This window comes from Culicoides brevitarsis, chromosome 2 (genome assembly GCF_036172545.1).
Source record: "Culicoides brevitarsis isolate CSIRO-B50_1 chromosome 2, AGI_CSIRO_Cbre_v1, whole genome shotgun sequence".
In the NCBI taxonomy this organism is placed as follows: domain Eukaryota; kingdom Metazoa; phylum Arthropoda; class Insecta; order Diptera; family Ceratopogonidae; genus Culicoides; species Culicoides brevitarsis.
Window position 1 is genome coordinate 1,099,837 of NC_087086.1, and position 55,453 is coordinate 1,155,289.

A 55,453-nucleotide genomic window follows, 5' to 3' on the forward strand; every position below is an offset into this window, starting at 1 on the left:
TTTTTTTTCTCGACGTATTGATTTTTTGAGAAAAACATCTAATTTTTCATAAAAATATAAAGTTTTTGATAAGAAAATTTTAAATTTTAAAAATAAAATAAAATTTTAAATTTCAAATTAAATAATTTTTTTAAATTTTAAACTTAATTTAAAAATTAAATTTTCAAAGTCTTACAAAAATTAAAAAAAAAAATTTAAAAAAGTTTAGAAAATTTTACAAATAATTTTAAAAAGTTAAAAAATTTTAAAAACAGAATTCAAAAAATTTTTGAAAAATTAAAAAAAAAATTTTTTAGTAAATTTTATAAAAATATATTTTTCTTTCTCAAAGAGATTTTGTGTACTTTGTCAAATTTTTATAATTTTTTTTTTTAAATTTATTTTTTTTTTTCAGAAAGACATCTAACTCTTTTTGAAATCACTCAAATTCGTAAACAAAAACGCACTTTAAACTAATTTCCCTATCGCTCGTTCACTGTCTTGCTCTAAAACGACTCAAAACTCATAAAAAATGTTCTTTTAATGACAATAATAAATAAATTCTCAAAAAAAAAAAAAATGTTCAAAAAAACCGAGGAAAAAACAAACAAAACACTTTTTAATTTATGTAATCGTTCGCCACTCTATTTTATATTTTGTTTTTACATGATGTTGTCGTCAACACTCAGTAGTCCGACAACTACTATACGGGCATTTGACAAGAAAATAAAATTAACTGACGACATGTGCATAATAAATTAGAGACGCTATATTTTTTTCATGCTCTATGATGCATTCATTTTTTGATATTTTTTAAATTACTCCGTTGAGTTGCTGTCGTGCCTTCGTATTAATAGTTAAAAATAAATTAACTGCCATCGAGAAATTAACAGAGAAAGAGAAATAGGAAGCAATTACGATTTTTTATTTTATTTTATTATTTTATTGAAACAAAGTTGTTAATGACTGAACTTTTTGAACTTTTTTTCAGTAGACGGGCTGTGTTGGGAATTTAATGAAAACCATTCATTACCGAACGTTGATAATAATCAAGTAAAAATATTTTGATGGCAGGCACAACAACACACATAAATAATTTATAATACATATTTTGGATGTTTTTGTGTCACTCCTCGTCGTAACTTTAATAATTGATGCTCATTAATCGTCGTCGTAGCAATAATCACAACGAATATCGACGTCAAAGTAGATATTTGGGCTTGCGGATGGAAGTTCGAGGGAAAATTCCTTCCCATTACTGTCAAAGGCGTATTCTAAAAATAATTTAAAATTAAATTTGTTAAAATTGTCTTTAAAAATTTAGTTTACGTTCGATTCCCGTCTCATAAACCGACTTCAAAGGCCATTCTCCTCCGCAAATTTGTGTTGAATTTCCATCGCAAGGATGTTTGCATCTCGAATCTATCAATTTTTCGAACATATTTGGTTTTGTATTGGGAAATGCATTTCCACAGGAACAATATTCGCGATAAGTAGCTGCAAAAACGAACAAATTTTCACGACAAATATTCACACAATTATCCACGGAGTTGTTTTTCAGCATGTTGATGAGTCCTCGAAACATTGGATTATTTTGTCGTCCTTTGAAGCATCCAACAAATTTGCCCGGCACTCGTCTTTTCCGTTTTATGAGCTGAGTTGTGTTATGATTGTCATTGTAAGTAAAAGAAGTCTTTTCAAGCCTTTGCAGCAACGTGATCTCAAGTTCATTTAATTTTTGTGTCAAATTTTGAAGATTTTGCCCGACATTCGTCTCTAATTGGGCAACTTTCCATTGAAGCGAGGCAATTGCATTATTACAACTGGATTTCACGGGATTTTGCTTGATCAGGAGAACAAAAATGAAGAAAATAATACTTCGCGACATTTTCGATGCGAATTTCATGAAGTTTCGGTTCAAACTGCGTGCGATTCAAACTAGAATGAAGCCGAATCTTATCTCAATTAAATTGTTTTTGTTTGTTATTTTGACGTTGCGGGATCTCCATTGATGAGAAGAGCATCAAAGACACAAAAATGATGTGAGAGAGGTCAAGGACGTTGGCGTCATCTGTTTAATTCGCCGTTTTGATAATCAAAACTGACCGAAACTCATTTTAGTTATTCGCTGAACGTCTCTTAACGATGTCTCTCTTGTTAATTTTTAGTATTTTAATTTTAAACGTCTCTTTAGTCATCAGTAATCATTGCTACTATGCAATTACTGACATCGAAAACAAAGTTGTGAAAGCAGATTCGACTCTCGAGACTCGAGCAGCACGTTTGGGCGAACGAATAAGCCATATTGAAGAAGTTTTGGAGAAACTTGAGCTTCATTCGCCATCTGGAAAGCAAATTACGACGGGAAATCTCTTTGTGATCGAAAGAATGCAAACTATCAAAGGGCGTTACAAAGGATGTTTCAAAGATTTGGAAGAAAATCGCATGTTTAGAGGCTTTGTGAAGAAATATCGTTACAATTCCGTCGATAAATGTGTTGATACGTGTCTTGACAGCGGATTCATGTACGCGGGAATGTCATTGTAAGAGCTTTATCTTCTTTGAAAGCTGAAAATTCAAGTGAAAAATGTATTTTTAGACATTATTGCTATTGCGGGAATGCATTTCCCCATCCAGATCTCTTTCCCAAATCCGATGAGAAGTATTGCGATGCCAATTGTTTCGGTAATTCGACCCAATTTTGCGGAGATTGGAACAATATTTTCAATTCCGTGTACGAAACGGGCGTTGAATGTAAGTCATCATGTTCAAAAAGTGACATAAAAAGCCCTTTTTCATGCGAATTTCTCCTTTTTCAGTGTACACTTTCGACACATCTGGCAACGAAGTGACATTTCGTCTCCCGGCGTCGAGTCCAAAGATACAATTCAAAGTGCGCGACGAGTGTAGTCACTGCTACGACGACGATTGAGCTCACAAATAAATTCAATTTTTCATGTCACTCAAATGTAGAACACAAAATGTAACTAAATACCTTTACAAATGTAACAAATCCCCCCTTGGAGAGCAATTTTTAATGCTATCTCAAGTAACGTTCTTCGTTTGTTTGTTTGTGTTTGCTTTCTCATATCACATGTAACAAGAGAGCATTCCATGTCGTAAAAAAAATAGCAAAACGTAATAAAATGCTCCGTCTTCGTCGTCGTTGACGTTCTTCCATATTTGATGCGCTTTCACATTACATCGGTATCGCATGACATTTTCAGAGCACAGCCGAATGACAAACACCAAAACCAATTTGCGCTTCCTTTTATCACTCACTCAAGTCATACGGGCGGTTATCGTGACATTTTTTCATGTAACGTAATTGAAATTTATGTTAAAAATAAAAATTTTTTTATTCGACAGCAAAAAAAAAAGGAAATACGGAAAAAACCTGATGCGTGCACTCACTTATTTACACTTTTGATATGCAATTCATCGAGTCTCATGGGGACAACTTGAATTTCAATTTCCTATCTCACTCTCCTGTGTGTGTGTGTTTGATATGCGAGCGAGTGTGGTTTTAACATGTCACAGCGCAGAGTGCTTGACAGTGTTACAGCAAAAAATTTGTTGACAATTATAGTGATTTTGACAGGTAAAATAAAGAACGAAAAAAGTTAATGTACAAAGTTTAATGGAAAAATTGACTGAATGACACAAAATGACGTTTTACAGGAGAATTTTTGCAGGATTTTTCATTAAAATGAGATTTTTAGAAAGGTATGGGTATTTTGTTTTTAAACATTTTCATCAAAGAACAAAATTTTGTATAAAAAGTTGAAATATCGTGTTGCATAAATATTTTTAACGAACATTTTTTGCTTTGTTTTTAAAAACTTTAAATGAAGAAAAACTAAAAAAGCTTAAATTTTATCAAAAATTCATTTTTTTTTTCTTTAAACGTCTATTCGATGGTTCTTAATTTTGAAAAATTAAAAAATAAAAAAACGTAAAAAATACGTAATTTTCATTTTAAATGCATATTTGTTAGTTCTGAAGCTTGAAATTGAACAAAAGTTAAAGAAAATGTCTTTGGAAGTCTTTTGGATGGTTCTCAAGCTTGAAAATGGAAAAATATGAAAATACGGTTGAAAGAGCAAAATCTTTTTTGAGACTTGCTCCTTTTTTTGCAATGCTTCATATTTCCCCTGAAGCAACATTGTAGATCAAAGCGATCAATAACGATCATTGCCGCATTCCGAAAAGTAAATGGCCTTCTCGTTCACATTAAAAATTCTCATTATCTTAACATCTTCATCGTTTCGTTCGCAAATGCACTTGCAATCTTATTTTTTTTAATTTCCTGATGAAATATTCAATAAACGATCACAAATTACAGCTGAAAATTTTCAATCGACTTCTTCTTCTTCTTTAACTCTCTTTTAATCACATAATTTAATCCAATCAAATCGCCGATATAATGATCCAAACAACGATATTATACATAATTTAGTACAAAATCTGTTGACAAGATCATTATTTGCATATTAAAGTGTCTCGTTTATAATTAGTTACATTACACGCTTACAGCAAAAAGTAATTCCAAGTCTCTCTTACTCGGTAAATTCTCAATTTATTTGTATGAATTTGTATAATGGTTGGTGTGACTGCGTTGTAGTAAAGTTGTAAGCATGCAATTATATTAATGGCTAGTCATACAAATAAATTACAGTGAGTTCGACGTGTATCTAAACATATGACGGTTACGGTTATTACGGGTCTTAGACACATATTTGCTCGCAGTGCAACTGCGAACGACACTCTGCTGTTGGAAATGGAGACACAGAACTATTATTATTAATATTATTATGCAAATATTAATAATGTTATTTATGTCATTAAAAATTAATCATGGGCTGTGTATGTCGACGACGGCGAAGGCAATGAATGCGCATAAATATAAATAATTTTTTTAACGTTACTCAGTCTTGAAATTGAAATAGATTGATTTAACACTTCAGGTTTTTTTCTTTTCGCTGTTAGCTGTTCGAGTTGTGCACAGCTATTTACTTTGTTGTGAAAAGGTAGAGAGGAGATGTAAATTAGTTACTTGGCGGAATAATTATAACGTTAAGATAATGAAGTAGAAGGTAGTAATAATAATTTTTTATTATTCAAATGGTTGCGCGCTGTTGTTGTTTGGCCTCAATTGTGATCTGACATGCAAACCGAAGACAGATGGAAGTGCAAAAAGGAGTTTTCCGTAGATTTTTATCAGTTTTAACGATTGATTTGTTGTTTTTCTGACATAATTGAAATTTTTTATCTAAAATACCTTCAAGTCGAGTTTAAAGATCGTTACAAAAAATCTAAAATTATCTCAAGATCAAAACAAAAGATCTAAAATCATACTAAATTTTAGATCTTTAGTTTTCGATCTTACGATCATTTTAGATCTTTTGTTTTGATCATCAAAAAAGATCTAAAACAATCTCAATCCCAACAAAAATTATCTTAATGAATCAAAATTGATCAAATCAACTCAAAAATGAATGTTCAAAATTTGAAAATCGCTCTTTTGCTAATTCAATAATTTTTTTTAGGTTAAGTTTTAATAAACAAAATCTCTTTTAATCTACTTAACTCTTTCTTCAAAGCAAAAAGAAAATATTAAATTGAAATTAAAACCCCTCATCAGCACCCGTTTAATCTTCATTACGAACGACAGACTGTCATGCGATCGCTTTTAGCCTCCATTTCTGTATTTATTCACCGTTTTATTTGCAATTACTAATGCAATTAACATGCAAATGCAATCCCCCATAACTTGACACTTATCGCAAATAAACTTCATAATTGATAATTAATTGCTTGACAGTTATTGATAACTTTATCTCTTGACCTCATCCTCTTTTTCCCTCCGGTAATCTTTTCTGCGTGAGATTCTTGCTAATCCTTCCTCGTTACGCAGAGAAAAATAATCGGTTCTTTAATTATTACCTGTGTGTTTGCAACGAAAACGCATCAAAATTAATTTTCAATGAATAATGACAGATTATATCGACAAGCAGCACATAATAAACTCGTTGTCATTTCTCATTACTTTATTTTATATTTATTTTTTTATTTTATTTATGAATTTATTGCCCGTATACATGCTGGACTTAATTTGATTCGAACGAAGTCGAGTCATGATAATAAAGTCAAGTATTTAATATGCAAATTATACACATTGACTGCCATTTAATATTGCTAGTTATTGCTCAAAGGCATTTTTTTCGTTTCGTACGAGTTATATTCTGTGTTTAATTAATGGTCTCTTTATCACTACTTGTCGATCTTTTTATAAATTCATTTTTTTTTTAATTTTAATATTTACAATTTATTATTATTATTATTAACAACTCTTATTATAAACACAAAACTCCTTTTGACAGCTTATTTTAACAACAGCGTCATGATATGAAACAATTAAGATTGTAATTGCATGATAGTTGAAGGTTGTGAATGTTGAAATGAAAATAAATAATTTTATATATTTTTTTTCTTCTTGCTCATAAATTACTGTCATGAATCTGCGTATTGTGTATCAATTGACTTCTCGTGTGGACTCAATATATATTTATTTAAGTGTCATGCCAATTTGATAAGTAATAATTAATAAAGGCAGCTGTCACTCTTTTCAACTTGTAACATTTGTAATGTAATTGACATTTGTGTCATGTGTATACGAAGCTATGCGGAGTTGAAATGCCTGATTTCTAAACATGGCAATGTGTGATTGAGAGTTGAATTAAATTTTTCTCGATTTTTTTTTTGTCTTTGCTGCGTTTCAAATGTTTTGATTGATTTAAGTGACAATTTTATTGAGCAAGAGAGAGAGAGAAATTTTTGAATTAGCTTCGTTTTTGATATTTTTTAGGGTTCAAAATATTTTAATTTTTGAAAAAATATTTTTTTTTATAACAAATTTTTGAACTTGAAATCTATTTCAATTAATTCAAACCAAGCATTTTCAAAATTTAATTTTTTTTTTAATAAACTTTAACATTTCTGATATTTTTTTTAAAAAATTTCATTTTTGAATAAGAAACTCACCTCGTAAAATATTTTCTGAAAACCGTATTCAACGATATCCAATTAAAATCCTTGCATGTCACATGTCAAACTACTTATTCACGTGTTTCTCGCCAATATCAACCCAAAGTTCGCCTGATCTTTGCCACACAGTTGAGCAGGCCACACAAAATTACGCCTCTCTTTCAACAGCATTGTCGTTTTATTTGCTGTGGTCGACACTCGAGCATGTTGACACACTGAACTTTGTTACCTTTTAACCGAATGCGTTACTTGACCGTAAGTTTCGTGTTCTTGTTCGTTACAAAATTCACTCGAAAGGTTGCAAAGTTGTCACATGCACGCAAATTTACTGTGTGTTTTTCGAGGAACGAAACACAAACACGACTCTCGGATGGAAAATGCAGGTGCTTTGATTAATTAATTTGAACAAGTCAGGTGATGATTTAATATCGTGTCGGGTCATGCGAGTGTTGCGAATCGTTAATTTGCTGTTGATGCCATGACGTTGTGTGAGGTTGACGTAAAAGACGACGATTCTTCTCCATTTTCACTCACTTGCAATTTTTTCCTGCACATAATTATGTCAGACATCGCATGCATCGCACATAAAATATCATCATCCTACCTCTCTGATGATGCTAAATGTGCAAAAAATAAAAAAAAGAGAAAACGTCTCATAAAAACACTGTGTAAATTATTATAAAGTGCACGTTCAACAGCACTATAATTTACATTTTACTTCAAATAATTACCTGTTTACAGCGATAAATAACGCGCATTAGTGCTCTTCAACTTTGTAAAATATAATATTATTATTAATCTTTATTATTATCATCGTGCAACATCGCATCGTTTTACGAAATTTGCTTCTTAGGTTGAACTTTTTTTGTTTCGTGCAGACAAAGGAACAAAAGGGAGGAAGAACGAGACACCTTACCGTCGAAATTGGCTCATAACTTGATGCTAACGACGCCAAGAGCATAATCATCTTCCTTTTCGGCCTCAAATTATTTCACTGTTGAACAACAACAAAGTGAGGCAATTCATTTGAATGAAACGTTTCAACCCTTCTTCATCGTGTCGTCTTTTGCACGCACAAAAACATGAAAAAAAACATTTAAAAAATTAAAAAAGTTTACTTTTTTCAATTTACTTTTATGTCATTTGCAAGTTCTTTTGTAATGTTCATAGAATAAACTTAAAATATAAAATTTTATTAAAAATTTGAAGTACAAAAGCGCATTTCAAAACTTTATGAATTGCATTTTTTTTCTTGTTTAAATAAATTTTTTTCAACAAAGAATTTTTAAAAAAAAAATTAGTCAAAAAATAATATAAAAACTGAAATTTAATCTTTATTTAAATAAAAAAAAATAAATTTAATTAAAAAATTTAATCAAAAATTCATTTTAATTAAAATTGAAAATTAAAAATTTATTATACAATTTCAACAATAAAAAATATGAAAAGCATTCAGTTTTTGACGAAAAATATTTTTTTTTTAAATTTTACTTACGATTTTTTCTTTTTTCAAAATTGAAAAGTTAAAGTCGGAAGCCTTTAGAACTTATAAATTTATGAAAAAATTTTAAATTTGATTAAAACAATTTTTTTATTAATTTTTTAATTAAATTTTAACTAAAATTACTTCCTTAATTAATTTTTTTAAACATCAAAAAAATTAATTAATTTTAGTTTTTATATTTCTTTTTTAAAAAAATTTTTTATTTAATTTTTTTGTCGAAAAAAATCTTTAAATTCTTAATGAAAATTAAAATTTTAATTACGATTTTCTTACGATGATTAAAATTTAATATTTGAAGCATTTGAAATTAATTATTTTATAAAAATATTTATTTTATTAAACAGACTGACATTAAAAACCCTCAAAAACGAAAATCTTTCAAAAATTTAGTAAAAAATTTATTTAAAAAAATGGCAACAAGCTTTCTTCTTACTTAAAAATTTTTTGCATGAATCTGAAATATAATTTAAAATTATTTCATTTAGCGAACTTCTCGACGTTTCTTCCTCATCTCGCTCTTTGAAGTAAATACCTGAACAGAAAACTGCACGTCGAATGTCAGAAGCAGCTGCTCGTGTCACTTTTAGCAAATTGTTCTTACCTTTTTTAGTGGGAGGACTTTTCTTTGATTTGCATTTTGCGTTTGAGCGAAAAAAAGGTGTTAAATTTGAATTATTTTAATTTAATTTTATTTTTGAGTTTTCATAACCTACAATTACAATTTTATTTTTTTTTTATATCGCACATTCACAAAAAAATCGTTTAAAAATATTTTTTTTTTTCTATATTAAATTTTTACATTTTTGTTACCTCTTACCAATTATTTAATTTTAAACTAAATTTATTTATCGTTTTAAGTCTTATACGAGAAGAAAAAAGTTTCTTATTGGAGAAAGGAAAAGCGGAGTACATTTAAGATTTTTGACAGTCATTTCTATTCTTAATATTGCGTAACAAGGCAGAGAAACCACATTTTTCGGGTAAAAAGACGACGATTGATATGTATTTCGGGGGATTTCGCCAAAAGAGTTTTACAATGGAGGATGCGTCGATCCCAATCGAGGTCCATACAGCGAATAAGGGGAGAAGTATTGCGCTAATGACGGAGGATATCCGGGAGGAAGTCCCGCTAAACTCGAGGGTAATGACGATGGAAGTAAACTTGGTTTGCCATACGGATGATAACGCGCCGTCGACAAAGGACTCAATTGTTGCGACGGATATGCTCTTTGGAATAACGGATGTGTCGGAGGAATTCCCGAAGCAACTGCTGCAGCAATGGCGGGATTTATCATACTTTCACTCATACTGCCTGTCGTATGTTGCGTGCGCAAATGTTGAAAAAGCTCTTCTGACGTTGCGAAACGTTTTCCGCAATAATTTGAGTCGCCTGCTATCCAATTGCACACGTAGGGCATTTGAGAAGCTGCTGCGAGAGCCGCTAATTGAGCATGAGCATAAGCACTCGTTGGAAGGGAGGGATATGGATTTTTCGCACTTGGATGATCGCATTGTGTACATCCAGCGGGACATGTTCCATTTGCACTCGAAGCTCCTTTACTGCCCATCATGTGAGGACTCAATGCGCATCCCGTGCAATAAGGATCGCGACAAACGGGCATCATTGATTCCGCTCCGCCGGGCATCTTCATTCGAGCGTAATTCAAATATGGACTTAAAGCAGCTGCTTTTAACATGGATTGATGTTGTAACGCACTTGCCGTCATTAAATCCATGGGATATGGGAATCCGGGAGGCGTCGTAAAACTACTGAGATACGGATTTGCTGACATTGCAGAAGAAGAAGAAGATGAAGTCGTTGGCACAGAAACTTTACTACTACTACTACTATTGCTACTTTCTTTGGATAAATCGGTTGCCTTTTCGCTCGATGTTCGTTCCGATGGCGATTCTTTTCCTTTTGAGGCACGATTTGGACTCAAATTCAAACCCTTTTCTCCGCCATTCGGGGTCTTTCGACTCAAATTTGCCGGAGAATCACGCGAAACACTTGCGGCACTTTGGTTCGATTCGCATCTTCCGTTGCTGTTTTGCAAAATGTGAGGACCCGCCGGTTGGAGCGTTGCATTTTTCGCATTCGATGGCGAACGAGTTTTGTGTGTGCGATCTTCGGGCGAATTATTCTTTTCCCGAAAATTCGGTTCGTACGGTTTAAAACTAGATTTTGGTGTATCACTTGCCGATGAGCTGCTGTTTGAAAGTGTCGAATTACTTCCGGGCGAAAGTTTGTCGCGACTTTCTTTGCTGTTGCTCGACATTTTCTGACTTTTTTCGATGTTTGCGAGTAACTTGGGATTCGGTTGATCTGATCCAATTGCACTGCATGTCTGTGCTAACAACGCCAACGGACTGTTTTTCGAGTCAAACTGCAATGAAAAAAATGATTGGGCGTTAATAAAATCGGAAATAATTAATCAAGTGCAGAGTGTGAATTAATCCGAGATTAGAGTTAACGTGATCAGGAATGTTGCTAAATGTATCAAATAATGAATATGTTGGTAACAAGATAAATTGTCATCCTATTAGACGCTGTTATTTTGTGAGAAAATTGTACAAATTTATTTGTTCAGATTATATAAAATTTTATACCCAAAATGTGTTGTCAAATCAAAAAAAAAAAATTAAATTTCATTTTTTTGTAAAAAAATTCATTATTTTAATTTAATTAGGTATTTAATTTTAATTTAATTTTTTTTTAATAATTTAATATTTTTTTTGATTGACATCTGTCAGTTCAAAAAAATATTCGTTAAATTTCCTTTTACAAAAAAATATTTTTAAAAAATTAAATTTTAATTAAAAACAAAATTAAAAAAAAACAAACTATAAACAATTTTATTTTTTAAAAATTTTTTTAAATTAAAAAAACATATTTTTTTGAATCTGTCAGTTTAAAAATGTAACCGTTGATATTTATTTTGACAATTTTAATAAAGATATGATCGAAAAGTCGTATTTCATCAAAAATTTGGAGAATTTTCTCACAAAATAAGCATCGCCTGCCATTCCAACAACACTTAATACGATATTTTTCAAAACATTTTCATTCATACAATCAAAATACAATTCATATGCAATAAATAAAATGTAAAATAACACAATTGCCGACTGACTTGAGTTTTTTAATAATAAATATTCCTCTGCTCCGTTCCGTGTGTGTGTGCTACGACGTGTGTTTCTCTCGTTGTTTCGTGTTTCATATCGGTCAATTTATCATTTTGTTGCATATTTATAAAATGTACTAGCTGCTACTCGACTCTCTATTTCTTTTTCCAATGCACACACAGCACAAAATAATAAATTGAACGCTTGTTGGACATGAAACCATAAATTAACATTGCGATAGCAAAAAGGCGCACACACACACCGACGACTTCAGCTAATAAAAAAAAACTCTTTTTACGTGAATTTAAACGTGTCTCGTGAACGTACGGGCCCGTAAAATGCAATAATTAAACTATAAATCATTCATATTAAAGTAATAAATAAAATCAATTACAATTTATGTGTATTCAAAATATTAAAACGCTGCGTTGTGTCGGTCTGTTGGCGATTTTATAAGGCGAACGTATCGACCAACGCATGAAAATCTTGATTGAAATCGATACAAAATATTGTTTTAAAATATTTTAACATTAATTGAGTTGATGTTGAAACCTCGTTTATTATTGCCTTATACTACACGAGGGGCGTACATTGAAATTGAATTCGCCGTTGTTAAACGAGAATGCTGTGTCAGCCCCTGAAAAGAGGCATTTATAATTTTCTTTGACATGTTCATAACTTTGGTCATTAACACATCAGTAGACAGTCGTTCGGCGCAAAAAAAGAAGAAAAATAATAATAAATGACTTCTACGTTCTTCTTCCTCTTTTTTATGCGCTTTTTTCTCGCTGTACTGGAATTGAAATGAAGAAGAGACAGAAAAGAGCAGAAATTACATGCACGACATGCAATGCACGTTCATAAATTTAATTATAAATTTAGTGGAAATAATTAAATATTTTCCTCTCATTTTAGCGCGTCTCGTACTCTTTTTTTTAATCACTTTAAAATTGTCTTCTGAATTTTGATTTTTTTTTTCGAGTTTTTAAATATTTTTCTTTCCCACGAAAAATCGCGCCGCGATAAAAATTACATTTTAATCACACAAGTCTGTCACATGAATTATTCAATGAATGTCAGGTAATAATCGGATTTTTTTTCATCGCGTCTAAATTCATAAAATTAAATGTTTATTCACAATTAAAATAATTACTTTTTCATGCATTTCTGAGCGGAGTTGATCAATTCACTTGTCTAAACATTCATGCGTCGTGTAGTTGTCGACAGTAGTATTGCTTGCTTACAAGACAGCAAATGCGATAAAAATCTATTTTAGTTTTTTTTTTCGTGAACACACAAAACAAACACGTTAAACAGCAATGGAATGTAATTTATTATGCTTTTGAATATGATTAACGGAGTTTTAACGAGTGTTTTGTAATGGGAAGTTGATAAAATTTGTATTTTTAGATGTTTAATGAATGAAACTTGTTTAAATTAGGCGTCAAAAAGCTGTTTCTAATTAATTTTTAAAGAAAAAAAAAAAGATTTTTACTTTAAATTATATAATTTTTTACATTTAAAATAAAAAAAAATTATAAAAAATAATTTTTGAGCTTCTTGATGAGGTAAAATTCTTAAAAATTAATTTATTTTTATTAAAAATTTTTTTTTGTATTTTAACAATTTATTTTAATTTATTAATTTTAACAAAAAACCTTTAGAAATTTTTATTTTTACTCCTTTTACATTTAGAATTATAAAAATTAATTTTTAAGCTTTTTTTAAATTTCTTAAAAATTTTTTCAAAATTAAAATTTTTTTTATTTATTAAAATTTAAAAATTTTCATTATAAAAATTTTTTATTAAAAAAATATTTTTTGAGTCTCAAAATACTTTTAAACATATTAAAATTTTATTTTATTGTGAAATTTATTTTTTTTTGGGTAATTTTTTTTTTAACATCAAAATTAAAATCTATGAAAAATTGAACAAAAATGCGCTTTTGTAACATTTTGTTGATGAACTTTTGTTTGTAAAAACTGCCCGTGCATCAAAATAAAATACATAATAACAAAAATTACTTGACGTTGCCTGTCCATAACCGAAGTGCATGTCAATTTATCACTTTTCATTCGAACAACAACATGTTACATTTCGAAGGGGAGCCTAGAGGGCTTTTGCACGACATCGCATTTGATTTACATTTGAATTGTTTTTAATTTCCTTTCGTTCCTCAATCATTCCATGGCACGGCGACGTCGACGACGAGGGGCAAATAGCCCAAGGGTGACGAATGTTTTAATTGACAGCCATTTTTGTGTGTGTTGAACGATGATGAAATATTTTTCAGGTTGAAAGGTTGTTTGTTGTCCGAAAAACACATCAACATCATTAATATTAATTAACCCGCAACACACATCATCATCATTTCTTTTTTTTTTTTTTGTTTTTTTGACAAATGCGGAGCAATTTTTGGTCACTTCGTTCATTAATCATTTGCACCAACGCAGACAATGAACGATAAGAGTAATAATTCACGGTTTATGACTCCATTCTTTTCAGATGCCTTGTTTGTTAAATGCGGAGCATAATTACACGTGAAAGGTGCAAAAGGTGTGCAAATAATATTATCAATGTCAGTCATCGTACAGCGAGTAACCAACGAACCGCAACATTGTTCATCATCATCATCATCATCTTCGTCGCTGTCGTGTAATTAAAAAATATGTGAAAAAGGAGAATGTTGTTAAGAAAGTGACATTTGATCGTTGATGCTGATAAGACGACATGTTATAAAAGAGAAAAGACGTTAATTAGTCGCAAGAAAGGTGTGTGTATCGCAAGGGAAACGATCAAAAAGCAAAACAAACAAAGGCATGTCTGAAGGTTTTTAACTTGTTTAATTGAATCAGTTCAATTATTATGTTTCCTTCGCGTAATTAAGTTGTTAGAAGTACGTTATGTAGACATAGTAATCAACTCGTCATAAAAAAATCATTCAAACAACAAAGTTAACTTGACACAATGAGTCGAAAATTGTCTAAAATTTCAATTTTTATTGAAAATTTGTTGAAACAATAATTTTTTTATAAAAATTTAAAGAAAATTTATTTAAACTTTATTTCAAAAAGTCATAAAAATTTATTTTTTGACCAAATTTTTTATAAATTTATTAATTTTTCTCATAAAATAAAATTTAAAAATCAAATAAATTTCAATAAAAATTTATAAAAAAATTATAAAAATAATGTTAATAATAAAAATTAAAATATAAATAAAAAAAATAAATAATTATTATTTTATAAAATAATTTTTGAATAATATTAATATTAAATAATTAATTAATTAATTTTTTTTTATTTTTTTAAAATTTTTATTTATTTTTTTTAATTTAATAAATTTTATTTTAATGCTTTTTTGAGTAAAATTTTAAAAAATATTTAATAAATTTTAATCAAAAGTGACAATTATTATATAATTTCAATAAAAATATAGAAATTTTTATCCAACGAGAACTCAAAAAAAATTCTTCTCGTTGTAAAAGCCCTTGACCATTCATTTAAAAGTAGATCAAGACGTTCATTTCCTCAAGTTTGACAAGATAATTAACCAACATCGTTCACATACTGCTGATCGAACGCAATTTTGTTGCATTTTTTGCGTGTCTCACACATAAAAAAACATTTATTATTTTTTTTTTCATAAAAAAATAATCGGTGAAAGGAAAATTACAGTCGATAATTGAGATATTTATCAGCAAGCAGACAGGAGGAACGTCAAAAACAAATTCAAGTTTAAATAAAAAGGATCGTTGTGTTATCATCATCGCGTTCATATGAAAATTATTATTATTATTAACAAAGTATCATAAATTATATTGCCAACAAACACACAAATAACTGCCAATAAATCATCGATAATATTATTATTATTACAACAACGCAGTGCTTGTTGTCTGTACCCGTACACACATTTTAATAATAAATAATAATAATAATTCAACGAACAAAAAAAAAACACAGAGAATAAAATAGGCAACACATTAATTTGCATTATTGTTTCCCAATGTTAGTTTTGTTTATTTATGTTCGGGTTATGTTAAATTTATTACATTAATTTAAGCTTTTTTATTTTTCGTTGCAGCACACCGCGTGGCGAGACTACCTAAAAAATTGTACGATAAAATAATTTATAATGCAAAAATATTTAATTTAGCGAACGAACATCGCCCACAATCTGCGCTGGATATGGACATGCCAAGCAAGCTGAGTGTTTGTGGAACTAATTACTGTAAAATTTTGTAGCTCATTAGGTGATTAATTAAGTGAGGTGACGGAATATGTAGGTTTATAATAATATTAACATTAACATCGAAAGGAGCTTTAAAATGCTAATTAATGGTCAACGGCGCAGCGACATGACGTGTTTTTATGTGCATGCAAAGGAAGGAATGCAATTAGAAAATTAATGAGAAGTTGTTTTAAAGAAATCGTGCGATCTGAGAAAAGTTTTTATGTTACTTTTGAATAAAAAAAATATTAAAAATTTTTTTTTTAATTTAAAAAAAAAGTAAATTTTTTATCAAAAAATATGAACTCTTAAAAAAAAGTTTTCTATTTCAAAAAAAATTTTAAAAAATCGTTTAAAAAAAATAAACGAAAAATTTAAATTTTTGACAAAAACTAAAATTTTTGTGTCTTGAAATTTTTTGAAGTTGATTTTTTGTCAAAATTTTTATTTTTTTTTTTTAACAAATAAAATTTATTAAAATTTTAAATAATTTTTTTTATTAAAAATCAAAAATTTAATAAAATTTAAAAATTTCGCCAAAGCATAATAAAAAAAATATGATGAATAAAATAACAAAAAGTCTTAAATTAAAATGTTTTGAAAAAAAAATTACCTTAAATTTATCAAAAATTGAAAAATTTAAGCATGAAATTTCTTCTCACGTATCAAAAACGCTTCCGAAGATGTAAATGTCGATACAAAAATGTTCAATTACTGCTTCAAACAATCACTTCCATATCAAATCGAGTACAAAAACGCCGATTGTTACTTTTTTTGTTGTTACTTCATTTCATTATCCATCCATTTAACACACTTAAAGAGCCAAGTACAAGTAACTGAACCAACAAACAGATGAATGAACCATTCATTAACCATCACAGCACAAGTTAAGATGAAAAAAACACATTAAAGTGATCTTAAGTTTCATTGAACATTTTTTTTTTCTCATATTATTTCAATTATCAGGTCGGATGCCTTTAACAAGATCGTCGGTTTTTTCATCTCATCCGTTTTGATTCAAGTAAACACATGTCAAGTCTAATTTTTTCTCTTTTATATTTTGCTTGTCTGCTCTTCAGCTATGCGCAGCATTCGTGAAGTAATTTATTATCTCTCTGCGTTAATTTTGTACAATTTTTGCTTAGAAGAAGAAAACAAGTTGCGAAGAAAAAGTAGCTTCGGGTGTCTCTGCTCGGTTGGCACGACATGCGAGTGAAGTGACAAGAAGATGATATATTAAGCTGCACGGTTTCTTTGTATTTTATTTATTGTTGTCACAGCGCATTGTTCTTGTGGCAAGACAAAAAATCGTTAGAAATGACGCGAAAGAGCGTTAAATTAGACAGACATCTCCGACAGGTGAATTCTTGTTGTTGTCTGTTTAATGTTTCAAGCAGATCGATAAAACAATGAAGTTCATTCATTCATAAAAATAATTTTTTTTTCAAGTTCAAGTGCGCTGTTTGTCTGTCGGCTTATTCATCATCATCTCGCTTAATGATTATCTTTAAAGACCAACAAAAAAAACTTAAATGATAAAGTGTGTAAAATTTATGCTTTTAACATGTCCATCAAAAGTTTTTTTTTGTTTGTTTGTTCCTTCTACACTTTAATTTTTTTTTAGCTCGAGATAAAAGTTCAAAGCAGCTACCGACGACACTCGAGAAAAATAATCACGAGGATTAACAATGTTTCATCTCCGCAGCGTCATCATCAAAAAACAAGCGCCAAGTGCGGATTAATATTCAAAAAATAAAAACTTTTTTGATATATTCCAGTGCCATAAGTCAATAACGACGGAATGTTGAATCAGCTAGTCCATTAATCTGCCAATGCCGATAAAATATTGATGTGTTTATTACATCATTAATGTTCATTCTATTGATATTCTATTGCTGCCAATTTATCTGAAAAATTTATTTTTATTGACTGACTCAATAATAATAATAAATGAGATCTAATTTGTACCATCGTGCTCCAAACACTCGCGCAGCTCGACTCTCGGCTCGATTCGACTATAAAAGAGTGATTTATGTGATCCTGTTTAATGTTCACATTTATTTATTTTATTCCGACTACTCTATGCTCTCGATTAAACTCGCTCCGTGTACGCCTTATCGACGTATGGATGTAGGTTAAAATTGGTCATAATTTTCTTTCATATTTATTTTTTTTTTCGTGAATAATTAATGGATTTTTTATTAACTGCCGTTCCAAAAAAGATTTCATATTATTATTATAATTTTTTTCTGCTAAATAAAATTTATTTACGAGTCGGAGCGCTGTATGATGGTGAAAAATGATTTATTTAAATTCTACGGCAATAAATTTATGAATATTAAATGAGATTCACGCAATAACCTAGTTCATAAATCAACATGATGTATCATTTTTTTTTTTTGGTAAATGTCGTCGTAATGTTTTTTGTGTGTTTCTGATTTCATGTTCCAGAAGGCAATTAAATTGGAAAAATGAATTTGTTTCACGGTAAAGGAGCATTGACCTTGATAATTGATTGTTAAGTGCGCAATGGAATGAGAGTTCAATGTCAAGGAAAATTCCTTTAGAAGAAGTTTTGTGAGAAATTTGAAGCTTTTTATTACAATTGGTTGCTTTAAAGTTTGAGAAAAAATACTCAAAAACATTAAAATTGTTAAAAAATATATTTTTAAAAGATTCTAAAATGACATTATTTAAGTAATTTTTTCAAAGAGATTAAAAATGCTTCAAAGAAAAAATTTAAAAAATTATTCTGTATCATTATGAAAATTTATTCAGTTCAGAAAAAAACTATAGTTATGACATAATTCTAAATTTTCATTGAACGTTAAATTTATAATTAAAAATATTCTGAAAAGCGCCCTCTGGATAATGAAAATAAAATAAAAACTTCAAATTTTTATGTATGTGTCTTAAAAATTATGAAATTGTTGAAAACTTTCTTAATTTCTCGAAAAAATGAAATAAAAAAAATCTAAAACAGATTTTGAAAAATATTCCGATAAAATTTAAAAAAAACGAAAAAGTGTCAGAAAATTTTTCAAAAACTTCAAATATTGATTTAAAAATCTTAAAATTATTGAAATATTCAAAAATTTTCTTAAATTCTCAAAAAACATTTTTTTTAAATCAATTTTTAGAAAAATTTTTAAATCATTTTTATTTTATCTGAAATTTTAAAGCGCCCTCTATTGTATATTTTATTTCAAACATGAAAAATGTTAAAATTATGCAAATTTTTGAAAAATGGGCACCCTTTTATTCTTATTGATGCAAAGAAAAAAATGTTGATAGAAACATTAGACACGAACGACGACAGCAAGAAAAAAAATTTCCTTGAAGGGGTCTCATTTCACATCAATTTTGATAGACAGCTACAATCATTTACCATCAATTTATATTTATACACAAGAGCTTTTGTTTATAGCTGTCATCCATTCTTTTTTTCTTTTTATTTTTTCAATATATTTATTATTATTACTCAACATTAAATCATCGTGCCCCTCTGCCATACACACACATTAGCATTCATTATTATTATAATTTTTGCCTTGTACAGACAACAAGACAACAGTTTCGAGCCAAATAACAAACACGACACACAAATAGACAGACATCAACATGATTTATTTCAATCAATAAGTGTTACAAACTTATTTCATTTGTTTTTTTTTTTCGTTCGTTCGTCTACTATTTTGTTGTTGTTGCTGCCGATTTGATGTCATATTTAATTGAAATTGATGTACATTTTAACTGTTCAGCACGATATTTTATTAATAATATCCATCACAAACACGAATTTTTTCCTACTGCTTGAGTGAATTTCTGTGATAAAACTGTCATTTATATTAATTTATGTTCGAGTCGTATTTTTTTTACGACGATGACGACTAAAATTATCATCAAGATTGAGAGATTGACTCGAAAAAAATCATCATCATGAATAAAAATATGACTCGAAATATTTTGAATTGTCCCAATTTGAGTAAATCTCGAAAGAAATAATAAAACTGTGGGAAGCGCAAAACAAATTTGAAATTAGTCTGGGTGGCAAATCATCAGCACGCAAGTTAATAAACTTGACAACAATGCTAAAAATTCCCGCATCGAGTAAATAAACGAGCAAGCGGCAATTTTCAAGTGTCATAAATAATCTTTAAAGCGACAGACGAATAAGAATATCAAAAACATTAAAATGACCTTAAGTAGATTAAAGTAATTTTCAGTAATTTAAAGTCGGTGACAACAATTTTTTTTCGTTCGATGCGACAAAATTTTATGATTTTTAATCGGAACGTCAGATTAAATTGATTTAGGTGACCATTAATTACGGTTGAGCCGAATTTATGACAGGAATATGGCAAAACTTGCGCTACTGTACTTCCAACTTTGTTGCTGTAATCTAAATGAAGCGATGTGAGATTATAGATTTTATTGAGGACATAATTTGGGTAGCTATTAACTGTCGAAAGGTCACAAAATCTCTTTTATTGTCGCTGATGTCACTCATTTTGTCGTATAATAATTTATGATTGTGTGTCGATCAAAAGTTTTATTGCCTGTCACGTTTGCCCATGACTAATTTTTCCCTCGGCAATGCGAATAAATGCGATATAATTTATGATATGCTATGGAAAAATGTCACGGCACTGAATTTTGATGGCATGGCAGTACAAAAGGCTCATTAATATCAAATAATTTATAATAATAATTTTGTATTTTATATTCTCTTTGTTCCGTTCATTCATCGCTTGTTCGCGATTGTGTAGTACGACATGTCACTCGGATAGATAAATAATTTTAAGCTCGTACTTGTGCTTTATTTTATATTTTATGACAATAGAATGGAGCACATTACACATTTTATTATGATTAAAAACAATAAATTATTGCTAAAATTTATTATTTTTTGTTGTTGTTGGTGTGAAGCACAGTAGCTGTGTACTTTGTAAGTGAGTGCTGTTGGTAATAATAAATTAAATGTTAATTTTAATGCTGGAGTACTTAAGTTTTTGTCTGTCACACAGGTTTATTGTGTGTTGTTTTATGGGCTGGAGCGGAATATTAATGAATAATCATAAAAAATTACGTGTCACGAATCGCATTAACAAAAAATTTTCACCTTCAGACACATTTTTTGTACACTGATTTGCATTGTTTGGATCATTGACAAAAAGAAATTTGGAGAAAAGCTTTTTAAATGGCTTAAAATTGTTCTTAAACGATCATTTTGAGAAAAAAAATTTAAAATTTTACAATTTTTTTACAAATACTTTTTCAAAATCAATTTTCGTTTTTTATCATATTAAAAAAATCAAAAATCTAAAAATTATTTTATAAAATATTTCTTTTAAGAAAATTTTTCAAAAAATAAAAAATTAAATTTAAAAAAATTAAATTTTTTTAATATTTAAATTTAATATAAAAAATTTAAAATTTTTTAATTAAATAAATTTTAAAAAAATAATTTATACATATACCTAATTTTAAAAAAAATTATTAAATAATTTAATTAAAAATTTAATTTAATACATAGTTAAAAAATAATTTAAAAATATTTTTGATACTTTAAAAAAAAAGTGTTTTTTAAAGAGCCCAAAAAAACTTAAGAATTGAAATTTTAAATGTTTTTGAAACAAAAAATCTTTTCAAAAAGTCTTTGTAACTCAAATTTTTGAAAAATTTTATCATTTTACAAATCTTTTAGTTACAAAAATAATTAAAAATCATATTTTCGAAAATTTTGAAAAAAAATAATTCTCAGAAATTATCTAAAAATTCATGAAAAATCTTTAAAAAATCAATTTCAGATCATTTTCTCACAAAATCTTCTCTCTAATGATCAGTTTCTCATGAAAACGATTGAAAAACAACTTTCACACCTCCAACTTTTCATCTCCCTTGTACTGTCGCTTGTTAATTTTCGCGTCATTTATCATGCAGGCAATTACTAACAAGGAGAGAGAAAAAGAGAAATATTACTGAATCAATTAATAACATAAATCAAGCCACTTAATTACCTATTTGACTATCTAAGGAAACAATTTATTATAACACAACTTTGATTTATTACCGCATTAAGTCTCCGTTAGTTTGTCTCGTACCTACACAACGTCGTCTGCTGGTTTTGTTTTGTGGCAAAATGCAGATTTATTAATCATAACTTCTACTATTAAAATGCCTAACCCACTTTTCTGAACAACTTTATTCTGAATGAAAAAATTTTTTGAGGCTCGTGAGACAAAAAGCACTTTTGACGAGAGGCAACTCTCTCGAAATTCAAGTTTCGAGTGTCAATTCAATAAAATAATAATAATAAAGTAATATAAAATAAACAATTATAATGACAGGCACTTCATTTGAATTATATTTACGTGAGTTGTGTGCTTTGTTGCGGGGACACACACGTTTTTCGTCGCTCTATGCTACTTTTCGATGCGGTATTGTTCAAACAAATGAATATAATTACTATTTTATTTTATATTTCAGCCACAAAAACAACAACAGCAGCGTAAAATATGAAAAAGAGCACGACACGAGAGAGAGAAAGAGACACAACCGAGTGACATGACATAAATATCTAATTAGTTGACAACGTGTCTGTTTTGTTGTGCATTTAAAATGTCTGTCTGCGCGCTACTGTTTAATTTTTTGTCGTCGTCGTCGTTTACTTGACATGATGAAAAAAATTAAAAACCAAAGGGTTGAGTAATAACGAAACTGAAACTCGCAAAAATCGAGCGGAAAATCAGTCGAGAGTGCAGTCCTTCATTCATTCATTCATGTCATCTGAATGCTTTTGCATTTAAATGAATGTACGCCGCGAGAGTGAAGTGATATTATTATAAAATAATTGAATTGGCAATAAAATGAGAATTAAATTTAAAACAAAACAATTTTTAAAGGTCAATAAAAATATTCATGATTTAATTGTTATTGCTTTTTTTATTGTAGCAATTCAATAGGTCGCTTCTATATGGGTGAAAATGATCAAAAATGATTTTTTTGAATGAGATATTGTGAATAAATTTTACAACTTTTTGATATTTTTCGATTTTAAGTTGAAAATTTTTAATGTAAATTTTTTTACGATATTTTTTAATTTTTTTTTATAAAATTTAAAACAAAAAATTGAGAAAAATTTAAAAAATAATTGTTAGAAAAAATATTTTTGAAATTAAATTTTTAATTTCTTTGAAAAAATATTTTCAAAATTTTTTTTTATTTTTTTTTAAATTTTTTTTATGATTTTTCATAAAAATTTCAAATTCCGTTAAGAAAATTTTTAAAAAATTAATCGATTTTATATTGTTAAAAAATTTTTTTCAGAACTAAATTCTTAATTTTTTGGAAAAAACATGTTCAAATTTTTTTTTTTAGAAATTTAAAACTTTTTTTTTAAATTTTCGTGTGAAAAATTTTAATAAAAATTTGAATGCAGCATTAATTTTTTGAAAAAAAAAAAAATTTTTTTGAAGTAATTTTTTTTTTAAATATTCTAACGTTTCAAAAAATGACACATAATTGGCATGACAAAAGTTCCCTGCCTATCAAAAAAGTACGAAACATGAAAAACACACGCCAAGCCGCACACATTCATTGTCACTTCAGAACTCGAATTAAAACATTAATAAACCACAATTGCGACCATGAATTGTGGCCAATCAATTAAGTATATTAAATAATTAATGAATACACAACACTTTAAAGCCAATGTAGCGCGCTTGTTTGTCTCCGTGACGCCTCTGTGTGACATGATGCCTCTTAATTGTCTTCATTAAAATTTATTTTATTTTGATAGATTGGCGTCGAAATGTGATTTTATTTCATTTTAAACTTTGATCTCGCGTTCTCTTTGTTCTTTTCGAGAAGCGAGAACCGAGACGAGGAATTTTCCTACAAATATCTTGTCAACGTTCGACATGTGCGCTAATATTTGTCATTCATTCGTCGAATTGAAAACTTGATCAAACAATAAAAAAAAGTGTTAATTGAATTTCATTCTGAAAAAAAAAATATACGACTTGAGGGAACAACGGAATCAAATTTAAATGTTGCCAATTTAATATTCAAAGTGCATTTTTGAAGCAATAAATTTTTATGTTTATTTGTTTGCATGGAAATTTGCGTTTGTACAGGAAGGTAGCAAGGCGTTAATTCAATCAAACAATATTTATTTATTTATTTGATTGGCAAGGGTGTGATAACACGCTAATAATTCCCGGAGCTCATATACTCACACATACGAGCGAAATCGAATCGAGGGGGTCTCTTCTAAAAAAAAAATTGTTACATAAATTTTTTGTGTTAAATTTCTCTTATAGTCGCATGCATAGTCTCATAAAATTTTATGACTCCATTTATCATGAAAAAATTGCAAATATAATAACAGTAAATCTTTTTTTTTTATTTAAAATAAAAATGTAAGAAAAACGAGAACAGAGACCCTCTAATGCATTGCGGTGTATCTTTTGCTTATGATGGCTCGTTTATGCCATTTGTTACTTCGTTGCTTTTTTTTACGATTATTATTTATGGATGTTACTCTCTACTTCGTTCATGCAGCGAATTCATTGGGGAGTCAAGTTATGATTTCAATAAAAATTTAATAATCCAAACAAATAAACATAAAAATTCGCTCGTTTTTATGGTTTAATCAATACACACAAATTTTCTCCCTTTTTTTTCGGAAACCTTCAACTAAAGAGTTTCCTCACGAAGGAAAATTTATGTCGCGTCAAAAAAAAACAGCAACAACAACGAAAAGTAAAAACAAAACAGTAGACAGGTAATTTATAATGATGGTAATAAATTATCATCACAAAAGTTGTGTGTGCCAAATATGGTTGACGACGTGCTGCTTTGCTTGCTTAATGCACGACACACAAACAAAAAACACCGATTGAAGTTTATTTATTATTTACAAGTATTTTGTGTTTAATTTTTTATTTGTCTTTTAATCGCTTAATAAGATATAAAATATAAATGTCTGCACGATTGTGACATATTTGAAAGTCTTAATCCGAGTGATGGATTACCGTTGCTTGTTTAGGGGAATGACAAAACGGAATTGCGTCAACAGGTTAATTCTGACATGTGACAGATAGGCTCGTGAAATAGTTCAGAAAAGATTTTGAAACTCAAAAAATGCATTTTTGATCATTTTTTGACTTTAACAAAATAAAAAAAAATAATAAAAATAAAAAATAAATAAAATAATAAAAATAAATGTTAAAAAAATAATTTAAAAAATTAAGAAATTTTAAAATATATTTTTTTAATCGAAAAATTAACAATTATTGACTCAATAATCATATTGAGTCAAAAAACTTAAAAAAAAATATTTGAAAAATATTTTTAAGTTATTAAAATGAAAATTTTTTAAAAAATTCCTGATGTCACGAACTCTTATGAAAATTAATTATTAAAAAAATGTTAAAATTCGGGGAAAAACTTACCGTATTGGGCAACGGGGATAAATATTCCGGTCTGATGTACTGATTGCTTGACGTTAACATGTTTCCAACATTGATTTCAATCGCCCGACACCACTTTTTAATTACAATTTTTTATAATTGAACAATTAATTTTATACTTTTTTCGCTTTGATCACTCGAGGGGCAATTATTGTCGTGACGGGTAATTATTGCTTCCAATTTCAATCCAATTATTAATTAATATTTAACACCTTTCTTTCTCTCTTTCTTTTTTTTTTTGTATTTAATATTTTTGCACTCGTGTGTTAATTTTTTTTTTTAATTTTTCAATTTATTTTGTGAGAGAAAATTTTCTTTTTTCACATGTACTCGATTTTTACTTTAATTTATTATTTAATGAAAATTTATTCATTTTAATCCCATTATTTTTTATGTGCTTATTAAATTTTAATCCTCGTGCTGTTGGTTTCTACGGATGTCATAACCAATTTGTAATCCAGACATTCGCCTTTGATCTCGTTTTCGAAGCGAGCGATGTAATCCAATGAACGTGAGTGTATGGAGATGGCTAATCGTAGCAATTAACAAACACTTAATAGTTGTTGTCAATACGTGTCTGTACGAAGGAAGATTTTTCGTGAAAACTTCGATAGTGTTTTCCTGTCAAAAAACTATGAGAAGCGACGTTACCGCACACTATGAATGTCTATAATCAACTGAGCCGCAAACATTTTCGTATCCATCGTGTATCCATCGGCGTTTGTTTGTGTTCCGTATACGCGTTTCATGTGCATGCGCCAAGTCTCAGCTGATTTTTCTTTTTCTCTCGCCAAGTTCGCTCTCCGCGTCGTATACCGTACACCGATTGTTGTCTGCCATTCTTAATTTCTTGTCGTCTTTCGCGCGCGTAGTTCAGTAGCAGCGACAGCGAGTGCGAAAGAGTCAACTGATGTTTGTGCGTTGGCTATAGTTGTCGCTCGTACCATTTATCCATTTTCCCAACCACAAACAAAATTAATGTTTTGTGTAATCTGATACAGAGAACATGAAAGCGCACACACAAACTCACTCACTCACTTACCAAGTAGGTAATAATAACATAACACAACAATAATAATAATAAGGCGCAAACATCACTTAATATTTGACACTGTTGGCCTTTTGTTCGTTGATATTTCTCTTGAAGTTACTTGACGACACGTAAGATGATGTCGAAGAAATTTTTTGTCTTGAACGTTCAGTGACAAATTTTCATTTTTTGACTTTTGGGTTTTTTTGCTTGGTTTGAATTAATTGAAAAAATTCTTGAAACTTGAAAATTTCCTTTTTTTGATGAATTTTGTTCCAAATTATTTATTTTTTTAATGCTTGGTTTGAATTAATTGAAAAAATTCTTGAAACTTGAAAACTTTTTTTTTTGAATATTTTTCCATGCTCGGGACCTGAAAATGAGATAATAATTAAGAAATATCTTGAAATAATAATTAAAAAATTTTAAGACAAAAAAACAGACCAAAACATGAATATTTTACACATTAAAACAATCTCCTGTGGTTTTCTTGTTATTTCCTTTCCTTCGTCTTCTTCCTTCGACTCGCCCATACCCAACATAGAGAAATAAATAAATCAATGTTAATGAATTGTATTTTGCAATAAAAAATGATAAATGTGAACTTAAGTAGGCAATATCTTAACTAAATACTCATTTCATGTACATTTGGTCTGTCGTTAAAGAGACAGAGGGACCATAAACTTCTGTTTTATGGATCTTAAGACAGATATTTTTACTTCCTGCGGGTGCGATGGGAATTGTCTCCCAACAAATTTGGCATGGCGCCATATTAATTATTATCCTTCGGAGGAATCGCAAGGGAGATGGTAGTCAAATTACATCCCAAAATTGTCAAAAATGTAACAAAATTGTGTCAAATATCAATTTTTCGTTGACACATCCGGTCAAAGTTCTCAAAAATATCTCTTGGAACTTGACATGAGATTCAATTCTAAAAAAGTTACATAAATCTATTAAAAATTGTGTTGTTATATGATCTCATTCACTTTTTTTCGTTCACAGTGAGTTTTGGATAGGAAAAAGGATACAAATTATTGCTCCCTGTGGGAAAGAGAGAAGATTTTTTTATGGACTTAATTTATATTTTTTGTTATGGCGCCGTTTTTTCCCGAGATTTATTGGTTAAGTGCTCCATCTCGCCCTTTCTGTGAACTGTGAGTCCCATTTAAGACTGATGATGCCCGTAAATCATCATCCGCTGTCGGTTTCTCATCCTCTTCAATTCGAAAAACTGCCAAATTGTCGACACAAAAAAATATTTGTTGTCCAAAATGAAATCAAACACATTAATTTTCTCTCCGCACTCGCCATCGATTCGACGAAAAAAAGACGAAACAGTTTGTGATTTATTGAACCACATAAGTATGAAACAAATTTTTATGAATGACCGTGCAAAATGACTTTTTCCTGATATCATCCATCTTCTTTTTCCTTTTCTCCCGTCGTCGTCGTCGTCGTCGTGCTGCTGCTCTCAACATATCACATGGAAAATAAATGTTGTGTCGATTTTCCTGACAACTCCTCCATGAATGCGATTTATAAAACTGAACGACGAACACAGAAAAAAGTGATGTAAGAAGTGAGTGAATGGGTGTGGATGGAGCGAAGAATAGTAATAAATGTTTTCTCATTTTGGAAAAGACGTGAATAGACTGACACAGAATGGAAAGCATTAGAACAGCATTTAAGGGGGCTTGGCAGTCGATTCTTCTTCCGTACGACGAAAATTTGTTCGCACTAATTCTTTTTTTTATTTTTTGGATAAGCTTGAAGCAACGAATGAGAAAAAAAATAGATGAGGAGAAAATAAAAAGGAAAACCTGAGAAATGGATGCCAATATCTTTTAAAACTGTAACAATCTGAAAAATATATTGACTTCAACATTGATGGAAGAAACTTCTGAAGATACTCCATTGAAGAAAGTCATAAAATTATTTTAAAAATTTTCTGAAAATATTTGAAAAATTTTACCGCTTTTGAACAAAATTAAAAATTATTTTTTAATTATTTTATTTACAAAATTTTAAAATACATTTCCAATTTTAAATCATTAAAAAAAATAAAATAAAAAAAAAATTTAGAAAATTTAAAAAATTATCATATGAAATTTTTATTTAAAAAAATTTTATTTAAAAAAAAAATTGTTTAAAAATTCACAAATAAATTTCATAAATTTAAGATTCATTGTCTTCAAAAATTTGACAAAAAATGTTTCAAAAAAAAAACAATTTAAAAAAATTAATTAATTTAATTTTAAAAAAATCCGTTATTATTATAAAAATAATTAATTAATTTAAATTAAATTTATTGAATCAAACTTAATTATTTTTTTAAAAATTAAATTAAAATAAATTTTTTTAAAATGTTTTTTGAAATTTAAATAATAATTTTTTTTTTAAATTATTTTAATGAATTATTTATTTTAAAAATTTAATTAATTAATTGAATTATTTATTAATTTTATAAATTTAAAAAACAAATTGAATTTTTAACTCGAATATATTTAAATGCTTCAAAATTAATTTTAACTCACCTGTAAAGTAAAAGCCTCGAACGAACCATTGACTTTTCCTCCGCATTTCCTTTCCTCAAGGCATGTTTTAAGCACATGTGTTGCGGGATATCTGGCAAAGAAAATAAATTACATCTACTTTTTTATGTTTTTTCTCCGCACACACACACAAAACACAACAACAAACACTCTCCTACTACTAAATTTTCTACTATCACGGGTCTCTGTTATTGTTGTTAAAACAGGCAAAAATCAGCAAAGTGTATCTGTCGAAAAAAACGAGGGTTAGACAGGACGTAATAAATCATTCATTATACTTGTACACACTCACATACCCCCATTTCGCTCCGTTTGTCTGTCTACATTTTGGGGAAAGCAAGAAGAAAGTCCTCATTTAAGAAGAAGGAAAACCAACACACTCATGAATTACTTAAACACATTTCACTTCGTTTGTTCGGTAACGCAGCTATGTGCGAAGAAAAGGAAAAAAAAAAGATAAATCTGAGTATAATGTTAATATTGTTTGACTAGGTGTTGCCCTTTCCCATACCTTTTCATTCATTCGTTTAATATAGTCATGTTTGGTGTCTCGAGAGCACGAGTGAAAGACATCCGTATCGTACAGCAAACATTTCCAACAAAAAGAAAAAAAAAAGATAAATAATGACCTCTTGTTAAATGTTTGTTATGTGGAAATTCAATTACAATCTGTTTGATATATGAGTTGATGATGAGGCGATTTGCTTGTCGACCGTGTGTGTTGTGTGTGATTTTCGGGGAAATAAATGGATTTAGGACAGGCTGAACAAAATTAATTGTGAGTGATAAGGAAATGATTTGGGTTACGATTTGAATTTGTTTTCGGAGTGATTTGTTCTTATCCGTTTCTTTATTTGTTTTTTTTTGCTTTCAAAGACTTTTCTTTAAGTTGAAAAAAATTCTTAAAAAAAAAATAAAATTATTTTAATATTTTTTTTCAATATAAATTTGTTTTAAAACTTTAAAACTTTATTTAATATATTTTTTTTAATTTTATTTTTTTTTAAATAATTTTTTAAATATATTTTTATTTTATACTTTATAGGGCAAAATGGCAACATAAATTTTATAAAAATAATTTTTAAAAATTTAGCTAAAATTATTCCTTTTAATCCAAACCAAGCAAAAAAAAAAAATATTTTTGAAAGAAAAAATTAAAAAAAAAATTTACATCCGCAACAAAATTCGCCATGCAATCTCCTATCGCAGAAAACGTCATTTTAATACACAATAAAAAATAATAAAAATGCTTGTGGCAGAAAAATAAATTGAGAAATAATGACAGGCAATTAATTTTGAAGAGGCCTATTGTCAATAACATTCGTTTTGGCATTTAATTTGATTTTTCCCCATCTGTGGTTTTTTTTGTCGTCGCAACTCTATTGGGAGACGGCAAAAAAAAAACTCTCGTGAAAAATCAGTGATAACGTCAAGTCCGACAAACAAACAAACAACGGAAAGCACTGCCAACAAAATGTCATCTCAATTCTCAACTATTCTCGGTTTGTAAGAAATTTTAAGTCATTTTCAATTATGTCGTTTCTCTCGCTTTCTTCCTGTCTTGCTCGAGTCTTGCTGCTATAAAACGAGAGAAAAAATGAAAAAAGAAGAACATTTGAATCCTTTTTATGATGATGACATCTTTTCTTATTATTTATTTCTTCAAAAAGTTTCACGACGAGTCAAGAGTTACTTTTTCTCTTACTTACGACGAAGAGAAAATTGCACGAAAAGAACGACGACAACGGAAAAAGAAGATGAGACAGTTTAATTGTAAAGTTAAATGAAAATTGTAAGACATTTCGCTGTGAGTGCAGGAGAAAACGACGACTGTCAAGAAGGTAAGGAGTTCGTTACATTTCCAGTTCAACTTTTTTTTAATGTTTTTTTCTGTTTTTTGTAGACTTGAAAAGACGGAAGGAACAACGCCAAGGATCGTAAATTCCTTCTTTTGTATTTCTCACAGGAAATCGCAACTAAGATGCCTTCAGAAAGGGAGATGCTGCATTTTTGCCTGCGACAGTTCGTTGTTATATTTTAATTATTATCATTAAGGAAGTGACAGCGCGCAGCAGAATTTAGTGCGGAAATGAACAAAGAGATTTTTTGACATCTCTCGTGACTTTCGTTCGTTCACGAGGGGTACACGAAACAAAAAACGTTCCATAAATAATTTTTGACACTTCAAATTGAATTTTTCGCCTTTCTCCATTTATTTACCGTTGTTGATGCCTTTCCGTTGGCAAGCGCATGATATGAACAATCACCAACATAGCAAAAAAAAATTGTACAAAAAAATTTTCACTCACGTGTTTTTGGCATGCCATCCAACGCCGCTTGATCTGTGTCATTTTACATTTTTCATCGGTGTCGTTCTCGTTTCGTCGTTTTTTTTTTTGTTATTTTATTATTTATTATGTATTATGTCACCATTGTCATTCAAACGCTACCACAGCGACACAACCTTTGTGTGCCGTGTCATTCTTGTCGCTCGTTTTTGATCTCTGTAGCACTTTTTTCTGCCATAGCTGAATTTGTGGGGTGAGTTATGGCGAAAAATGTGCTGTTTGATATCATATTTCGAGCCTAAAATGTCATCAAAGTGTTTTTTTGTTTAATTTTTGAGATGAAAAAAATTACTTTTGAAGGTTTTTTCACGAAAAATAATTTTTTTAAAGAAATTTGAGTCTAAAAAATGTATTTTTTAAAAAATTTTCTTCAAATTTTGCTTCTGAAATGAAGAAAAAGTACAAAATAAAACACTTTCTCTTGACAACTCACCTGCAACCTTGTCCCGTGTTGTTCAATTTCCATTTCCAGTTGGAAAAAAATAATAAATAAATAAAAATATAATAAAAGTGTGTCATGTTGCCAGGTAAAATGAATGTGACAAGGGGATGAATAATGATTTTGAAGAAAGAAACCTCGTTGCTGTGTACAAGTATCATTTATATTAAATGACAGCTTTTCCAACACGGCGCGACACATAAAAAATAGCAAACTGTCATGTTAATTTCATATTATGGTTTAGAGAGCATCATGTGACATTCAAGATAATTTATAATATTTTTATTACACACACACAATAAATATGCATTGCCTCCCTCGATTTCCACGGAGAAAAATGACGCAAGTTTTGTTCAGCCTAACGAACGTCGAGTGTGTGTAGTAGTCACCTTTCGGGTTGTTACATGTCATAATGAAGAATGAGGGTACGATACGAAAAAAAAAAATGTGTGAGACACAAAAAATATGATAATTTATTCAAAACATGATACAGTGAAAAATGTGCTCTTGTCATCATCGTTTCATATTATAATTATCCTTCTTGTCATTTTTTTTTTTTGCATAAAATAAAATGAAATATAAAATAGTAAAAAGCCACGAACGGTAGTTGACAAGGGTCCGACAGGTAACAGGACAATTATTATTTATTTTTGGTTTCTTGTCACTTTTATGTCATCACACACACACAAAAACCAACAGGCCAAAGTTGGTTTTCAAAGCGAGAGAGAAATCATGTAATAATCGACGCGTTAATCATTCATTTCGATTTCATTTATCAACACTTGCCATCGCAAATGTGCGTGTGTTGTGCATCGAATAAATTTATTTATTTCTGAAAAACGATGAAATATATTTACAAGTTACAGAAAAAATATATTGCGCAAACAACCTCATAAAATCATAAAACAACATAAATTATATTGCTATCGATATCATTTTATCAATTTACACACAAATAATATCCTCTTGATGTAGAGAATATGTGTTTTTTTCTTGCAAAATGTTTGCAAAGGGAATGTGATTCTTGAGAAATATTTTTTTTTTCATGAAAATATTTTTTTCATAAATAATTTTATTATTTAAAAAATTAATAATTTTTTTTATATTTATTTTAAAAAATTCAAAAACTCATATGATTTTTTTTTTTTTTTAAATAAAAAAGTGAATTAATTTTTTTAAGTTTTTGAAATTTCAATGAATTTATTTTAATTTTTAACAATCTTTTTTTTTATTTTTATTCTTAATGGGAAATTTTTGAAAAAGTTATATTACCTTTTAAATAAAATCTTAATTTTTTTGATTTCTTTTTTAAAAAATAAAAAAGTTTAAAAATTAATTTAAATTTTCGAAAATTTTTGAAAAAAAATATCTTTTTAATGAAATTTCAATTTGAATTTATTTTAATTTTTTAACTTAAAAAAAAATCATGAGTTTTTGACAATTTTTTTTTTTGATATTAAAAAACTCACGTTAATTTTTTTTTTTTCGAAAATTATAAAAGTTGAATTTATTTCTTTCAAAAATTTTTAAAGCTTATCGTCGAAAATTTTTTGAACATAAAAAAATACCTATTTTAAATTTTTCAATATAATTTTTTTTTTCATAACTTTCGAAAATAAAAAAAATTCTTTAATGAAAAATTTTCTCTTCTCTTTTCAGTTTCCATTGCATATCGCATTCTAATGCATGATCAGAGAGCGGCTTGTAAATTGCTGCCTGCTCACACAAAAGTTGAAAATGAAAACACACATCGACTGTCGAGCAACAACGACGACGACGCAAAAAGGCGATGATAAAAAGTCTCCATTTATTTGAAAGTTTATTGATTTATTGGTGTTTGATTCCTGATATCGCGACTATCTACGGAGCATTGTGTGCATTGAATTAAAACAGCGAGCGGCACACAGAAAAAAATCCATACGCAACAACAACAAAACAATCTGATGATGCATGTGAGCCATAAATTTTAATTACAACACGCCATGCCTTCGGTTTTCTGTCCTTATTATATTGTTTGATATCGCAAGCAGGTAAATTATAAATTTATTTATATTCCCCATGAATGTTTTTTTTGTTGTTGTTTATTTTTTACGATTTTTTAATTTTGTTTCTTTGACTTGAATTTTATTTCACTAATTTACTCTCGAGCGTTTCATAAATAATTTATTGATATTTTTTCGTTGGAAATGTTTCTTGTGTTTTTTTTTCTTCTCTTCTCTCGTTAATTAGGTAGCTTTCTCACCCATAAATTATATCTTTGTTAATAATGATTGCATTTAATTCATTGTCATCATCACACGCGGCGGGGGTTACGAAAATTAATAATTTTTCGTGTCATAAAAATTGTTTTAGATTGTGAACGGCTTTTTTATGTGTGTAGGAATGACAACGACGACGAAGGTTGTTTACTAATTAATTTTTACGAAAATAAAAAAATTTCGATCCTTTTACTCGAGATATTATTAATATTAAGTTGTCAACATTTTCAAGTCCGGTTATAAATTTTTCGTTAGTTTCTCTCTCGAAAACAGCGCCAACGATTCTCACGAAACACTGAATTCTTTTCAATGGATGGTAATTTAGATTAAAGTAAACTGATTAAAATAAAATAAAAATAACACAAATGATTTATGGGCTCCGATGAAATCGAACATCGAGCGGAATATAAATATTTTATTTATTTAATGTGAACTGTCTGTCAGTTTTGAATGGCAAAACGATTATTTTATTGCCCTCAATCGAAAAGTGGTTGACTTTATCTGACAAATTTAACTGATAACCAGCTTTTTTTACGATTTGAGTGATTCGTAAATGGAGATGAGTCATTTAAGGAAGGTTATGTGTTTTTTAATCATTTTTTCCTTAAAAAATTAAATTTAGAAAAAAAATTTTTTTTTTCTTATATAAGGTCTCTAAATCTCAACCTCAAATCCATTTTTAATTCAGTTTCAATTAAAAACCGCTATTAATATGGCAAAGGAGGCGTTTTTAAGTACCTCGACTGTCAAGCTTGCCCGCTCTAAAGTCGAGAGATAAAACTCCCTATTTTAATGCAAATTAAAGTGGTCCATAAATTGAGATTTTTTTCTTTTTATCATTCATTTATGACACTCACTCGCGCTGTGTATGTGTCACGCTACACGATTATTATTAATATAATAAAATTGTAAAAATATGTTAATGAATCGTAATAACGATCGCTTTGCATATCAAACACACAGAGCTCTTTTCAGATTTATTACAAAAACGCATTTTATTACCTTTAAGTATTACAAATGTGTATTTATTATTTTTTATTATGATTATTATCGACTCCGCTCGTATTTTTGTTGTATATAACATGTAACATTAATAATATTATGGATTTTATTTCATTGCCTCACATAGTCTCATGTAAAACTCAATTAAAATCGAGCGCTTTTGATTTTATTTGAAAAATGGATGATTTGCGCTTGATCTGACACGTTATGTGATTTTTATTTATTTTCATATCGGGCGCGAGATCAAAGGAAATTTTATAATTGAGAGAAAATGAAGATGAATAATGTTCAGATTGACAGTTTCGTGTAAATATTTAGAATATTTTTTTTTCTCTGTGGAAAGTCTCGTCGCCGATGCAAGTCTTCTTTTGTCTTTTCCGAATGTTTTTGTTTTTGGGATGTTTTAATTAAACTTTGACTTTGATGTGAAAGTGAAAAAATTTGAATTAGCGAAAAGGCGATTTTCAAATTTCAATTTTTTTTTTTGCATTTGCTTTCAAAATTTTGGATGTAACTTTATAACTTCTAAACGATGCGTTTCCGAGTATATGTTTCATGGAGAAAAATGATCGTCGTGACTTAAGGAACAATGTTAAAATATCTTTTCTTATATATTTTTTTAAATCTAAAAATTTTCATTTTTAATGGATATTATCGTAAGTTTAATTTGAGCATAATTTGAGATATTTTTATGTCAAAAATTATTTTTTTTTTTTTACTAAATATAAATTTGTTTAAAAGTTGAAAACTTCATTTTTTTTTTAAATATTTTTTTATAATTTATAAAATTTTTTAAATTGACATTTTCTGTTAAAAAAATCAATTTTTATCGTATTTTACGAAATTTTTGCATTACATTGGCCTTATTACCATCATTAATTTTATTTTTTAGACCATTAACATCTTGGTGCACTTGCGATGTCGTCCATTAACTTTCCTCATAAATTACATGACATTACCCATAAAATATGAAAACGTGCAATGTGCACACGTAACATTACACTGTTGGCTGATCAAATAAATAAAGTGCACATGTTGCGACATTTTTCATCATAATTTTCATCGTCATCATCATCATCATCATCTGCAAGATTATCAATAATAATAATACGACGACGACATTTTTACACTTTAAAGCGAAAATAAAGAAAAAAAAATGTGCCTTGCAAGAGCAATGATAAATTATGCTTGACGTATTTCTGTCATTTGAAGCCGCCTCCCGATGCACAAATAATGCCAAGCGAAGACGTCTCAACTCTTTTTTCGTATTTTGCGATGAACACAATTTGATAGCCTTAATTGCGTTTGCATTGTATCCCGTAAGTAGTGCGACTCATTTAATTTATTCGTGTTAATTTTTTCTGTTTTCGTCTTTCAGCGTCGTCGTAGTCTGGCAGAATCATTAAAACGATGAAAATGACACATTTATCAAAAATTTCAATCTCGGAGTGAGGAAAAAATGCAAACAATCATCATAATAAAATATGCGAAACATTTCTCGAAAAACATATCAAACAAGCATTTATCAGTCAACAATGCGTTGTTATGCAAGTTATGGTTATTTTTTCCGTTTGTTCAAACAAAAGAAGCGAATTGAGCAAGAAAAGAAAAAAAAAATTAAATAAATTGGTGCATCATCCATCCGATTCAATTCCATGCAGTTTCTCCGACTGTCTGTCGGTTCAGTTGTTATTGTGATGCAACACATTCCACAAAACAGAAAAAAATCACATTTTTCTATAAATTATATTTTGATTGATGTGCCATTCAGAGGATTGTCCATGCATTGAATCTGTTGCTTTTGCATCGGCAGCTACTGTCGACGTGCATCACATTCTCGTTCGTCATTGTTATTTTTGCTCTGATTACCTGACATTTTTCATCAACAGCAACCAAACAATCTTATTACACACTGATGCATGTCTGTCTGTCGGGTTTTTGCTCTTTCTGCGTCGTTGTTGATGTGACGATGATTGAAGTACAAGTCATTGCCAAGTCAAGTTTTGAAAATGAACAACAACTTTTTTGTCATGCGACGGAAAAATGTGGATTTCTGTAACTCGTGTGACATTTGAAGGCTGAAAACTCGAAAAAATTCTTCCAAAAACTCCTGAAAACTCACAAAAAAGCAACAAAAATTTACCTTAACATGCATATCCTGAACAAAACATGCACTTTTTTGTCCTGTTCGCCATCCAATTTAGCGAAAACCGACAAAACATGCCACAAAATCCGCACAAAAGACAAAGAAACAAACAATTCTTCGTCTAGTTGCCTGTCGTCGTCATTGTCTCTCTCATTTCCGAACGAGTTGAGCTCTGATGCTCTAAAACAGCAAGCAAAGTCGTCACATGTCAACAGCAAAGATGGATGGCTGACAGTTTAAAGAGTGATTTGAATTTATTTTTCTCGTTTTCTTTCCTTTCCTCTCGCTTTTTTTTATTTTTTTGCTTTTTCACTTGCATTGTTGCCGACTCAACTTCGATTCTGATATAATTTATTTTTGTTTGTTTTGCAATTCATTATTTTTTTTTGTTTTCTCAACCGTTTTACGAAATTTGATTTATGCAAACAATTTGCGACTCTTGTTTTCGACGACGAGTGCGAAAATTGTTGCAAAAGAAAATTATTCAAATATTTGCGTTTTTGCAATTTCAGATTTGTATTAATTGAAACAAGCCCAAAGTGGTAATTGCTCATAACAAGTTACAATTTTCGGTCACATTCGGAGAGTGAACATGAAATTTTATAAAAATTCGAGATTTTTACCATTTTTTATTTTATTTTATTTTTTAATTAATTTTAAAAAATTTTTTTTTTTTTATTTTTATTTTTTTGAAAAATATAAAAATTATTTTAGAAGTTGAAAACTTCAAAAATGTTTTATTTTTTATTTTTTTTTTTTGTTTTATTTTAAATTTTTTTTTTTTTTTTGAAAAATTAAAAAAATTTTAAATGAAAAAAATTTTTTTTATTTTTTTTTTAAAAAATTTTTTTTTTTTTTTTATTTATTTTCTTACAAAAATTTTTGAGTTTTGGGCAGCTTAGTCTCGTCAGTCTTTCGTGAAACGAGAGAGAAAAAAAGTTTTGTCACAACATTCCCCAACTAATAACATGAAAAACTGTTTGTTGTTCATTTTGAGTGAGTGAGTGTGTGTGCGCTTAAACATTTTCAACATTTTTTCATGACAACATGGGATGACAAGCGGAATGTTGTGTGTGTGTGCAGAGAGTTTGAAAAAGAGAGTTGCTGCAATAATTACGGCTTGAAATTGCTCGAAAATGCATCTACTTGAATTAGCAGCATTTTTGTCGTCGTCATCGTCGTTGTTTTTGTGCTCGAGATGAGAGACATTAACGAACGGGTGACATTGTCATGTTCTGTTTTGTCTTGCGTTCCCGAAAATGTTTTTGCCGCGGCGACGATTGTTTGGAATTTTTATCGTCTAAACTTGGTTTGGATTCATTGGAATGTCTTTGATTTCTAACCGAAATTTTAGCAAAAGACCTTTTTATTGTTTTTTCGGTTTCTTTTGTGATTTCGACTCATAGATCAATGTCGCAAAAAACAATCGATTCCCTTGAATTTGAATTTTGTTTCGGGCGACAAAGGTTTCGTCTCCATGCGACTCCAAATAAACCAATAAAAATAAAATATATTGCTTCTGTATGTCGTTGAAGGCAGTAGCTGGGCATTAGAAATTGTTTAAAAAGCCAAGCCAAACCTGTAAAAAGCTATTACGGTTAATTTATTACCTGAACTTTTCTCCAACAGTCTTCCGTTGTGCTCTCAGATGACAATATTTAGTAGCTAACGAGACGCCTACTCGCATTTGGTGACCAAAAGAACACTCTTAACTACCAGAATTGACGATTAAATGCTGTAAAAACATGTAGAAAAAGTAATTTAGTAGCCATAGGTTGAGGTAAAAATGAGATAAAAGTCACACACTGATCAAATCTAATAAATTTCATTCAATTTGCTCCCATTTTTCACTGCCGTTGATCAATGAACACACAAAAAAGTGACATTTAAAATTTAAATTTACATGAAAATTGAATTTTTTTTTTCGAAGGCATGAAATGAACGCGTAGGTAGATTAAATTAAGAACGTCGAGAAAAAAAACGGTTAATGACTCGAAAATGCCTCGGCAATAAAATTAAAACCGTAACAAAGCCATTTCTAATCCAATGTGATGAAAACAACGAAGTGACATAAATTCAGGGGCGACTCGTAACAAGATCATAAACTTTCTTCTAAATTACCGCTTTTTCTTGTCACACACACCAAACACAAAATAATAGAGATAAAATACGTGACAATAACAATAAGATTCTGTTTAGATAGCGACGTTCGACGTTTATGTGCTCGTCACCGCACAATAATAAAACTATTTCTCTCGAAAAACAAAAATTATTTTCCCGATGCGCAGACAAAGGGGGAAAAATATTGTTTTATTATTATCAACAGTTGCTGTTCAATCCATTTACACACAACATAAAAAGATTTGTGTTTTGTGTGTGTAATAATTTAATGGATTAGTGTCCCTTTTTTGCTGCCTTGACGCATCATTCACATGAGGATGTGTTGTGTTTGTTAAAGGAAATTTTATTTAATGAGCCGTGAATAACATACAATTGCCTTTACGTGCCATTAAAATGATTAGATTAAATTTTGTCTTGTTTTTTAGGTGCCGTCAACGTTGAATCTGGACAGATGTTTCGCCGAGATTTTATCAAGAAATGGACTTTGGAAGATACGGAGATGCCATTAATGAAGGCATAATGAACACTAATTGGCTTAAAAAGGATCACGGAGTGACAGAAATTGATTGTTTTAAGACAATTGGATAATTTCTCAAACCACAGATATTTGTGAAAAACTTCTTTGAATGAAATTTGGAGATTTTTTGATTCGAAAAGTACTTTAAAATTTTTTTTTAAATTTCAACGTTAGAAATACTTCAATATTATAAATATTTTTTTTTAATATTACAATTTTTCTTCATTTTTAAATCAGAAAACTTTTTTTCGAAAAAAAATTTAAATTTTTTTGAACAAAAGAAATTTAAAAATTTAATTGATAACGAATTTTTTAATCAAAATTAAAATATATTTCAAGTCAAATTTTTTTTTTTTTGAAAAAAATTTCTTTTTTTTTCTGTCAGAAAATGTTTTCTTGAAAATATTATAAAAAAATTTTCTCATTATTTTGTCAGAAAATTTTTTCTTGAGGAATTTTAAAATTAAAAAAAAAATTTTTTTTTTGAAGAAATTGTAAATTTGTCAGGAAATTTTAATATTATTACTTAAAAATTTTAATATTTTTTAAGTCAAAAAGTTCTCAAAAGTCAAAATATTTTTTAAAACAAAATTTCTTCATTTACGTTTTAAAAATGTTTTCTTAAAAAAAAGAAAATTTTTTGAAAAAGAGAAAATATACTTTTAAAATTTTTGAATTTTTAAAACGTTTTTAGATCAAAATTTATAAAATTTTTAAGTTATAAAGTACTTGAAAATACTTTATATGAAAAAATTCAACTCTTAAAATATTTCAAGATAATAACTAAAAGAATTTTTTTCAAGTGTCAAAAAATATTTTCTCGAAAAAAAAAAATTTTTCAAAGAAAGTTTAAATTCGTAAGGAATATTTTATATCCAAATTTTAAAATTTTTAAAACCGAAAACTTAAGAAAATCTTTATTAATGAAAGTTGACTAACCTTTCGATCATCTCAATACCAATCCGGCGCTTTATAACCACACAACAAATCATATTTTTCCTCTCAAAATTGCCTCTGTTCACAATCACGTGCATCTCCTATTGCTTCTCATGCATCGAAGCCTTCTCACAGTGTGTGGTTTTTGCTACATTTTTTTTTTTTATTATTATTCCATTTCCAAGTCGTTTTCGTTTATTGTCGCGTCGTCGTCGTTGCTTGCTTGCGTTGTGGTGACCAAAGCAGGAAACATAAACCTTTCTCTTCTATTGAATTTCATAAAATTTATGCTCTATTTTATTGCTCTTTATATATCGTTTTTCATGCCACACACCCGCAATCCGAAGGCAGCGAACGCAGCGCAATGAACGACCAAAACTGCCGTTCACACAAAATAATAATAAATAAAATGCCAGTAGTTGTCTGGACAAGTCGTGGCTATTGTTACAAAATGGTAATAATGTCGTGTTGCGTTGTTGTTGTTGCTGTTATTTTGTCATAAAAGCCATAAGAATGTGAAGTAGGTAGCGCGCTCGATTTACAATAATAATCATAATGTTATAATATCTCGAACTTTATCACTCTTTGATTTATATTTTATGGCAAATTCAATTTTTTTCTCGTATTTTTACGATCTGCTGAAATCTGGATTCACAAAAGTTTCAACGCCTCGCATCACTTTTCACTTCATAACATTTTAAATTAATTTCAAGTACGACGACGAACGATGTTTAATTCATTATTCACTCATTAAATGTACTAACAAGGTGTTGACTGACTTGTTAACTTGTTAAATTAAACACAAAAATTCATAAAAATTAATGAACTTTATGAAATCCGTCGGAAAAAAATTATTATCGTTAACAAGGCTTTGTTTGTTGTTTTGTAAGTAATGAAATAATGTTTACATTTGCATCTCGGAAAACAATAAATCTCGTTCTTCTTGGCGAAGCGGCGTTCATTTGATGTTCAAAGTTCACACGAAATTCGAAGATCAAAGAATGTTTGTCTGATTTCCATCAATCAACGGAGATTTTTATCAAGTTCGAATAACAGGTCCCGAAATTCGTTGGAATTTATGGGCATCAACACTGCGCCATTAATCATAAGAAAGTCCCGATAAGACAAAATAAATACATAAAACATATTTTTCCGGTCTCTCCTTTGTGTCTCCGTGATATTAACACCCCGTTTGCTATTATTTTTCGGGGTGTGGTACAAAATGTCAACAATTTATCTATTTATCATGTTTTTCCAACAATAAATTTTATTTTCTAAAGTCCATAAAACATTTTTTTTTTCGCAACCCGAAGTTGGAGTGTGTGTAGAAAAACGTTTTCAATAAATTAATATTATTGCATCCCTCCCCGGATTCGTAAAAGTACCGATATGACAAAAACCAGACACAATGGCAAAGCAACCAAACACCCTAATCAATGTGTGACACAATTATAAATCATGTGTCAATTCAATATTAAATGCTTTTAACTGCGTGTGGATGTAATAAAATAAAATATTAGGAGAGTTTTAGACGGATTATAATTGTTAGTTTGTTGGTGTGTTGTGTTGGTTGACATGATCTGAAAAATTGGCTTAATTTATTACGTTGGCACAGACATTCGTCGGATGATGCAACCCTCGTAGTTGTTCGACGAAATCCAGGTTTTGGTGCATTTTATTGCGTTTTTGTTTAAATAAGTTATTGTTTGGGCGATATTTCTTCCTTTATTTGTCTCCTGAGTGCGATAACACAGAGGATTTTCGTTTTATTTGATTAAGCTGAGAGAGATGCGAGGGCAAGAGTGCTGAGGGAGGCTGAATGGAAATTGATGAACTGCAGAAAATGTTCGATGGATTAAATTTAGCAGATGTTGTGCACTTGAAAGCTATTTGAAATTGCAAAAAAAAAATTTGAAGTGAAAAAAAATATAAGAAATTGTCAAAAAATGTTAAAAAATTATTTTTTTTGCTTAAGATTTCTGTAATTTAAATAAATAATTAAAAGAGAAAAAAAATATTAATATTAAATTAAAACAAAAAAAATAGATATATTAAGAGAAGCTTTTTTTTAATTTTTGATGGATTTTTAATTTTTTACAATATTTAATAATATTTTTTTTAAATAATTTTAATTTTTTTTTCTAAGTTTTTGTAAATAATTTTTATTAATTAAAAATTTATTAAATAAAAAAAAAATAAAATTAAATTAAATAAAATTAAAATAAAAAAAATTAAAATTAAAAAAAAAATTTAATTTTTTCAAAAATTTTTTAAAATATTGTTAATTTTATAAATTTTTTGTGTTAAATAAAATTAAAATTCAATTAAATAAAATTAAAATGATAAAATAAAAAATAATAAAAAAATTATTTAAAAAACAAAATATTTAAAAAATTTAAAATTTTCATTTAAGAATTTAAAAAATTATTTAAGAAATTCTATAAAAATTATTTAAAATAATAAAATAAAAAAAAAATAATTTAAACAATTTTCAAAACAAAAAAAAATAAATTTAAAAAATTACTTACCTCATAAGATAAATTCTCCTAAAAAATGACATCTGCTCCATAAAACATCCCTCACAATCACTCATCTGATCTCGAAAATAGGATGTAACAAAATCTGCGAAGCAAAAATAAACAAACCCATAATTCTAAACAACAACAACAATTCACATTTTTAATTTGTTCCACATTTATAAACAATCACATGATTTATTGTGAGCACATTTATTTGTGACACCTATTATGTTGTCACGGATAAAATCCATTTATTTCTTTAGAAATGTACTTTTTTTCGCCTGCTCGCCTTTCGTCGCACTGCATTACGTGAAACGATGAAATTACGAGAATAATATTTCATTAAAACTCTGTGCGAAATTCACTGAGAGAATTTTTCTTCGGTTATCGTTGGAATTTCGATCCCTTTGCGACTTTCAGTGCTTTTTATTACATTAACTGTGACAAAATTATGTCAATAGCCAGAGAGTTGTGTGACTTTGTCATTATTATTGCAATGGAAAGTCACACAGGCAGGCAAGACAAAAGGCACAAAATTTATATTTGTCGTAAATAAATAAATTTACGGATTTGAACGCTTTATCTCCATTTGTACTCTCACTCTTTCCTGTCTCACTTTTCCCGTTTTATGTGCGAAAATAAACTAATAAATATCTGGTTTGTACTAACGAGCGAAACAATAAAAATATAATCATAATGAATGTCGCCGAAATGCGTTTGCAGCGATAAAAGTGTTTTGATCTTGATAAATGGCAGGCAGTTATGAGCTTAGACGACGGAAGTTGTGTGCGCGAAGTTTATGAGAAATTAAGTGACAAAAGGGCACGAATACCCACGCGCGCAATCTCTTCTTGGCTTCAATAATAAACTTCAAGCGAATAAAAATGAACAAACGTGCCGAATCTGATATGTTGTTTTATTTCGCTTTTTCCTTTTGTGCGTTTCTTTTTTGTACGAAATAAGGAAATTGCAACATAAAAAATTTTTAATCTTCATTTCTTGTAAAATTTTGTTAAAAAATTATTTTTAAATTTTTTTTTTTTTTTTTTTATTTTTATATAATTTTTTTTAAATTTATTTTAAATAATTTTTTTTAAATTCATTTTTAAAATTTTGTTTTTAAATTATTTTTAATTTTTTTAAATAATTTTTTTTATTTTATTTTCAGGTAAATTTTTTAAATAATTTAATTAAAGAAAAAAATTCAAAATTATTTTAAAGAAATTTTTTTGAGGCAATTTGAAACATTTTTATTCGTTGTACCCGCCTTAAATTAAAATATTCCTCTAAATTGAAAGATCAAAAGGCAATAAATTATTATATTGTCTGTAATTCTCTTTAAAGTACGTTTTTGTGTGTTTGTGCAAGAAGTTTTTAATTATTTATGTTTGACTTGGTCAAGCTCATGTTCGAAAGAATTCTTGCATTTATGCACGATTGCTTGTCGATTGCAGCGAAAAAAAGTGGGCACTAAACACGCAAGGCACCATAAAACGCGAACAACGGCGATGGCGAAGGCAAGACAATGAATGTTAGTCATTAATGTTCAAAAGGAGAAGGAGAAGTAATAATATTAGTAGTTGTTGTTTGTTTGTTTGGATTGTTAATAAAGTTATAAATTAAATGAAAATTGATAAATGAGCGACATTTATTTACCGTTTTTATTTATTGAATTTTTGACAGATGTCGATTTCTTACGAATTTGAGGGATTTTTTAGACCTCCGTTATGGATCGACTCCCGCTGCTCGAGTAATTTGTTCTATTCTGTCTTTTGTTTGTTTTGTAAGGAGAGTCAAAAAATGTGGCCAAATAAAGTTACAAGGAAATTGCGAAGCAAAAAAAAGTACTTTAGTTTAATTTGAAAGAAGAGATTTTTCATGCTGTTTCACACACACACGGAGCTCTTTCTTTTTGTTTTTGTTGTTTTTGGCCAACACAAGTGACATAATTTATGATATGCCAAGGTAAAGCCACCCACTTTTTATTATTTTTGCAATGAGAGGAGTTTTGGGAACATTAACGCGAACTTTTTTGTAACTTCTTGAAACTTTTTTTTTTTTTTTTTTTTTTTTTAAATAATTTTTTTTTTTAAATTTTTTAAAATTATTTTTTTTAATTTTTAAATAATTTTTTTTTATTCTTAAATAACCTTTTTTTTATTTTTTTTTTTTGAAATCGCATTCTAAAATTTGATGTTTTGTAAGGACAGACATCCATCATGTTGAAAAAATTTCTTCCAAAACAATTATTTCTCTCACTCCAAAAAAGGAAGTCTTGAAAATAAAAATAATAGAGAAATAAAAACATTAAAATAATAATAAAAATAAAAACCAACTGAGAGAAACAGAACAACAAAAGGGAACAAAGCGCCAAAAAGGCAATAAATTTTACGGTAAAAGGGATTTTTACAAATGTTTATTGCACGTAAATTGTCTCTTCTTCTCTTACCTTCGTACTTTTTTTTATTATCTCCGCATGAAAAAGAGACCAAGTGCAGTTAATATAAAGACATGCAATATAATTGTTATCCAAGTGTTCAAACTCCATTTTTCATCTCGTCGATTATTTGTTTAAACGATAATTGATTGAAAAATTTCAAATTTATTCCACAAATAAATCATTTTGTTCGGTTTCTTTTTAATTTTTTGTGAACATGAACAACAATCGATTCCGCGTCAAAAAACAATGAAAAATTTCTAATGCACGACAATTCTTAGAAGGTCCGTCGAACATAAATGGAACATAAATTAATGTCTGTTACCGACGCCAAGTTAATAATAAAAAAGAAACGAGTTACGAGTCATCATCGAGGCAAATTAAATCAGACAGAATTCGGCTTCTGCAATTATGTCACGACGACATGAAATTGACTGAATTTCGGAGAAATTTTAATTATGCGTTTAATGAATAATTCCGCTTGATTAAACCAAAAGCCGCCCAAGTTTCATTATTTTTTAAGTTTTATTCAATTTCCATCACCATTTGATCCGTTTTGAATTCGGGATTTATAACAAAATATTCGCTTCCGTTAAGAAACATCGCCATTGCTGATATGCAGTTTCACATTTGTCAGCAGCTTTAATGTTGATGCACGAATTCACAGCATTTGTTGTCGTTGTTTCGTCAGAAAACTTCATTAACTTGAGAGTTGACATCATTAATTTCCCCATTTTGTTAACAATTCCTGAAGTTTGTCCAAAACACTGAATGTAACATTGCGTTTCATGATCTGATGCCGAATAACTTTTTCCCATAGAGTCTTCAACTGTTGGATAATTCTTGATATTTGGAAATTTTAACTTGCAACTGTCCATAATTGCTGATACTACCTTCGGATCAATATCCAACGAGGAAATTTTCTGAATAAAAATTAATAAAATTAAGAATTTAACGTTTCGAGACATCTTGTAGACTAAATATTAAAATTTTCTGATACAAACCTTTTATAATATGCTAAAAAATAGCATGACACAGTGAATTCTAAAACTAATAATTTGATGATAATTTGTTCACCGAACGATTTTCTGGACTATTGAGCAACGTGACTTTCAAAAAGTTGTCAATCATCAATTTCCTGAAGATATTAATCCCACGGCATCGTTCCTTTTGTTTAATTAACACCTTCGTTTCGTGTAATTGGCGCCGGTAAAATCATCAGAAATAAACCTATAATTTAGAGGCAAGAAACCATTAATCAATCCATCTTTTTTAACATAATAAAACGATAAAAAATTGAAATGAGACAATTTTCGCTTGTTCTTCGCTTTCGTGTGATGATCCAAGATCGATGCATTGCCCTGTGGATAAAAACAGAATAATTTTAACAAAATTTTATTATTAAAAATTAAAAATAAAATTAAATTAAAAATTAAATATAAGCCTTTAAAAAATTTTAAAATATTAAAAAAAAATTTTTTAGTTTTTAAAATTAATTTTTAAGTAAAATTCGTCAATTTTTGAGCTGTAAAGTATAAAAAATAATTCGAAACCGATATAAATTTTGTTACCTAACCATTTTTTTTACCTTTTTTTGATGGTTGTAAGGCAAGATCTTCATCATCATCCTTCCTTTTGTGTGTATAATCTTTTCTCTCTCCTCGTTTTTTGTGTTATTGATGATAATTTATTTATAACAACAGGCAAAAAGAGGCAACAACACACAAAAAGACTCGACGAATGATTCATGACAGTAATAGAATATAATATACAGCCCATTATTTGTGCACGGAAATGATGTTTTGACTCTATAATTACATACCATTTTATCATCTTTCTTCTCCGCATTTATATTTATATTATTTATTTATTTTTATTGATGATGTTCGAACACCACGCACACGATGATGAACAAAAACGGCTAATTTGGGCCCGAAAACAACTTTAAGTGGCCATAAAAAAGCATTTCGTTCGTATTTTGTGGAAACAATCATCAATTTACGTTAATTATTATTGGAAAATAGTTTGGCGCCTTGAAGCTCATCAACGGTGATTATGTTGTTTTTTTTCGCTCAAATTCTAATTTTTAACTTTTTTTTTTGTTTTTTTTTTCAGATCTGACACTTTTCTGACAATCTGACAGTAATCCCGAATTACAGGAAAAAAGAATGAACAAAATAAAAACGAGTTACCTGTCTTACGCACCTTTTCTTCATGTCTCGAGCCACAAATTATTAACACATTTTTTGTGTAATTATAAGACGACAAGGCAACAAGCAGCGGTTCAGGCAACAATAATAACGAAAAAAAGAAAACATAACGACACGACATGAAATGAAAAGAGAGAGAAAATTAAAATAAAACGACTAATGCCACGAACACATTTATAGCTGTCAAAAAATTTAACATGTAAAAAGATTATTAATGATATTTGGATATGCAGGCGACTGCTTGCTTGCTTACCTGCTAAGAATTTGTGTGTGTGAATTGTGAGCATTTGTCAAAGGCATGTTTCGGGTGCGAATGAACGTTGTGTGGGTTAATGCTTAACAATGTTTGACGTGATCGATGATGCATTTCGATGGGAAATTCGTTGAGCAATGAGATACTTGTCTGTCTGAAATTCATAAAAAAAATGATTTTTTAATACATTTTACCCTTTAAGGAAATATTTAGTATGCAAATAATTATTTTTGTGAAATTTCTGTAAAATAACCTAAAAATTTATAATTTTAAAGTTAATTTTTTTTAACATTCATTTGGATGTCAAAATATAAAAATTTTAAATTTAATTAAATGTATTTTTAATTTTTAATGTTAATTTAATTTTTAATTTTAATTAAATTAAATAAATTTAATTTATTTTTAATTAAAATAAAATTAAAATATAAAATTTTATTAAATTTAAATTAAATTAATTTAAATTAAATTTAAAATTAAATTAAAAAATAAATTAAATTAAATTTTAAATTTTTAAAATTTTTTATTTAAATTTAAATAATAGTTAAATTTAAATTTTTAAATAAAAGTAATTTTAAAACTAACCTTGTGAAAATATTTTTTCACCAAAATTTAAATTTCTTTCATATCGTTTACATTTTCTGAATGTTCTCATACCATCATCGTCTATTTTTTCTTCTTACATTTCCTTCTACGAATCCTTTTGAAACTTGATTTCCTCTTTTCCAATGTCAAGTCGTCTCCTAAAAGGAGAAAAAATCTTAAAAACTTTCAACATAAAAGCACAGTGCAAACGGAGAAGAGAAAAAAGTTGACAACATAATATTCTCATATTTCTCTATGGAACACTCTAAAAGTCAGTCAGCAAAGCGTTCACCCATATATCGTGCCCGTCGTCGTGTTTGTTTGTTGTTGTCATATTACTTTACTTTGCCATTACGTTTTTTTTTTTGTATTTTTATTTTTAAAAAAGCTGCCATCAAACAGAACATTAACACACCAGCAATAAATAATCATGAAATATGAATACACAAATGTTGTGTGCTTGCATGCCCGAAGACTTGTAAAGAGAGAAGGAAATGAGCTTAAAAAGCGTATTATTTATGATTGAATTATATCTGACATGACAGTTGAATATTATTTTATTCATTTATTATATTGCTAACTGCTACTTACTCGTCGTCGTGTACAGGGCAATGCAACGCGCAATGACGATGAGTACCGACGATGAATGTATTAATAAATAATTTAACTTGACATAACAAATAAGATAAACAGAAGATATACTTCACATGGAATTTTTTATATTTTTTTGAGGAGGTAATGACATGTCATGTCTGTTTTATATTGTAATATAATATATGTAAGTGCTTTTTTGTGCTCGTCTGAACAGTGAACTGCATGAGGTGACGATTCAAAATGCCCTCTCAGAAAATTTATGTGATTTTTGAGACTGTCAAACGAAAATTTTGATCCTTATGATATTTTCTTATCAAAAAAATAAATTTTTAATTAAAAATTTATCCAAAAAATATTAATTTTTGAACAAATTTTCATTGAAAATGAGATTTTATGTCAATTAAAACTTTTAAGGAAAAAGAAATATTTAAGGAAAAATTATCAAAATTCAATTTTAAAATAAAATTTCAAGTTCAAAACTAACATTTTTAAAATTTGATATTAACAAATTTTTGTGAAAAAAAAATTTAATTTTTAAGAAATTTTTTTTTTTATTTTTAACAAAAAAAATTACTTTTCATCAAAATTCAAGAATAATGTAAAATTTTTAAACAAAAATCCTGTGATAAAACTCCAATAGGGTTCCTTGACACGAAAAAACGCTTGCATTGCATGCTTACTCTTAATAAATAACATTTGATTGCGCATTTATAATGACAAAGTGTAAATAAATAAATGAAACAATTTTTAAATATGACAGAAATCCACTTCAGTTCTCGCTTGACTGATTTCACGTTTTTTTTTTGCCCGTAACTTCATAAATATAAATAAATTATAAACGACATTGCCAGGATGTTGAACACGGTGCGGTAAGTGCAAACAGCAAAAAACGAAAAAAAAAACGCAAAGTGAAAGAATTGCACAAATTGAAAAATCCAAACGTCAACATCAATTCTAATTCATTTCATTCGCATGACACTTTTCGCTTTTTGCTCGAACGGATTTTATGAAGTGTGGATGAAAAGTAAGACATTTAAATAAGCGCGAAATGAAACATTATTCATCATGTGTTGTGTTGCGAGCGTCTCAACTAAGTCAATGTGTCAGTTATGGTATGTCAATCATGTAAAGTAATTTATTTTCATACACTTCGCACTAAAGAGACGACGACGAACAGTGACGGACTTCGATTTTGGATCCTTTTTGTTAAGTTTTTATGCTTGGTTTGAATTAATTGAAAAAGATTTTTAAAGAAAATTCAACAACTTACCTTTTTTGATGAATTTTTCTTTATAGTCCATCCCTGAAACGGTTTGATGATTATTATTTTAAATAGCAAAGCATCGCAGCAGTAAATTGGGGCACATGCATGAAGCAAAAGTGTGTGTGTCTCACTAAAGTTTAATGAATTGTGTCATTAGTCATTAGAAACTTTCCTTCCTTTGCGTCTTTTTTCATCTGTTGCCTCGGTAGAAATTGCGTCGTGATTGAATTGGATAAGACAGGTGTGATTAGTCTCAGTTCTGTTGGCAAAAGAAGGCAAGAAATCGTGTAAAGAGAGAGGCAATTATGCGCATCGCATGCAACTCGACAATCACTCAAATTCCTTAATTAATTCCAATTATGATTTACGACCTCAAATAATCGCAAGACACGCAAATCTGCTTTTTTCGACTCACACAATTCACTTTTCTAAGAACGAATTTTTGCTTTCGTTTAATTCTAGCCGTTGGCGATTTTCGTGTTTCCAACTATTTATCGGGCAGAGAATATGAGCAACGGAAAAAAATTAACAACAAACAGCATAATTACAAGTCTCCGCATAACCAAAACGGGACGACGATTAATAACAGCACACACATGAAACTAAATCCATCTTAATTTCTTGACATGCAAGACTGTCATTAAAACAAATAATAAATGCTTCTGAATATGCTGTATTTTGTTGCATGTCATTTAGTTGTTAAATTTATAATCATTTCCAGTGTACATGTCGCTCGTTGTAATGTCGTTACAACACAGCACACAAACACACAGTAAATATTGACATGATGATATGTGAGAACAACTGGCTGAAGGGCTCATCTTTCACTGCTGTGTTGTGTGTTTGTTACTTGTTCAGTAGTTGGAGAAATATTTGAAATATATGAAGTTGTCACATGTATGACATTAATTTAACAAGTCACAGTATCCGCCCATAAATGTTTAAATGTCATCATTAAATAGGCATGTTGTTCGCTGTGGATGTCGCTAAGTAAGGTGACTCATTAGCGGATCGATGGAGGGTTTTTTGGCAAGAATTTTCACTTATTTGAACCGTTTTTAAGCCTTCTTGAAAACAATATTTGATAAAATTTTGAAGTGTGAAACTAAAATATTTAATTTTTTAACATTTCAAATCTGAAAACCTATAGTTTTGTGAATTTTGATGAATTTTTGTTATACTCAATAGATGGCTCTTTTAATTAACTAAAGTTTATATTTTAGGTTTTTTGATATCATGTTGAAAATGATCAATAACAAATTTCAAATTCCAATTCTACTTTTTTGATATCCTAAAAATAAAAAAAAAATTAAAATCAACTGTTATTGTAAATTTTATAAAAAATCATACTCACAAGATGGCGCTTTTTAATAGAGAAGTTCATGTTTTTAAGATATTGAAATCTTATGTTTAAAAAGTTTTGAAACGAATTTTAATCTTAAATTTCCTTAAGACATTCTAAAATTAAAAATTTCCCTAAATTAAACTTCAATATGGGAAAAAGACTCAATAGAGGGCGCTTTGATATACTAAATAATAAATTTTTACCATTTAATTGATGAGTTTCAAATTTCCTTTCTCCAAAGTTCACTGAAAATATACATTTTCGTAAAATTATCCTAAAAATAAATATTTTTAAAATCAATTTTTTCTGATGTAAATCTTATAAAAAATAATACTCACGAGATGGCGCTTTAAAATACTGAAGATCATATATTAAGTTTTTGAGATCTAATGCTTGAAAAGTTTTGAAACAAATTTCAATCTTAAATTCCTTGAATATTCTTTAATTGAAAAATTTATTTAAATTTAACTTCAAAAGTTAATTTTATGGGAAAAATACTCATCAGATGGCGCTTCAAAATAACAAATTTTAAATTAATGAGTTTCAAATTTTAAAAAATTTTTCTAAAATTCTTTATCTATTTTTTAAACATCCTAAAAACAAAAATTTCTGCAAATTAATTTTTTAATACCTAAAAATTTTATGAAAAATTTTCTATAGAGGGCGCTTTGAAATACTAAATACCAAATTTTTACCTTTAAATTGATTATTTTTAAATAAATCTTCTTTCCAAAAATGATTCAAAGAATAAAATTTGATAAAATTCTCATAAAATAAAAATAATTAATCAACAAATCAAAAAATTATCATGAAAACCATTCAATTTCCATACCCTGTCTTGGCAAACAAACAACTTGACAAATCATTACATACCGTGTAATAGTCATTAACTGCCCTTTTATGACATCCGACCATATTTCACTTGTAAATATTTCCCCCCTCAACAATTATCCACACACACAAACATCAACTCCAAAAAATTGAAATGTTACAATTGCCTCACATTATATTCATTCCGGGGAACAAACAAACGAACGACCGAAAAAAAACTCGACTAACTCATTATTACCTACAAATGTGATCAATCATTCATGAAATATACATTTTACTTGTCAAACCAAACGCGTTTGTTTCTGTATATTTTGATGTTTCAATGATGTTGTTACTGTAAAATATCATGTTGGAAGTTTTTTTCGTCGTCGTCGCTCGTCGTCGTTGACGTGTTGAAAATATTATATTAAAATCGAATATTCGTTAGTCGATTATTATGTGTGCGTGCCCGTTTGTTTGTTAATTTGTCGGATAATGGCTCGAAATGTGTTTTGTTTATTTTTGGGGCATATTAATTTTGTGAAGTGTGAATGTGACACACTCACATGGCACGGCACGAAATGACATGACTGAGGTAAATGAGGTGTGTTTTAGCGATTTGAATGCGGGTGTTAATTAGTGAACGTATGACGGGGACGCTTTTCTGCTCCTCATGTGATAATGATTAGCTTGCCATTTAAATGCCTCGTGCGCGCATCTCACTTAATTACTGCGGAAACGAGCGCAAAAATTTAATTAAAACTTTACTTTTAACGACCCGAAGATATATTTCAACACTCGCTGCTCACAAAAAAGAACCCCTTTTAATTTTAAGCAAAATTTATCGTTTTCTCGCACATTTTTATGTAGATCGCACTCGCATTGATTTATGAACTCTGAATTATTTTATTGAAAGGAAATTAATGCTCATAATTTAAAATTCTTTTTTTCCTGTTCATCTAAACGTGCTACGACGCAAAACAAATGAGCTTAACGTTTATTTTTGTAAAACGTGTCGAACAGATATATTTAAATTAGAAAAATTGCACACTATTCAACTTTGCCGCTTTTTAGACAACACTCAGACTTCACTCAGTCGCTGTAATGCATTGTAATGTTCCTCATTGCACGTTGAATTCAGAAAAATAAAATGTAATAAATCTTAATGCCTTATCTTGTATATTTATCAAGAGCTTCCTGTTTGCTTGAATGTGACGTGATATGTTGCATGTTAACTGTCGTTCGTTCGACGAAGCCTTCTTCTTCTTTTCCATCCGCATCGACGAAAAAAAAGTGAAACGGGGGAATTTTTATCAAAGTCGAAAGTTATTTATTTGGATAAGGAACAAAATTTGTGGCGGATTATTTTTTGTCATTAACCAAAAGTGTTTTGTTGGTTTAAATATTGAAATTTACTTTGGATTTAAGAGTTTAGTATTTGCTTTACGATAAGCTAATTTCAAAATGAAATGAATGCATGACAATTTAAGACGGGTATGATCCATGCAAACATTGGTTGATTGATTTATGAGACGAATGACACAAACATTTGTACTGAAGAAAGTAATTTACTGTCGAAAAAGAGATTTTTTTTTGTTGAAATTTTGACTCAGCAACTTTTAAGAAATGAAAATTTCCTTAAACTCATACATAACATTAATTTCATAGAAAAACACTCAACAGAGGGCGTTGTTAAATATTTTATTATATAAGAAGTTTATATTTTAATATGTTGAAAATTTTCTAAAAACTTAAAAAAAAATTATAAAATCCAATTTCAACTTTTTTCAAAATATACTTTTTCGAAAAATTATCCTGAAAATAAAAAAAAATCTTAAAAAAAATACTCATCAGATGGCGCTTTGAAATACTAAATAACAAATTTTTACCTTTAAATTGATTTTTTTGTTTCCAAATTATTTTTCAAAAATACTTTTTCGAAAAATTTCAAAAATAAAAAAAAATTTTAAATAAAAATATAAAAATGAGTCTTTAATAGTTAATTTTTAAAAAAATAATTTAAAAAAAATTAAAAGACTAAATTTTATCTCAAAAAGTATCTTGAAAAGAACATTTTCTTTAAATCTAAAAAGAATTTGTCTCCAAAATATATTGAAATTAAAATTTATCTTGAATTTTAAGAAGAATTTTTTTTAAAAAATATCTTAAGAACTAAAAATCTTAATTTTTGAGAAAATTTTCTTTTGCTATTTTTTTGATAAAATTCAATTTTTGAAATTAAAAATAAAATTTTAACCAAAAGTGAATTTTTTCTTTAAAATTAAAATTAAAAAGTACAAAAAACTCATTGAACCCAAAAAAAATCAATAAAACCTTGTGACACTCTTCACTAAAATCGTCAATCCTTCTGTCAACTTAACATGAAAATGTAATTTTTTCAGGCGCCATTTTTTGCTTTCAACTTTTAAATAAATAACAAATCATCGAATATCAAAAGTCAATCAACGTGTCAATAAATCGAGAAAGTCATTGTCACACGAGGCAAAGGCGCAATGAAACAACAACAACGAAAAAAAAGAAGCAGGAGCGGGAAACGTTAATGGCTTGAACAACATTTATTGGTATCTTATTTCGTTTTAAATTGACTTTACGATATTATATTGTTTTTATATATTTTAATTTCGTTAAATCTGTGCGGAACGAAAAAGGAACGCATCGCAGGAGGATAACAGAAAAAAAGAGAGAAATTTATGATATGAC

The 55,453-nt window shown here is 28.7% G+C and overlaps 2 protein-coding genes across 3 annotated transcripts; one reads left to right on the plus strand and one right to left on the minus strand.

The window, feature by feature from the left end:
• Positions 1 to 2,118: 2,118 nt before the first annotated feature.
• On the plus strand, positions 2,119 to 3,333 carry LOC134831842 (sialate:O-sulfotransferase 1-like). Its single transcript, XM_063845665.1, has 3 exons — positions 2,119 to 2,522; positions 2,579 to 2,733; positions 2,799 to 3,333. The coding sequence occupies exons 1-3, from the start codon at positions 2,125 to 2,127 to the stop codon at positions 2,909 to 2,911; spliced, it is 666 nt and encodes a 221-aa protein (XP_063701735.1). The 5' UTR covers positions 2,119 to 2,124; the 3' UTR covers positions 2,912 to 3,333.
• A 6,008-nt stretch (positions 3,334 to 9,341) lies between these two features.
• On the minus strand, positions 9,342 to 26,013 carry LOC134831039 (zinc finger protein Elbow). Of its 2 annotated transcripts, none has more exons than XM_063844674.1 (2): positions 25,349 to 26,013; positions 9,342 to 10,917 (listed from the first exon to the last, which is right to left on the minus strand). In XM_063844674.1, exons 1-2 carry the CDS (start codon positions 25,406 to 25,408, stop codon positions 9,562 to 9,564), a joined length of 1,416 nt encoding a protein of 471 aa, XP_063700744.1. In that variant the 5' UTR covers positions 25,409 to 26,013; the 3' UTR covers positions 9,342 to 9,561. The 2 variants fall into 2 exon arrangements, with proteins under 2 accessions (XP_063700744.1, XP_063700745.1); XM_063844675.1 differs by lacking the exon at positions 25,349 to 26,013 and adding an exon at positions 22,265 to 22,396.
• Between the last annotated feature and the right edge of the window lie 29,440 nt (positions 26,014 to 55,453).

Coding starts and splice junctions, on each gene's coding strand:
- LOC134831039 (XM_063844674.1), bottom strand. CDS start 25,408: ATGTTAACGTCAAGCAATCAGTACATCAGACCGGAATATTTATCCCCG. Junction 10,918..25,348: donor TATCCCCGTTGCCCAATACG/GTAAGTTTTTCC, acceptor TTTTCATTGCAG/TTTGACTCGAAAAACAGTCC.
- LOC134831842 (XM_063845665.1), top strand. CDS start 2,125: ATGTCTCTCTTGTTAATTTTTAGTATTTTAATTTTAAACGTCTCTTTA. Junction 2,523..2,578: donor ATGTACGCGGGAATGTCATT/GTAAGAGCTTTA, acceptor ATGTATTTTTAG/ACATTATTGCTATTGCGGGA. Junction 2,734..2,798: donor GTACGAAACGGGCGTTGAAT/GTAAGTCATCAT, acceptor CTCCTTTTTCAG/TGTACACTTTCGACACATCT.